This window comes from Chenopodium quinoa, unplaced genomic scaffold (genome assembly GCF_001683475.1).
Source record: "Chenopodium quinoa cultivar QQ74 unplaced genomic scaffold, ASM168347v1, whole genome shotgun sequence".
In the NCBI taxonomy this organism is placed as follows: domain Eukaryota; kingdom Viridiplantae; phylum Streptophyta; class Magnoliopsida; order Caryophyllales; family Amaranthaceae; genus Chenopodium; species Chenopodium quinoa.
In genome coordinates, this window is record NW_018744704.1 from 2,595,705 (window position 1) to 2,667,793 (window position 72,089).

General features: G+C 39.5%; 2 protein-coding genes across 3 annotated transcripts; both read right to left on the bottom strand.

Annotated features, from left to right (window-relative positions):
* Window positions 1-20,339: 20,339 nt before the first annotated feature.
* Window positions 20,340-32,876, bottom strand: LOC110702899. Of its 2 annotated transcripts, none has more exons than XM_021880652.1 (8): window positions 32,611-32,876; window positions 31,493-31,592; window positions 30,781-30,856; window positions 26,996-27,076; window positions 26,108-26,244; window positions 25,317-25,566; window positions 23,900-23,963; window positions 20,340-21,432 (listed from the first exon to the last, which is right to left on the bottom strand). In XM_021880652.1, the coding sequence occupies exons 2-8, from the start codon at window positions 31,570-31,572 to the stop codon at window positions 20,783-20,785; spliced, it is 1,338 nt and encodes a 445-aa protein (XP_021736344.1). In that variant the 5' UTR covers window positions 31,573-31,592; window positions 32,611-32,876; the 3' UTR covers window positions 20,340-20,782. The 2 variants fall into 2 exon arrangements, with proteins under 2 accessions (XP_021736344.1, XP_021736343.1); XM_021880651.1 differs by having other exon boundaries at window positions 20,341-21,432; window positions 31,493-31,598; window positions 32,611-32,875.
* Window positions 32,877-65,675: 32,799 nt separating this feature from the next.
* Window positions 65,676-68,553, bottom strand: LOC110702826. The gene is made up of 2 exons (XM_021880572.1): window positions 68,421-68,553; window positions 65,676-67,309 (listed from the first exon to the last, which is right to left on the bottom strand). The coding sequence occupies exons 1-2, from the start codon at window positions 68,489-68,491 to the stop codon at window positions 66,961-66,963; spliced, it is 420 nt and encodes a 139-aa protein (XP_021736264.1). The 5' UTR covers window positions 68,492-68,553; the 3' UTR covers window positions 65,676-66,960.
* Window positions 68,554-72,089: the final 3,536 nt, after the last annotated feature.

Here is a 72,089-nt window from a genome sequence, read left to right on the forward strand (position 1 = left end):
AACATTGGAAATCCTAAACATGCATCTAACATTTTCATTTGCAAATATATAAGAACAATTATATATTGAAAACATGAAATAAGATGCATTTGGCAACTAGCATGACCCCTTGAAATCTTCAAATTTTCAAGGGTCTTCATTTTGGCTCGTCTTCATAGGAAACACCGTCTTGAGACATTTCCGCCAAAATAAAATAACTAGCTACTACGACTAGGATTAATGTAAATATTAAGGTACAAAAATACTCAACGGTACGCAGACCGTATTTAGATTTACAAAAATACATAACGGATCGCAGTCCGTATTTACTATCCTAATCGGGTCCCACTAGTTGCCATTTTCACGAAACCTGTGAAACATATAACTTCCATTCATCCATTAACTATCTGTGATTGGCCCATGCATTTTACAACGAAAAACAAGTAATAATGCATAACACGCGCGCGAACTAGCAACTAATTAGGTGGTTAATCCGATTAACGTGCCTAATTAAACTAGTCAAAGTTGTTTAACATTTTAAGTGATAAAGACACAATTTGTTCATGCATTTTAATGAAGCTCCCACTAAATTCCGCATTCAACTTAATTAATCCAATTAATTAAGCCGGCAAACCCAAATTTTGTCAAAATAACTTTTTTTTGCAAGAGCCGGAAAAATCGAGGCTTGACCTCGTTAAAATAATTAAAATCTTAAAATGGCAAAAAATTTGCAAAATAACGATAGCCCATGCATCAAAATCAAGCACACTCAAAACCGGGTGCCTAGCATCCTAGCCATGGGCCTAGGCAAGCTAGGCACCATGCCTTCGCAAGAGGCAGCCAAGGGGCGCAGGCAGCACGCCTAGCCAGGCAGTGCTGCCCCTTGCCAGCACAAGCACGCAGCAAGCACAGCATGCTGCGCATCCCAGCATGCGTGCTGGCAGGGCTGGCTGGGCTGGCTAGTGAGCTCGCTGCCTAGCTGCCCAGCAGCAATGCGATGCTCCTAGCTGCCTGGCCATGCACCCTCGCATCCCCATGCGCACCTTGATGCCCTTCACACAGCAGCACGCACAGAAGAGGCACCACCACCAAGCGCACCAAGGCAGCCACATGTGGGCTGCGACAGCAGCCCGGTTAGCCTTGGTGGTGTCGTGGTGTTTTTGCCTCGATTTTCATGCCGTTATTTCGGGATTTTAATTCCGATTTTTGTGTGACTTTAAAATTAATTCTAAATTTATTTTAGAATCAACTTAGAGCAAAATGGAAAAATTAAATAAGTCTAACTTAATTAATTTAATTAGTGCACAAGCTTAAACTTTCAAGAACCATTCTTTAATCAACTTAGGTCTATCTTGATGCTACTAAAATAAAGGGCTTTTCTCATAATTAATTAAATCAAATGTAAAATAATAATGAGATTTGACAAAATTAAGAGGGTTGGAAAAATAATCCCATTCATCCAATGAAAAATTTTCCAACTAAAAACTTGTGTAAAAATGAAAAGATTACATCTTCCAATATGAAGACTAATCAAAATACAATCACAAGCTTTGAACTTTAAAGGACTTTAATCAATCACAAAATGATTAAATCCAACATTAGTTCAACATGGAATTTAGTACTCAAAATTCCAACCAAATAAACAATTAAAGATTGGATTTTGTAATATAACGAGGCTTCAAAAATGCAAATTCACCATAAACTTTCACCCCTAAGAGCAATTTATTTGCTACAATGTGAAAAATGAACATACCAAGTTAAGCACCAATTATGACTTCATAAACATGCTTAGTGAGGTTTATAATTGTAGTAGAATAGGGATGCAACCATGCATTTAATCTAGCTTCAACATGCAATAATTAATCAAGGTTAAAAGATTTAAAAAATTTCGTCAAAAATGAAAAACCCCTGGAAAAACATATTTCCGGGTGGATTTTGGCTTCTGGACAACCCTAAAAGAATCAGAAACGATTTAGAACGTTGATTTCACCCAAAAATCACTATTTTTGAGTCGAAATCTAGGTTCATCAGCCAAAATTAAAAAAATACGAGATTAATAAATAATTAATACGAGCTTCTAATCTAATTAGAAGACACAACCAGAAATTTAAATCCATTTTAAATCACCTTAATTAATTATTAGTTACAAAAATTAAAGTGAGCGCGGCTCCGATACCGCTGTTGGGTTTCGTAGAGTCCGACTCTACGCGGAAGGGAAACCCACCCAAGATCCGCCCACTAATTTAGGCAACTAAGCATGCAATCACTAATTAAACAAAAAATTAAAGAGAGAAAGAAAAGACGTTCTTACCCTTGACGCGTGCTTCGCTCGTAACCCGAGCTCTTACTTGAACCCCGCAAATGCAAAGTCTCCGACGGCTCATACCCACGAACCCGACCCGATCGGTCCAAGTCCCGAAGGTTAGTCGAGACCGACCAAGAAAACTAGAGTTTTACGAACTTAGGGTTTTCTCACTTATCCAAGCAGCTGCCCTTTTAGCTCCACTCAAGTGTTCTTCCCAAATGCCAAAATCTTGGTATTTATAGGGAATTGAACCCTTGAACTCCCACTCTTGATCAATATGGGAGAATTTCCTTTTGTGCAAATCAATCATAAAGCAACAAGTGGCATGAGGAAGAAGAGGGAAAATGAGGACCACCCCAAGGGGGGGACCAACTCATTTCTCCCTTCTAACTAACCAACCAAAGAAAGGGGACCATTTGCAATCCCTCCCCTTAAGACAACAAGCAAACCGGTCCCCACCATCCTAGCAAGGGGTGGCTGGGACAGATGGCTACTGGCCAGCCATGGAAGCCTAGGCTGCCTTGCTGGCCCCTAGCACCATGGCTGTGCTAGCATGCCAGCCAGCATGCGCATATGCGCAGCCAGTAGGCCACGTACTCCATGCGGGCTGCTGCTACCATGATGCGTGTGCTGGGCGCTGCCTAGCACTGCATAGCATTGATGCTAGTGCTGGGCCCAGCAAGTGCAAAAAGCTGCTAGCCTTGCTGGCCGCATCGTCTAGCGTCCCACGCACAGCACGCATGGCAAGGCCCAGCCATAGCAATGTTGCGTGCATGCGAAGGGCTGGGCACCATGCGCGCCATTGCTTCGGCTTGGTGCTTGGCGCTTGGCCCCTAGCAAGCACGCAAGGCACTATGCTTGCGATGCTTGTGGGCATTTCTAGGCTATGCCTTGCAAGGATGCGAAGGCACGCCAGCTAGTACACATACACAGCCACACACGCACGCACGCTTTGCGAGGCGCTGGGCCATGGCTGCGTGCTAGCACGCACATGCCCAGCACGTTGCCAGCAAGCTGCGATGGATGCGGCTAGCGATTGCTGGATGCCTGGCTAGCGATGGGCGATGGCTAGCTGCTAGGCCAGCCCGCCTAGCCACACACTCATGACAGCACCTTATGCGCATGGTACGCATCTTGCCATGCTAGTGCCATGCGATGTGCGAGTGCTTGACGGAGCTAGGCACATATGGATTGGGACCTTGCCTAGCCTAGCACTCACATGGCTAAGCCAATGCGGGGCTACGGCTAGGCTTTGAAATTGTTGCTTGATTGATTTCACGTCTCGACAAATTCCGAATTCGTCTCGACTTGCGACGCTCAGTCTCGACGCCCTAGGCTCGATATCCGATGTCTATGTTCGTAAAACTCCGATGACTCATTAAATCCTTCGGATTGATTCGTCTTTTCGGATCGGTTTTTCGATTGGGTTCGACCCAAAGGGTTCAGTCAAGATTAAGCTGTGACATCAATGTCACTGATCGGAAGCGGCCTCTACCTAGGCATTCCGATCACTTGACCTTACTGAAGAATTAGCTCTCTGATAATTATGAACCCTCTATTGGAATAATACACTTGTTGGTAGGACACCATTCCTTTCAGCATCCGGCTGGCAGATTGCCAAACCACCGTTGAGCTATGCCCTTCAATGTTGCCGGGAAGCATCGGCACCAGGCGGCATCATCCGACCCTTGTAAGTACATGAGGTTGGTGTAGGCTATTAGGTGGTCTTCCGGGTTGGTGGTACCATCATAGGTACCAACCAACACATTCTTAACCTTGGCCGGCTGAGCCGCCTCGGTTATCTCCCTGGAGAACGCCGACAGCTGTTCCCCCAGGATAAGCACCTGGAGCTGCCAGTGCATGGGCTGGACCTGCTGTGCCGCCTGAAACCCAAAGAGGGTCGGCTGCATGTATGGTGATCCATATGGCATGTATGGCTGTTGAGGCACATACGGAGCTTGGTGAATAATCTGAGGGCCAGTACGTGCGGACATGCCGCGTGATTGACTCTCTCGATTTGTTTCTGAATACTTCATTGAAGTATTACAGAAGCTATCTAGGTAAGTCTACGTCGAGGCCGACTCAAACACTTGTTGACTTCTCTTCTCCTGGATAAACATCCAGGCGTTCGAGTAAGACTTTTTTGACCCATCCGGCTGAACTTGCCGGATGGCCTTCCTTTGCCCTTATTCAGGGAAACGAAGTCTGGATAGGTCGATCAAAGGCCCATCCGCCCCCTTTGGTTTGGGGTGAGGGGTTGGCACCCGATCTTTGATGTGCTTCTTCCCAGAGGGAGAAGGCTTCTTGAGCGACTAACCCTTGTTAGTGCCAGTTGACTTTTTGATTATGTCCTTGATCTCCCCTTTGAAACTCGTCATGAATTTCATGAGTTCGTGTCTGGTGACGGGGGCAGTACCCTCCGCCGCCTGGGGTCTCCCGGCCGGCTTCCCGGTTGGGCTGCTGGGACCAGCTTTGTCTTCGCCCCGTTCCCTTGTTTCTTTAGAACGGGTGCGTCTAGTTTGGAGTGACCCGTCTGGGGCCACGTAGGTGTCAACCTCAAAGTCGTCACCACTATCTTGGTCCGTATGGACCTCAAGCTCGGCAATAGGCTGCTTGCCCTCAGCAGGCGGTACAGAGTCGGATGCCGTCTTAGAAGTACTCTCCCCACAGACAACGCCAAATGTTTCGGGGTTTTTGGAGTCCCTCGGACGAGTTACAATTCAAAGAATGCACGTCGACCGTCTGCACCTGCAAAACCACGAAAACTCCGGTTGGGTGGAGTTCTGCCTCCGACGATCAAGTTAGAACGTTTCCGGATGTATAAAAGTACGGAATGTAAAGGTTTTTCTCTCTAATTCAGAGAGAACTCTGCAATTTATATTGGTCGGCTTTGTTGTATGAATTTATGAATATTTGTGAATATTTCTCCATGTGCAATAAATGAGGATTTTCCTCTATTTATAGCGTAAGGGAATCAGTTCCCCTTTTAGGGTTAAAATGCCACATGTCAGCAGAGGATTGGATCCCGTTGGGCCTTTTCTGAAGCCGACACGTGTCTGCATGCTATTAGGCCACGTGACATAGGGTATTTTTACCCTAAACAATTTCTATATCAAAAGAAAGGAATATAGATAGTAGATCTACTCACTTTGATGCCTCGTATCTCTTTCTATCAAAACAATACACACGTTAGTAACTTTAAGAAAGAAATAAATCAACAAATTAAATAAATCAAATAATAATAATTGAAATAGAGATTTGGGACCAAACCCTCAGAAATATCAACCTTTCACGTTGAGGTCGAACGCAACTACGAGAAGGGCTTGGAGTATTAAGTCTCGCAAAGGACGTATGGTGTGTGATGTATTTAGGATAAGGCTAAGGAAGAGAGAGAGAGAGAGAGAGAGAGAAGCTTAAAGCTTAGAGAGAGGGAGATTAAGATGATGATTGTTGGTGATCAAGCTTGTTGATGATTGAAAATGGGGGAAAACGTCCCTTTTTATAGATAAAAAACGATGGAAAAGATCAGAAAAAGAGTTAGAATCCGACTCAGAGTAAAACGCTTTTCATCGCGTGGCGATGGATCCATCGCGTCACGATGCTTATATCGCTATGCAATATTTCCATCGATGCGTGATGCTTTTCGAAAGATAAGATTCGCACGGAATCCGACTTCCAATCAAATTAGGTTAGTCGAATATCCGTACTTATCCTTATTTTATTAGAATTAAATCTGTTAAAAATAAGTGTTTTATCCGAAGTAAAATTCTTAAACTTTATCTTTTCAAAAAGAGGATAAATTAGAACCTTCTACAGAACTATAGAAGATAATAATCAATCCTAATGGATTTAGGACTCAAAACAACCATCTAGATAATTCTAGAAACTTATGATAAATCCTAATGGTTTTAGAAATAGAGTTAAAATAAAAGGACCCTCCACGTGATCATTAGGTCCGCAGATAAGGCTTTGTTTGGACCCAGTTTAGTATTTTGGCCATAACTTCTTCGTTATAACTCGGATTTGGGCTTATAATATTTCGTTGGAAAGCTCTTTTCAAAAACCATCCAACTTCACAATTATTGGACCCAAATTATGGACCAAATAAACTGGTTTGGACGTTTTTATAAATTGGACACGAAAAGGATTATTTTCAAAGACACGAAATGAACTATTTTGGGTTAAAACATTTAAAGAAAGGATATAAATGGTCAAGACTAAAGGGAACTTCACGAAACTTTCAACTCTTCACCTAACTCGATAATCAAAGATGCGAAAGGTACTAATCACTGCGTTTGGTTTTGGGAAGACACAATCAGGTGTCTACAAGGTGTAACCTTCACGGGTAAATAGTTGTTTCCTATCTTTGTCCCTTGAACAGATTACAAGTTCCTTAAAAACTTATTGGCGGCTACCTACTTTCCTTGTCCCTAATCGTACAATGTCAATTCTCACTTTCTATGATTGCCAAGCATATTAACACATACTTAAGTAGGCGCGCTTCAATCGACGCCTACACATACAATGCAAGTAAAATTTAATAAACAAGTAATATTACTTAGTGTTCAATTATATAGCACATAATGTTCATTTATATAACACTTAATTTTCAATCTAATAATAGTTCATTTTCACTAACAGGTGAACCAAATCAGAAGGTTGAGGATGCAATACACTCCTCAACTAATGCTATATGAAAAAACGATGAGTCTAAAAGATTTGCAAAGGCATAATATAATATTTAAAGTGGGTTCGTGTTAAGGAGTTTCGACCTGTTCAGTTAGACGGGTCGATACAACACGACATGATTAGATAACTAGGTTGGGTTAGTGTTGAAATTTGTAACACGAAATTAACACAAGTCAACCCATTTAATAAGCGGGTTGTGTTCAGGTCAACCTGTTTACTCGTTTACCCGTTTAATGATTTAGAAAAAAAAAATACTCCGTAACTTATATTATAGTATTAACCAGCCCAAAGTGAAAATGTCCCAATAATGAAAAATAACCTAATCTCATTCACTACTACAGCCGGCATATAAAAATAAATTATTAAACCCTCCTCTCACTTTACTCTTTATCATTCACTTTCACTCTCTGACTCTTGATTTCGTCACTGTCATAGTAATAATTCACTAATTCATGGTCTTTATCTTTTTTTTTTCCTTCTTGCTCATTTAATATCAAATTCTCTTATAGAAGTAATTTATTTTGTTTCTTTAATTATAAAGCTACAATGGAATATGTGAATTCTAAATCAATTGAAGCAATGGAATCTATTTGAGTTGGTGCATGACTGGATGAATTTGAAGCTTTTGGAACTTGGAAATCAATTGAAAGTTGTTGTTAGTTTTGAATTTTAGATTTAGAGGTTTGTAATATTTTGGGTAAAATTAAGGTGGTTAAACATTGAATAGTAAACTCCATTAACTATTTTTTTAGCTGATTTTTCTTTAAACAGATTTTTTTTACACGAACACGACCCATTTAACTAAACGGGTTACACGTGTTAAATTTGTGTTACCCGTTTATTAAATGGGTCATGTTCGTGTTCATCATTCCTAACCCGTTTATTAAACGGGTTGTGTCAGTGTTAGGGGGTTTTCAACCCGTTTATATATGACCCGAACACGAACACGACACGACATGACCGGTTTTCCAGGTTTAAGATATATGTTCATAGCTGGTTGATAAAACTTATAGATATTATTTGTTAACAAAATCACTCTATGTTGTTGAATTTTTAATTTTTTTACGTTTAAAGTTTTGATAATTATTATTTGTTTATTATTCTTACAATTTTACATGAAAATTATGAGTTTTATGTAAAGCATTATGTTTATCAATTTTGATCATTTACAAAAACTAAATGATCACTTTTAGAAACTTAAACATTCACTTATAGAAGATTAGTAAAACTAAATTATTCTTTACAAAAACTTAATGATCATTTTCCAAAACAAAATAATCAGTTTCAGAAACTTAAATATTCACTTACAAAAGATCAAAAAATATAATATTTCAATAAGAAAAATAGTACTTAATAGCAAAAGGCTAAAAGTATTCACCTCAACCTCCGCAGCAGCAGCAGTAGTTTCTTTTCTTTTGTTGTTTCATCCCCGGCCTGTGTGTCGTATATTAATTCAACTTGTTTTTACCGGACGTTGATCCGGGTAACATTTATATATATATATATTAACCGGTACAACCGATTTTCTTCAAGATTTATTTTTGCTTTCAATTATTTCAAATATTGCAAAAATTTTATAAGTGTTGGGTACGTCTGCCCCTAGATGGGTGCATGCTTCAAGTCGTTCCAACTTGAAGGAGGCAGCCATCCATATTGCTACCCGGCTACTTCACAGTATCTGCCGGGTGCGAAGCCGTCTACTCTGTTTACGTATAGCACCGCCTGTAGGGTCTTGAGATAAAGACCGGCTACAGGGGCCTTTGGTGTAAACACCGCCTGTAGGGTCTTCGAATGAAGACCGGCTATAGGGGCTTTGGTTTGAACACCGCCTGTAGGGTCTTCAAATGAAGACCGGCTACAGGGGCTTTGGTGTAAACACCGCCTGTAGGGTCTTCGAATGAAGACCGGCTACAGGGGCTTTGGTTTGAACACCGCCTGTAGGGTCTTCGAATGAAGACCGCCTACAGGGGCTTTGGTTTGAACACCGCCTGTAGGGTCTTCAAATGAAGACCGGCTACAGGGGCTTTGGCTTGAACACCACCTGTAGTGTCTTTAAGTAAAGACCGGCTACAGGGGCTTAGTTAAATACCGCCTGTAGGGTCTTCAAGTAGAGACTGGCTACAGGGGCTTTCAGGCACTCATTGGTGCATAAAGTTATGGCTTCTATGGAAGCCGGATGTCTGTCTCGTTTGGACAGTTGGTTTGTAATTATTACTTTTTGCTATCCGCGTGCCCATGTAGGGCTTCAAGATTTTAGACGCCGCCTGTATCACCTTTGCGTAATAGGCGCATGTATCTTGAATTCGAAGGATCATTCAACTGGCGTTGAGTTATGATCCTAGAACAATGTACCACCCGGATGGGAGATGTTCTCTTCGACGATTGAAGCCAAATTCAGATCGCCGGATGCCTGCCTTTTTGGACAGACGGTTTAAAGTGTAGGCAATTTATGCACATGCCCCTGTAGGGCTTTCTTTGAAAGCCGGCTACGTTGGGGGCTCCTAGATTTAAAGCGTCGTCTGTATTACCTTTGGGTAATAGACGGCTGTATCTTGAATTTGGGGAATCATTCAACTGGATGTTGAGTTATGATCCTAGAACAATGTACCACCCGAATGGGAGATGTTCTCTTCAACGATTGAAGCCAAATTCATGTCGCCGGATGTCTGCCTTTTTGGACAGACGGTTTAATTTTATAAGTGCCCGGTTGCGTATTACGCATGGGACTTTGAAGTAACCGGATGAGTATCCGGCTGTGCTTTGCACAATTACAAACAAATATATGCAAGTATTTAAACAAATAAGTGCCGGTTGTGCATTGCACAGCTACGACATGATACAAATTGAGAACAAAGCTTTTTATTAATACTTTATTACAAATTATCAGAAGTAGTACTTTTTTAAGTTATCTACATTCCAAGTTCTGGGTAGCTGTCTACTGTCTGGAGTTTCCAGGCGGTAGGTACCACCTCTGACTTCTTCGGTAATCCGGTAGGGCCCTTCCCAATTTGGGGTTAGCTTTCCTTGCTCATTTGCCCTACCAGTTGCCTCCATTTCCCTCAAAACAAAGTCACCCACTTTAAGGGGCCGCTTGTGCACCCGTTTGTTGTAGGCTCTCGTCATTCTCAGACGGTATATCTCATGACGCAAGGCGGCATTGCCCCTGCGCTCCGGGAGAGAATCCAATGCTAGCCGCATGGCCTCCCAATTAGCCTCTTCGTCATAAAGCATGACTCGAAGTGTTGGCTCATACAGTTCAATTGGCAAGACGGCTTCAGTGCCGTATGTCATGAGGAATGGGGTTTCACCGGTTGCCCCTTTCTCAGTTGTTCTGATGGCCCATAGAACATGTGGCAATTCGTCTGCCCATAGACCACCAGCCTTTTCTATTTTCTTTTTTATGCCGTCTGAGATGAGTTTGTTGAAGGCCTCAACTTGACCGTTTGCTTGAGGACGGCCTACGGATGCAAAGCAGTGGGTGATTCCTTGATCCCCTAGCCAACTCTTGAGTATAGAAGTTTCAAACTGAGGACCGTTGTCAAAGACCATGGACATAGGTACCCCAAACCGGGTGATAATGTTTCTCCAGATGAAGGAGATAACGTCCTTTGTTTTAATGCCCTTGACCGCCTCTGCTTCCACCCATTTGGTGAAGTAGTCTACAGCCACTAAGATGTACCTACGCCCGCCTGAGGCTGGCGTGTATGGTCCTAAAATGTCCATGCCCCACTTTGCAAATGGAACCGGGCTGTAGATGGCCGTCAGGTCTGTTGCCGGATGGTGGATGAGCCGGCCAAATTTCTGGCACTTGTCACACCTCTTCACCAAATCCATGGCATCTGATTCAAGAGTCGGCCAAAAATATCCCTGCCGCCTGGCTTTCTTGGCCAGGGACCTGCCGCCTATGTGTGATGCACAAAAGCCTGAGTGCAGGTCTTCCAAGACCTCCTTTCCCTTTTCAGGGGTTACACATTTTAAGAGCGGCTGGAGATATCCTTTCCGGAAGAGTTCTCCTTGGAACATTTCAAAACTGGCTGCCCGTTTTTTCAACAAGGCCGCCTCAGATGGAGCATCCAGCAGGATGCCGTGTGCTAGAAAATTCCGGATGGGGTCCATCCAGGTAGAGCTTCGGTCCAAAACTCCAATGGGATCATGCTCAATACTTCTTTTTTCCATGACTTCCCAGAAGACTGACCTTGGCGTATCAGATGTGGCGGATGAGGCCAGTTTGGACAACGCATCCGCCTGGTTGTTTTCTGACCGGGGCACCTGACTTAGTTTGAATTCGTCAAGTGTCCCGGCCTCTTCTTTGACCGCCTGCAAGTATTTGATCATCACCGGATGGGTGGCCTCGAAGTCACCATTGAATTGGCTGACGATCAATTGAGAATCTGAGCAGGCGTCAATCTTTCTTGCCCCTGCTGCCTTACACATGCGGATACCGGCTAGCAAGGCTTCATATTCTGCCTCGTTATTTGAGGCTTAAAATTTGAACCGTAGTGCATATTCATAAGTATCCCCTTCCGGGGATTTGAAAATTACGCCTGCACCACAGCCGTTCATTGTAGAGCTCCCGTCTACATTCACCTTCCAGACCTGATCTGTGTTATCCGGCTGGGGTGGCCTTGTCATTTCGACAATGAAATCGGCAAACGCCTGACCCTTCACTGCCTTTCTTGGCTCGAAGGTGATTTCTAAGCTTTGAATGGCAATTGCCCATTTCAGAAGCCTACCGGATGAGTCCAGCGTTGTCATGGGCCGCTTGAGGGGTTGGTCGGTATAGACCACCACCAGATGTGCCAAGAAGTATGGTTTTAACTTCTTGACATCCATGAACAAGGCGAGACCAAACTTTTCAACCATGGGGTACCGGAGCTCTGCATTCCGGAGGACGTAGCTTATGAAGTAAACCGGGAGCTGAGTGTCGTCTCGCTCAGCTAGGAGAACGGCACGGAGGGCATAATCCGAGGCGGCTAAGTACATGTACAACGCTTCACCGGTTAAGGGGCTAACCAGCCGGGGTAACGAGTCAAGGTGTCCTTTTAGTTTCTGAAATGCCGCCTCGGCATTCTCCCTCCATTCAAATCTGGTCTTCTTCTTGATAGCTTGGAAGAAGTAAAGGCATTTGTCACCCGACCGGCTCAGGAATCTTCCCAAGGCAGCCAGGCAACCGGTAAGCTTCTGGACCTCTTTGACGGTACGGGGTGACTTCATGTCAATCACCGCATGTACCTTGTCCGGGTTTGCCTCTATTCCCCTTTGATCTATCAAGAAACCGAGAAACTTTCCAGAATCAACACCAAAGACGCATTTCTTGGGGTTTAACATCACTTTATGCCGCCTTAGTGTTGAGAAAGTTTCCCGGAGGTCAACGAGGTGATCCGCCTGCTGCTTGGATTTGACTATCATGTCATCAATGTACGCCTCCACATTCCTTCCGATTTAATTAATGAAGACCGTATTAATCATCCGTTGGAAGGTGGCAGGCGCATTCTTCAACCCAAACGGCATCACCGTATAACAGAATAACCCTTGATCAGTAACGAAAGCCGTCTTTTCTTGATCTTTTTTCCACAAGGGTATCTGATGGAAGCCGGAGTAGGCATCCATGAAGCTCATCAAGGCATGACCGGCTGTTGAGTCAACCAGACTGTCAATCTTAGGAAGCGGATAGCTATCCTTTGGACATGCCTTGTTCAGATCTGTGTAATCTACACACATCCGCCAAGTACCATTCGGTTTTTTGACAAGAACAACGTTTGCTACCCAATCCGGGTAGTAGCATTGCCGAATGAACCGGGCATCAAGGAGCTTCTTGACCTCGGCGGCTGCCGCCTGAGATCTCTCTTCGCCGTGGTTCCTCTTCTTTTGCCTAACCAGCTTTTTCTTTGGATCCACGACGAGCTTGTGAACAGCAAGATCCGGATGTATACCCGGCATCTCGTCCACTTTAAAGGCAAAGATGTCTTTGAATTCTTTGAGAAGTTGGTGCAATGATTCGCCCAACTCCCCTAAGGCAACCGTCCCCACCTTGACGGTTCTCTCTGGACGGTTGTCATCCAGGATGAGGTCAGTGTTTTCGCCAGCCGGTTAGGGACGGAACTCATCTGATCGCTCCCCAATCAGTGATTGCTATTTTTTGCCTCTCTTAGCGGCCAAAGGATGGTCCGCCTTTCTTTTTTGGCCGGCTGCTAAGGGAGCAGGCCCGGCTTCCATGCTTTCTCCAACGAGGGGGGGTTCCTCATTAATGCCGGTTGAGTGCACAGTCGGCTTGACGGCTGTGAGGTAGCACTCCCTTGACGTCTTCTGATCGCCGCTCATGGAACCCACCGTCCCATCATCCCTCTCAAATTTGATCAACATGAGAGAGGGGATGATGACTGCCTTGGACTCATTGAGGGTTGGACGGCCCAAGATTATGTTGTAGGCGGTCAGTTCTTCGACTACAAGGAACTTGACCACCATATGCCGTCCTTCCCCCTTCTCTCCCATCCGGATGGGTAGGTCAATCCTCCCCACCGGATGCACTACTCCTCCCCCGAAGCCAACTAGGGGATGAGGAGCCGGCTGCATGCTACCAGGCTTGTATTTCAGCTTTGCGAGGCACTGGTAGCTGATGAGATTAGACGAGCTCCAGGTATCTATAAGGATCCGGCCTACTCGCTGATTGGCGACCTTACACTCTACGACCAAGGGGTCATCATGAGGCCACCGGACCTTGCCCCGGTCCCTCTCAGAAACGAGGACTTCGGGGAAGGTATCCGGCGACGCCTGGCCCTCATCCACTGAGTTGACCAGACGCCGGATGTTGTCTTTAGTCCCCCGGATGGTAGGACCCCCTCCGGCGAAGCCGCCTGCTATGGTGAAGATTTGTTCTTCATCCGTATCAGAGCTGGCAGCCGGCTTCTTGGACGGATGCCCTTTGCTTTGCTTGGCTCCGCCCTTGGGCTTTATTATGTAGGACCTTAGAGCCCCTTCATCAGCCAGACGGTCCAGTTGCCGCCTGAGGGTATAGCAGTCACTGGTGTCATGGCCAATGTCCTCGTGGAATTGGCAATACTTGCTCTTGCTCTCAATGGTCATCCGGTTCCTGACCTCCACGAGGATGGAGGATGGGTCTTTTTTGAACTCGTACTTGGGGACGTACGGTCTCAACTCTCTTGCTTTCTTCTGGGACGGCTGACCAGTACGGTCGGCTGCCCAGACTTCCTTCCTCTTGCCCTTGTCTTTGGCAGCCGGCTGGGCAGGCCGGCTGTCTTTTCTTTCGGACTTTTTAGAATCCGCCGGCTGCCTGATGGAGCACAGCTCTGTCGCCTGTATATAGGCTTCAGCTTCCATCAGTGCCCCTTGAAGGGTAGCAACCCTCTTCCGGACGAGGTCAAACTTGAAAGCTGACCCGTCCTTCAGACCCTTGAAGAAGTATGTGTAAGCAACCTCAACCGTCAGGCCGGCTATCTGAATTCGTGTCAGATTGAACCGCCTGACGTAGGACCGTAGTCCTTCCTTTTCCCCCTGTTGTACTGCCCCTAGATCGAGGCTAGTTTTCTTGGCGGGAATGTTCATGGAGAAGTTGGACGTAAAGAGATACGCCAACGTTCTGAAGTTGTTGATGCACCCGGTTGGGAGGTTGCCAAACCACCTCTGGGCTATGCCCTTGAGGGTAGCCGGGAAGCACTTGCACCAGACGGCATCGTCCAACCCCTGCAAGTACATGAGGTTGGTGTATGCCATAAGATGGTCTTCCGGGTTGGTGGTACCGTCGAAGATACCTACCAACACATTCTTAACCTTGGCCGGCTGAGCCGCCTCGGCTATTTCTCGGGAGAAGGCTGACGGCTGCTCACCCAGGTTGAGCAGCCGGAGCTGCCAGTCGGCTGACTGGATTGGTGCCGCCTGACCTCCGAAGAGACCCGGCTGCATGTATGGAGACCCATAGGGCATGTATGGCGGCTAGGGCGCATACAGTGCCGGCTGGATCACTTGAGGGCCAGTGCGCGCGGACACTTCGAACGACTGACTTCCTCTGTTTGTTTCTGAATGCTTCATTGAAGTATTACGGAAGCTGTCGGGGAAGGTCAAGGTGGAAGCCGACCCAGACAGCTGCTGACTTCTCCTTTCCTGGATTAAGATCCGGGCGTCGGAGTAAGTCTTCTTGGACCCATCCGGCTGTACTTGTCGGATGGCTTTCTGTTGCCCTGATTCAGGGAAACGAAGTCTTGAAAGATCAATTTGGGGCCCATCCGCCCCCTTCGGCTTAGGGTGCGGAGTAGGCACCCGGTCTTTTACCGCCTGCCCCCTCTTTGAGGGAGAAGGCTTCTTTGCCGCCTGCCCCCTCTTTGAGGGAGAAGGCTTCTTGGCCGCCTGACCCCTGTTGGAGCCAGTAGACCTTTTGATGATGTCCGTGAGCTCCCCCTTGAAACTAGTCATGAATTTCATGAGCTCGTCTCGGGTGACGGGGGCTGAGCCCTCCGCCGCCTGGGGTACCCCAGCAGGCTGGCCGGCTGGGGGGTCATGGACTGCATCCAATCCCCGTTCCCTTATTTCTCGAGAACGGGTGTGTCGCGACCTGAATGACCCGTCTGGGGCCATATAGGTGTCGACATCATTATCGTCACCACTGCTTGGGTCCGTGTGGACTTGGCTTCGACCATAGGTCGTTTGCCATCAGCAGGCGGTACATAGTCGGAAGTCATCTTGGAATTACTCTCCCCACAGACGGCGCCAAATGTTTCGGGGTTTTTTATGTGTCTTGCGGGAGAGTTACAATTCCGAGAATGGCTTGCTGACCGGTTGTGTACCTGCAAAACAACGAAACTCCGGTTGGGTGGAGTTCTGCCTCCGACGATCAAGTTAGGATTCGTTCGAAGTGAATAGTGCGGAAAGTAAAGGATTTCTCTCTGATTCAGAGAGAGTAAATGCTGTTTTGTTTTAGTGTTTTGTGTTTGGGAATTTGTGAATACCCAATAAATGAGGTATTTTCCTCTATTTATAGGGTTGGGGAACTGTATTCCCACCAATTAGGATGTGCCACGTGTCAGCCTGGGATTGGCTCCCACTTGCCCTTTATGGGACTGACACGTGGCGCCCTCTGATTGGGCCACGAGGCTAGGGTGTTTTTTTTACCCTAATCAGCCTTCTCCCTTGGGGCCTTGCTCCCACCGGCCGCCTCCCAGTCCATTGGAAGCCTACTTCCCTTGGGGCCGGCTGTGGAGGTTGGGTCCTCCCAGGCCTATTGGCCACATGTTTTCTGGCCCTACTAGGAGTCCTCACATCACCGGTCGTCTGCTTTGGAAGCTTCGGGTCCGGTTGAGAAGAAGGAGAAGGTTTGGATAAATTGCCTTGCACATAAACAGAAGGAGTAAAAAGCAGGTGGGAAAAATAAAATTCAACCCATCCAGATTAAAGAGTATGGCTCACCTTGGGCGTCTTTGCTGCATCCGATTCCTCACTCTTCTACTTGTCCAAAAGGGAGCGGTAGTAGGCAGCCGGCTTCTTGGAGGACGAGTGTTTTTCCATTACTTTGTCTGCATAAGAATTTGTAAATGGTTAAGTAAGATGAATAAAACAATCAAGTCTCTTTGAAAATCTAAGTGCATTCGGTCGTCTACCTCTCGACCTCTCAACACTCAGACCGCAGGTAGCCACGTAATTCCCATCAGATAGCCAATCAAGGCGGGGAATATAGCTTTGAGGGATGACCTCTTTCTCCCCTGTCTCCTCATTTGACCGAATGGTCACTTTGAAGAGACCCTTATCCAAGTGGCCTTTCTTGGGACAAGCGGCAGTTCAGCTCCACCTGAGAGCAGAGGAGGTTTCCGGTTCCACCGGTTGTATTTTTTGGTTTTCATCCGGTCAGGGGAGGAGACAATGTTTCTCCAGTCCTCCCATTTGGACTCCTTCCCAACTGTCATCATGTAGCCTTTGTGGCTAGAAAGAGTGTACCATCCGGACCCGCTTGCTTTTGGGGTCCGGTTGAGGTAGCGCATATGGGCAAAGGCCTCAAAACTTGGCTCTACCTCCAGCATCTCACAGCCGGCAACAAAGCCCGGAATATTCACCCAAGATTTTGGGGCAAGTTGCCAGATACCCAGCTGGTACCCATCTAAAATTCTCTCCACGCCCGGATGAGTATTTAAATTTTAACCAAACTATATATATAGAGTAAGAAAAAAAAATAGTATAGAAATACAAAGTATAATAATAATAATGATAAAAAAATATTCTAATTTTGGTAGAAAAAATTCTTTAAAGAGTCGTATGTTAGGTGTCTTTGATCCAAATTCTGAATTTGGAGGTGTCAGTGCTGGCTTCTTTTTTTTCTTTCCTTTTTCAAGAACTCCTTTTGCTCTCTTGTTTCTTCCTTTTATTACAACTCTTTAGGATCAAGTATAGTTGGTACACTTGTACTTGTACTGGATGATGAAGAAACATCATTATTGCTCTGAGTGCTCTCTGCTACATCAGGAATGTCAGAGCTGATTCTTCTCCCTGAGCAATAGTAGAAAGTAACTCTTCCACCATTTTTAGATTATTTCTGAAGCTTTCTTCCATAAATGCGCTTGTCTCTTCATTTTCTTGACTTTTTAAGATTAAATTGTAGTATTTCCTCATCATTGTTTGTATCCATGGTATATATGGCTGTGTAGGATCTTGATTCTTTAACCTATTCCATGCCTCTGATTTTGCAAACTTATTCCATCTTTTTGTAACATACTTTTCTGGTATTCTTGTTACTGAATGTAGATGTAGAATTCTGATGCAATGATAACATAGCCATCCAGATGCTTCCAAATATTTGCAAGTACACCATACACTTTGGCTCTCATGTATATAGTTTACTTGATGTGAAGACCATGGATTTTCTTCTAGGGACACTTGATAAAGTACACATTCTTCAGTTCTCCCTATCATTTTAATAGTTGATGCCATAGAGTATCCAAACTCCTCTTCAAAATCTCTGAAGAGTGACAAAGTGAAAACCTGTGTACCAAAATCATGTAGCTACTGTTAATTTGCTATATATTTTGTGTTATTTATGTACTTTTGAGTATAACTTTTTACCTGTGTAGCATGCTTTAGCATTCCAGACAATGGCAATGAAGTGAATGCTATTGACTTACTACAGGTGAACTCATCATATTTCTCTGTACTTCTCCAACGATTGATTGTTTTTCTAAATATGCCATAAAATTTTGTGAGTATAGTTGATTTATTTGCTCTGAAGCCTATTTCATGATTTGTGCTTTCACTCCTTTGTGATGAAAGAATTCCTGCTGAAAAGAATTCTCTACTAAGGGTTGGACACCATTTCTCTTTGAGTTCATACACTCTTTTGTACCAAGAGTCTGTTGTCAATTCAAAATTGTGTATTATTGCATGCCACCTTTCTTCAAATTCTTGTTTAGTCACACAACCCTTTAAGCATTTGTTGAATTCATGCTTAAACTATTTATCTTTTTTAAGAGCCCCAAATCTTGTGATTGCATTTTGTTCTAAGTTCCATATACAAAGTCGATGCCTTGTTTAGTAAACACCTACATTCAAAGTAAAATGTTGTATGTTTTCAGAACTTATTAGTTAATAGTTAGAGTAACATGTAAATATAGACTTTTTACCTGCTCAATTGCATTTGACATTGCTTGGTCCTAGTAAGTGAATATTGAGGTTGGTGTTTTATCCTCTATAGCTTTCTTGAAGGTTTTTAGTAACCACACAAATGACTCTGTTTTTTCATCCCCAATAAAAGCACATGCAAACATACAATTTTTCCAATGATTATTTATGCCAACAAAAGGAGCATATATAAGATTATATCGGTTGGTTCTGTATGTTGTATCAAAGACAAGAACATCTCCGTATATCCTATAGTCTTCTAGCATCATTGAATCTCTCCAAAAGATGTTGGAAATTATTCCTTCATTGTCAAATTTCACTCTAAAAAAGAAGTTTGGATCCTCTAATTATTCCTAGTTTAAAATATTCACTAAAGTTTGAGCATCTCTAGCCTAAATTTTCTCCATTCTTAACCTTGAGCAGAAATTCAGGTGACCTACAACACTATTGCCTACATTCTGTTCTCCCCCAGCTTCTGTAGACATGTAATTATAAGTGTCTATTGTAGTCAGACCTGAAGATTTCATTGTTTTGATTACTTCAACTTTTTCTTCTGTCATTTTTCTTTCCGAACGATGCAAATAATGCCACTGTGACCTTGTTAGCTCGTGGTTATGTTGTAATACATGTGCCACCACCTCAAAATGTCCTTCTTTATTTACTTTTGCTCTAATGCATGCCTTGCAATCAAATCGTGTAATGGCTACGTACTTGCCTTGGCTTTCTTGTTTTCACGTTTACATTCTCTTCATCAACTATTTCAACTAATTTTGTTTCTTGTCACCTAAATTTCTCTTTCCTTCTTTCTTCTCTCGGATTATCTTTGTGTGTGTGAAGTATCTTGTTGTATGCTTTCTTATTGAAAACCCCAGTATAGCAGCATGTTTTTAGTACAATTCCAAAATTTCTGCAAAAGTTTCTCTTACCACACCAACAAATGATCCTCTAAGATCTAAACTAGAGGCATCAATTGGATTTGCATCTGTGATTTAATATAATAAGTATACAGACATATCAGACAACCAGAGGCAGCATGTCATTATGTTTAGAAATCAAAGTGAAGTGGAGTAATACTATGTGGTATATGGGTCACTTTTATGCATAAAAAAGGTAACATTTGTGCATACAAAGGGTAACTTTTTGCATACAACCTGAATTTTCTTAAGAGTAATTCGTGGTAACTTTTATCAATGTTGCATTCATACAGGTAACATAATTTCATATCAAAAATAACAATTATGATCACTTATTCAACTAATTGGTTTCTCAACAATTAAAATAAAACAATATGAATTTTGATTAATTAGACGGTTGATTATATAGAAGTTACCTTCAGTTGCATTTGATTTGGATGTTTGTTCTAAATTTGAGTCAATTGATTTATGAGGGACAACCCGATTTTCTCTCTCTTTCGCATTGTCTACTTCTTCTGGATTGCTATTATCGCCAAAATTTTGAACAAATTCATCTCCAAAACTCTTTGTTTCTTCTTCTACAATCGAGTGATTTAAATCGATTTCAACAAAAGAATTCGAGTTCTCAAAATTACCTAACAATGGAGTTTCAATTTGCGTCTGTTTTTGTAGTAATTCGTGGATTAGATTACCACAATTTGAGGTATTGAAGTTTGTTAATAAATTTTCAATGATGATCGAAACCCTAAGGTATGAGTTTCCCCGTTTTCTCATTCTCTCTGCATGTTCTCACTTTCTCTCTCCTCTATTTTTGTTCTGCATTTTCTTAGCTTTTTCGCTGTTTTGTTTTTGTAATTAAAATAATATATATATTTTCTCACTTTCTCGCACGTGCCAGCCCACTGATTTACATTAACTTTAATGTAAATCAGGGGCATGCAAAATTTTTTGTTGCTTATTAGAGATGCAAGATGAATTTTTTGCTGCTCTTCTTGCTTAAATACAGGTCTTCAAAAGACTAAGTTATATTATTACTCTATTTCCTCGTGTTACAAGTTCAGCTTAGCAAAAAAAAAAAAAAAAAAAAAAAAAAAAAAAAAAAAAAAAAAAAAAGTTAACAAAGAATTAGAGTATTACATTGGCAAACCAAAATTTGACTTGACCCCTAATAATGATGTAGTAAAAAAAAATGAAGATGCTGGTAACACCATGGTACAACAAATCTGACATAAGCAGGCACAACTTTATACAATTATTGACGAGTAACTATAAGTTATGCTGCTCATCGCCCACTACCACTACGATAGCGATGTCTGTCATCTCTATCCCTACCTCTTGAAGAATAATCAGGTTGATCGCCCCTGCTACCATCTGAATCATTGTTGTGCTCTGGAAAACGTCTACTTGAGTTATACGAATATGAGCTGTATAATCGGTGAGCTAAGGTGTCTTCTGGATCCAAAGGATCATTTCTAACTCTATCACCTACAGATCTTCCAGAACTAGGACTCCTAGGTGCAGAAACATTTTTCCTTGAGTTGTGGGATGTGGAGCTATAGTCGTGGTCATTATACCTCGGTGTATATCTGGAAGCTCTGTCAAAGCCTAATGAATCATTGTCCTTGAAATCACGGTTATTATGCTCTCGGTGTCGTCCCCTACTATAAGACTCTGAAGAATAATTTAAATAAGCACCATCAACATACCGATTCCGATCAGAATTGGAAGGTCTAGTTGCCCAAACTCTTTCATCTGCATCATTCGGGATTGGTGCATTTATGCCGGGAAACTTTACACTCATTTTCTGCGGTGTTTCAACATGTTCCGCTTCAAGAATTTCACCCTCCTCTTGGCCCCCCTCCTCTTTGTCCTCTTTAATCTCCTCATCAGAAAATATGGTAATTCCAGAAGGCACATCCTCATCATCTGGCTCTGGAATTTCAAATGTTAACAAGATTAGATCATGAAATCAAAATAATAGATCAAAGAAGCAAAGTAATTTGAAATTAAAATGCAAAAATAGACTCCCAACACAATTTTGCACCAACTCAAAGGCAAACTATCTATGGATAAGCTCCACAGGATAATTGTGATCTCACATAATGCAGATTTCCAAAGTAAGCTTTCAGCTAGCAGACATGAACACATAAATTTTCTACATCATCATTCACACATTATGAATAATTTGGACAGCTAATTATTGGTTTGTGCACCTATTGAAATGTACATAAAGTAAAAGATTATGGTCCCTAAGTAAACAAATATATGGTTCAAACCTTAAAGAACATCGGTTTGACTGGGCGCACCATATAATTTATGTTATGATGCAAGTGATTTTAACACTGCCCCAAATATTCTCCTGCCACCTGAAAACTTCAGTGTCGATGTGTGTTTCACAAGTGGGAACATGCAAAAGAAGAAAAGGAGAGTGCCAAATTCATTTTGGGCTTTGTATAATACCTGACAGATTATTTATTTTAAAAAACAAATAGGATATAATATAATAACAAATGCAAGAAATCAAACAAAAAGAAAAAAGAATTGTACCTTTCCTTTTAAATAAAGTGTCTTTTGAGAAATAAATAAATAGGACATACTAACAAATGCAAACTCATTAAGGAGTTGTTGAGCATTGTTATGGATTTAAGATGACTAGAAGTAGAGCACTGAGTGATACTCTTCATTTCACAAAATGCATGTTTGGCATCATTGAGGAAATGTGGGATATAATTGATCTCCTTACTTTATAGAACAATCATGAAAAAAGTTTCACTCAAGGACAATACCATTTAAGTATTTCAACAAATGTAAGGCACGCTAAAGCGAGAGGAATTCTGTTGCGCTTAGGTGTGCCTCTTTGAAGTGAGGAGCACAATATGAACAATTTAAAACATTTGGCTTAATTTACATCAAATGTGCCTCGGATGCACCTTGTGCGCCTAACCTACCCCTAACCACAAACACCTCAACCAAACCAAGTTAAACCATACCCCTAGCACCTTGCACCGTCTTGTGAGGGGGAAGTGAAAACTCTAATTTTCGAAGAAAAAGACCCTCATCAAAGCAAAATAGGTCATGAATTATACTTCTAAACCATGAAACTTCATGGATCTCAAAAGATTTGGGACAAGGGACGGTGGCAATTTGTCTTTTGCTTTTCTCTTTCACTCCTTAATATGTGCACCAAAATGAAAAGCGTCAAATTAAAAGAAATGAAGGATGTATATAACAGTAATAACACACTATTCTTTCTAATTTAGCTGTTATATATCTTCTACGTATATTCAACTAAATTATCAATACATATCTTTAACATATTTTATGTTCTGTATTTGTAAAAAAAATAAAAATAAAAAAAATAAAAAAAGAAAGACGAACTTAAGGTAATATCAACACTTTCTCATCATTTGCAATTTTCGTTTTATTAATTTTTCTTACCAAGATTTTCTATAATAATATTAACCTTCAAATATCTTTGAGCCTACTTTGTTGTTTTAGTAATAATGTCAACTTTAATGATGATAATTTTTTTTTTTTTGTTTTTGGGGGTAAAACAATTAAATCTATATACTACTTCCTTAGTTCCCCTAATATTGCAACATGGGAGGGGACACGATTTTAAAGAGAATGATAGAGAGGAATAAAGACAAGGACTCATGTGATGAGGAGAGAGAAAACATATGTAAACAAGGATATGTTGCAATATTTCTGAAACTTCCTAAAATGTTAATTGCTGCAATATTTGTGGAATGGAGGAAGTATAAGTTACTAATTTCAAAATACATATCAACAATGACATATGTCAAAACCTGATATACATTCTAACTTTCTAAGATATTATCATTCTCAATAGAAAAAATAAAAATAAAGATAATTGTTATACCTTAGCTAGCAAGCCCAATGCAAAACACCCCCCCCCCCCCAACACCCTTACTCTTCTCTTTTGCTGCCTACATGACCTACACTTTGGTAGATTGCAGTTACCAAAGAATCAAAACACAAAAGCCCATCCACACTCCCCCAATACCCATTTAACATATCGATCACTATTACCATTAGTCAATTAAATTTCTTTTTTTGCATCACTTGCCTTATTCGTCTCTTACAAAATAAATGAATCAATTAAATTCTTGGTAACTTACTATAATGTTTTATTTTTTCTCTCTATTCCCATAAATTCCACCCAAAATATTTTATCATTTTTCTCTCTTTCATGATGCCCACTTAAATTATTAATCTTTAACCACACTTTCTCACATTCTCATTCATGGACATCATTGTCCTTATAAGAAAATAAATAAATCAACCACTTCCCCACTTACGCAATAAAACACTTATACAAATAAATTATCCTCAAGGAAGGAGAATAATATGCATTTGAATTTGATAATTCACTTACCTAGGTACCCTGGAGGATAACCAATTTCTCTCATTCTATTGAGCCATGGGGGTGGATCAAATTCCTGTCGACAAAGTAAAAGAAATAAATCAATGGAAATTTTCAGCTTCCCGGTATAAGACAGCCAAATGCAATAAAGCAAGAGGGAAAATTCATGAAATCAGTGCTATATCGCAAATATACATCTTTCTAATATGTACTTCCTCTGTTCCATTAAGTTCCTCACTCTATCCATTAAATTCAAAATAAATGCCCATTTTGTTCAAAAAATTGCACATAAAATATTTCTCATTCTAACAACTTCTCATTTGTATATATATAGAATTTGGTCCTTAATATCCTTGATTGTATACTAGTAACACACACACACAAAGAAAGATCCAAAATTTGGACTTGAGAAAATGACAATTCACAAAAATACTACCCCGTTTTTTTTAGTTGACACCTTTCTTTTTATCACACTTGCCAATGCACAATTTTAACAATTAATATCTATAATTATTAACATTGTAAAACTATAAAAAGCGGATGTTAATAAAATTTACATCAAGACAATTCAAACAAGATCTCACATGACTGTTTTATCGTAGCTAAAAATCACAAAAGCTAATCAAAGAGTAGGATGTGAATGGTGTAAAAGGCAAAGTGTCAACTAAAAAAAAACAAAGGAAGTAATTAATATGATGTTAATTTTAACATTTTACAATAATTCAAAAACAATTTTGCCAGCCAGGTCGGGTGGTCTTGTTAAGGATTTAACCAAGATAAAAATATTACAATTTTAGTACAAAGAGAGTAATAAGTGAAAAGAATATTAAGCAAAAAAAAAAAAAAAAAAAAAAAAAAAAAAAAAAAAAAAAAAAACTGTATCTGCAGATTCCATACCCGCGAAAAGTTTACATTAAAAACCAATAAAAACAGGTAATAACAAATTTGTTATTCTTGTATACTATTTACCCAAGGTTCTTGGACAACCAAATTTAGCATTTTCACTGCATATTGGGACAATGGTATATTACAACTCTATAATAATATACACATCAAATAGAACAAACTCAAAGAAGAATAGCATAAAACTAGCTTCAAACATATTTGGAACATATTAGATAAATGGACAGCTGAAATGATATAGTACACATTATTAATAATGCAGAAACTATATATTATAAGCCAAGCAGAAAGAACATTTCAACCAGCTTAAAACCTAGCAGCAAATGAAGATAAACTACAACAAAACAAAATGAAGCAAACCAATCACTGCTCTACATCTGATTACTAATTTTCTTTATGTAGTTAGCACTTTACATAATACCAAGGATTTTTCAAATCAACAAACAAACATTTACAATTTCCACCAGATCGGACATGAATAGTATAGCTTTAAATGTACACAATAGCTAACTAGGATATATCTTACCCCAAGACCCAAAAGTCGCCTTGTTTCTGCATCAAGAGCACCAGGCCTTAATCCTTCATACTTACCGCCAGGAGTGTCTTGATAATATCTAGTAGGATTGCGCGTTCCAGCTGTCTGATTACGCTTAGACTTGAGCTGCTTGCGAGAGTTATTAACAGCAGCATTGTCCCTAGGCTTTGGGCATTCTTTAAGAGAATGACTATAAGAACCACAATTAAAACAACGAGGGGCATCCAGTAGCTCCAATCCCCTAGAATGTTGACAAAGAAAACAGAAACCTACAACATCATGAAATAGCTTGAAGACAATATCAATCAAAGCATGTACAAGAAGACAATCCTGGAAATTATACGGACCATATGGACTGGTAAAAAAAAAAAAATAAGACAGGTAATTGGAAACATGAATGAGCTTTTGAGTCTAAATTTTCAGGCAATTTATGTCAGCAACAGCTTTGATTCAAGCTTTCAAAAAGAGTCGCTCCTTAAGGGATTACAACATGCCTAACTCAGAATAGTGAAAAGAGAAGATTAGCATGGCCTACACTAATCTAAAAATATTGGAAAGATTCGTTTTTTTCCTCTTTCAAAGTTGCAACATGCCTTGATTTTAGTTAATAGAGTAAATAATTTAATACAAAGGGATTAACAAATGCTCAAAGCCCAAGTTATGAAACCAGCCAAAATTCAGCTAATGATTGGGGAATGGTCAAAAGATCAATAAGTAGAACATGGTAACCCATTGCAAGCCTACTACCACTACAACAGGAAGTCAAAAAATAAAATCATTACCCTTCCAAGTTACTTGATCCATCAACTGAGATTGAACCCAATGCAAATTCACGATCATAAAGAGGCACAAATGCATCCTCAACTGGCTTAAAATCCTCGTCTTCTGGCTTCCTTATTTCATCCTCCATCCAGAAGTTCTACAATCGGTAAAAAATAAATAAATAAATCTCTGAAAACTCTGCATAGGCACATAATGTAAATCAACACCTCAAATTGAGAAAAAAACCAATACACTGAACACCCAGTTTAGAACTACCATTGGTGAGCTATACACAATCTAGAACTACCATTTGTGAGAGGTCCATATACACATCGTTACCACCCATCTACAAACAACAATACATCATATGTATGAACAGCCTTATAATTAAAATTTGACAGCCTCTATCACTAACGAGTCTCAACGCTTTAGTCTGTTTTAGAAGTTGCCCTATGACAATTTGCCAAGTTTGATTGAAACAAATATATGTCAGACTAGCTCATTCTATGATCGTCAAGTACATTGGTAAGAAGGTTCACTTCTCACTAAAGTTTATAATGAAAGTTACAGAGGGAAACAACTTTAGGAGTGCTGACTGTGTGACACTAAAAAAATCTTGTTTGAAGGCAAAGGTGGAACCAGAACGGAGCCAACTGCGTGGATGCTAAAATACTCTTAGAGAGGTGTTTTTAGGTGACAATGATACAAAAAAATTAGTCAGGACACATGCATTCAATAAATAAACAATTGTAAACTCAGATTCTCACAAAAATGCAGATGCACTTAAAAGAGATTATTTGGTGCAATTAATACCATCTAGGCCATCCACCCATTCCTAATGTACTTCTAAGGTTACTTCTACAAAGCAAATTGTTACCATGAAATAAGAAGCAAGTTTATACACTCACCACAACAGTATTCATTTCTGTGCCAATATCCAGCGCTGGAAAGTATGTTCCTTCCCCAGTTTCTGATCCTCCATTTCGATCCTGTATAAGTTGTTAGACATCCAAACTTACAATCAAACATAAGAATATAGCAGTGAAAATTGCTTATATCAAATGAACCAACAGAAATACTGCAAGAAAACCAAGGCTTTATTAACAACACATTATTTACTAACTTTAATAACCTATTTCATATCAGAACAAACCAGACTTTACCAGAAAAATCAGATAACATCAGAATTCTGGAGAGCCGTCACTGATTTTCTAGCCCTCATGGAAGTGGCACTGTTGTTCAAATGTTGTTAAGAGTACTTTTGGGATACTACAAGTCTACAAACACATTCCAGTTTCCTTCGGGTAAGATGGCTCTCACCCCCAAAGACTTCTCTATCATTACTGGAGTCATCTTCACTTTGCGGCCCGTGGCTCGGATCCGGAAATCAGGTTGTCATATCCGGAGGTTTTGGAACAGCCTGGCCTTGTTATCGAGTCTTTGCACAGTCGGACTCATGCAGGAAATTGAACTCGTTGTAGCCCTGGTAGCCAGCTTTGACAGGGTTCGTACATTTGTACTCATTTTTCTTGTTGGTACGATCTCTCCTGAAAGGGGAGTCTTGTATTGTTGCGTTATTTGTAGTCAATGTTAGGGTTGAGCAAAACTATCGGAAATCCGACGATCTGATCCGCATCCGATTCAAAAATTATGGATATCCGATCCGAAATCAATTTCAAATCGAATATTCGATCCGGAAAAAATCGGATATCAGATATCCAAATTTTGGATTTCGGATATTTGATCCCCGAAATCATTTATTTTTCTGTTTATTTCAAATTTTCAATCCCAAAAATAAAAAAAAAAATTGAAGTTTTCAAAACTCACAAGGAGTAAAAATAAAGGCCCAAACTAGAAAACCTAATTTCATCCCCACTACCCCCCACCGCCTCTCTCAATCTTTCACTCTCCTCTCCCCTCTCTCCTATCTCCTCTCTCTATCTTCTCTCCTCTCATATTGGAATCGACAAATTCTAGTCATTTCTCAAATTCTAGAGAGTTGCAACACTTTTCCTTCATCAAATTCTACTCGTTCATAATCATTCTCAAATCAACAAATCTACGGCAACGGCAGCTTCTCTCTCTTGGTCTCTCCTCTTCACAGTTGCTCCACCATCCTCCTCACGGCTACTCCATCAATTTATTTGTTTTGTAATATGTGACAATTAATTTGCAACTTTCTCTAAAATTTCTTTGTTTTTTAATTTGTTCAAATTAGTTGTTGGATTCAAAAATTTCTAGGTATTTGATTTGTCAATTATTCATATTATTTAATCTTTCAATTTGTTCAGGTTGTAATTTAAATAAAATTAATTTTGCCATTAATTAGTATCTAAACAATACTATAAAAAAAATTAATATTAGGGTCAGATTGGATATCCGAGCTACCGATCCAAAACTTTTCGAATATCCGGATATCGTATCGGATACGGATATCAAATATAGGAATTTTCAGATACGGATATCTTATCCGAAATCTACGGATATCAAATATAGGAATTTTTAGATACGGATATCCGATCCAAAATCAGATATCCGATCCGTGTTCACCCCCAGTGCGTTGACATTGCATTGCAGACATGTACTTGTTCCTAAGACAAGTCTGTCGTACCTCTTAGGACACTGTGACTCCTCCGAAAAGTTGTAGAGGTATTGATCTTTTTTTAAATCTTTTGCCATGATCTTTGTTAGGAACAAAATCTCAACTTTCGTTTATTGCAGTTGTGTTTCTACGAGTATTTTCCGACACGGGCTCCTGCGTGGGTGGGAACACACTCGTTCTCGGTAAGAGCAAGTTGACGTCACCGAGGAATGTCTATGATTATTTCTATCGCCTCCCTAAGAGACATACTATCACATGCTGATCGTGACGACACAAGTCTCTTAGACTTTACTTGTTAACTTGATTTGCTTGTGTTTTTTATTCATGAAAATCTCGTTTTGTTGTGGTCAAAGACTCGTCGTTGAGTATCGACCTTGGGGCGTTATCGAGGGTGCCGACGTACTTAGCCCATCACAGTCCTCTCAGCCCACAATGCTAGCTACCATGGCACGAGGAACCCCTTTCGGTACTTGGGAGAAAGTGACACGACAACCTAGCATGGACAAATTCGTGATCCCAGAGGATCATCTCGCTGTATGATGGATCCAAGGATGTTGATGGCGTATATAGAGCGGAATGCGTTGAGGACTCTCTGAAAGGAGGTTGTCCAAATGGGATAGTACTACACCACTGTGCTAGTCGCACGATTAGAGTCGACGGTGCATCTCAGAGAGATTGACTTTTATTCCTTTATGATGTTACTTGTAGCTCTCTCGTTTCATCAAATAACCTTATTGTGTATTATGTCCACCTCAAATAACGAGGCGTAATAAGGCACCTAAGTGCTAGAGACCTCCTAATCACCTTGATGTGCCTAAATCTTTTTTATGCATTGACAATGTTATACCCAATGATTATAATAATTAAATTCACTTTGTGTAGAGAAGTCCTAATAATTTCATTTTATTTCTATGTAGGGAAAATTTTGTCAATGGCTACCGTTTATAAATGGTATTAATCAATGGTCCCAATTTGGTGGGTGATAACTGATAAGGCAGGGATGGAGATAAAAGTAATACCCACTATGGGTGATGGGATGGGGGTGGATCCTATGTACTTTCCCCAAATCCGCCACATCCCACCCTACTCCACACCTCCACCTCCACCCACCCCGCCCCATACCTCAAAAATAAATACTCCTTAATTACATCAAAGCTCAAAATCTTCCTACACCCACTTTAACATAAGAAAAACTAAGTCTAACAATTGAGTTTCATCTTAATATTAATTTTGTGAACTTAGCTTGGCGATCTGCCCAATTAAGAGGGTGTTTATTTGAATAAGAATGAGTACCGCATCTTCAAAATAGTACCCTTCCCACAGCATATAAGCTATGATAAAATGCAAAACAATGAGCGCTAAATTGAATAAATACATGGAAGAGACTCCTATTGATACAAATTTATACATTATTGGTACAATTTCGGTTCCAACAAAGAAGTTAATTGGTACCAACAAAGCCAAAATCTTAATTAGTACTAAGTAAGCACTACTTTACTATATGGACCCCGTGTGACAAAAAATTGGATGGATTTCTTCTGGATAGTGAAATATAGATGTTAGACTTTGAGAAAAGGTGGTTTTATAAATAAAAGTATAAAGGTATTAATTTAAAAAACATTGTTTGCAAAAGGTAGTCAATGACAGTTTCTCTATAGATATGATGATTTTCAATTTAGTCAGGTCAAAGTAGGTTCAATACACTTCGAACATTTAATTTTTTTGGTTATTTAGGTCTAGGTAAAAAAAATTAAAAAATTAAAAAATTAAAAAATTAAAAAATAAATAAATAAATAAAATCAAGTCACTATAGTTTGGCCATGAGTCGCTTTTTGGATTGGTTTGAATTCAAGTTGATTTTTGACAAGGCATTATTTGCAGTTGACAAGTGTGGCAAGTGACATAATAACGAGGATAGCACTAGATAAATTAGGGGGAAAAGGCTACAAATAACATATAAGAGGGAGAAGCAACTTTATTGTTGTCCAAAAACCTGCCCATTCTAGTGTTAGAGAGAAGCAACCTTAGTGTTGGTAAAGACATAAAGAGCAAGGTAGGGGAAATCCACAAGCTAGAGTGATGAAAGCTTACAAGAGTTCCAGAAGAATTCTGCACGTGCCACTTTGACCACTCCCGTAACAACTCTTCTAGCTTCTGTTTACTTTGTCTGAAACGAAATTGACCCATAAGGCTCTAACCATTAAAAAATTGCAATGTAACACAATATATATATATACACATTTGGTCCTTTTCAACAGTACTGAGCAATGAGCAATACAACACTAAGGATATAAGTAAAACCTTCATTCTACAGTGACTATGCTACTTTGTTTTTGTTATGAGGAAGAATTACCTTAAGAATCCCATTACCAACTTATGATAAAAAAGATTTCACTTACAAGACCGACTCTTACAACATACAGAAATTTCTCTCATTCACCCTTCCCCATTTTCCCACCCTTCACAATGGACACTTCTCATCAGTTAATTCTTAAACAGATGCCACTATGCTCAAAACATCACATCAGATGCCCCAATGACTTTTAACCTGTAGACTTTTATCATAAGAAGAGAGCCCAACGGATCTTTGAAACTGAAAAGGACTAAAGGAGGGATTAATATGTTTCCTTTTACTCTCAAGTTTCTTTTTTCCTGAATATTTGTTAGATACATCCCCGTCACAACAGCCCATCCTCCCCCCCCCCCCCCACCTCCCACCCCCGGAACAAAAATAATGGGAATGAGAAGACACCCTTCAACTAAAAAATAAAAAAATAAATAAATAAATAACAACAGCAACAACCTTGACAAGCAACGGTATTTGACATAGACAGATGGCTGCTGCTCATCAGATGGCTGCTCCTCATCCGATGTCATTTGCATTCTCTTAAGACACAATAAAGCTGTAGCTGGCATTGTGAAATATAGGTCACAAATTCAATACATCTTAGGTTCATGAAATTAAAAATATAACAATATGCATAGCCATTAATTCATATTTTATTAACAAATAACAAATCCTATCAGCTAATTGCACGTGAATAGCAAGTCTGAAATCAGCTAACAACAGACAAAAGCAACAAAGAAAATGACATTCATAAAACTTTAGGATTCGACCAATATCTGTCTATAACAGGCACATCCCTAAGCTAGGGCAGGAGAGGTGACTACTATGTGGCTATGATTGGAAGGCACATTGCTGCTTCGGAGTTTGGGAAAATAGCAAGCCTATTGTCATTAACCAATACTCTGTTAAGTCCTGGCAAAAATCTGCATTGCATTGACCAATCCTATAGCCCCTGGGTAGAATAGGCCATATTCGTAGTCCCATCTTAACATTATCGGGCTAAAACCTATAACCTGCAAATTTATGCTGAATTGGTTGAAGTGACTCAATGGTATTGACAATTGATGCGTTGCTAATCATAAAATTCTTAAGATGGGTTCACTAGGGGGTGCTTAACCTTAGAGCCAAGCCTGAATAAGCGTAGCGTAGATTCAGTTTGAGTTCGATTGAATTTAGGCAGGCTCGGGTCGAGCTGAAACTCGACCGGCATCAAAACCCAAGCACAGCTCGGGCTCCAATTGCCCCAACAAGGCTCCGCTTGTGGACTAAATTAGGCTCAAACAATGCAACACATTAGCAATCAAATTTGAGTCAATTATCAAATTAGGGTCAAAAAAATACATTAAATCTTCTCGCTTAGAATATCAACGTACAATGCACATAACAAAATTCTAGCAACAAAAATGTTCGTTAAAAAAATTCATAACTTAAGTAACTAAGTATAGCCAATAGTTCAATAATCCACCTTATAAGAACCCGAAATCGACTATATTGACAATTGAATCAACGATATTGTGAGACAAAACCCTAGATTTTGCGATTGAAAATCAATGTTAACAAAAAAACACTATTACCTCAGAAATTGCTTCAATGGAGGAGAAGATCAGAACCGGCTTCAATGGAGAAGTCAGAGCACGATTTAATGGAAACTCAAGAGCACGCTTTGAATTTTTAATGGAAGAGAGAGAGGGTGCAGTGTAAAAGTGAACAGATTTAATGCACTAATTGCCTCTAAAATTGAAAAACAGGAATATGATTAATTACGCACATGTAATATCAGAGAAATTCCCAGATTTTTCTTAATAATTAGAGACGTTACTAAGCCAAGCCTATTCGTGATGCTCGACTAGGTTAGAAGTCTTAGAATTGCTCGATCTAAGTTCGGCTTGAGTGGACCCAGGTAGAGTTCGATTTCGACTCGATATCTTAATATGCAAAGCCTAAACTATACATGGCTAGACTCGTAAACTCATTAGCAAGCTCGAAATAATTTTTAATTTTTAAAATCTATAACTATTACTAAAATAACAACTTCAAGTTGTAGTAAAATTTTTGCCTCCTAAAATACATAGGATGTCATCAATTTTTATATCTATTAACAATTACTAAAATAAAACGTTGCTGACATCATACATCCCCCTCCTTATCTTATGTATCGCTTCTCATTAAAAAAATTCCCGCCATTTTGATATATGATGTCATCAATGCTTTTTTTTTTTATAAAAAAAACTACACTACATATGTATAATAACATGAATAATATAATAATGCATACTCTACTACTATTGTTGGCCTATAAATACAAAAACTATCAAAGTTCATAAGATAACATATATCCATTCAAAAAATAAGCTATAACCTATGAATACGGAAACTATCAAAATGAAAAGTGACTGACTTTTGGACTCAAATGCTAAAGTGAATTGTATTCACGTTATATTATCCAAAATTCCTCCTATTTAATTATCCAAAGTTTCCTCCTATTTAATTGTGATGATAGGTGTAAATAAAAAAAGCAGTAACTATCCAAAGTGATTGACGTTTTGTTTTAATATATGTACGTGCATTGCATTTTTTTTCAACAGTTCAAGGGCATGATCAAGCAATAACAATAAATCATGAATAATCAAGCAACATATGATTAATACAACAATCATCATAATCAAAACATCGTTAGTAAGATCCTAGGCATGATACTAAACGGATTAATAACAAATCCTAGAATGTTACTAATAATCAAATCAAAGTATTATCCTAAACATGATTCTAGAAATCATGATAAGCATCCTAAACATGATATTAGGAATCATAATAAACATCTTAAACATGATACTAGGAATTAAAATAATATTGTAAACATGATTTCTACTCTAAAATTGAAAGAATAATTAAAGAGATAATTGAATTACTCACTTTGATGCCTCAACCTTCTTTCTATTAAAACAATACACACGTTAGTAAACTTCAAGAAAGTTAAATCAATAAAGTAAATAAATCAAATATGAATTGAAATATAGATTTGGGACCAAACCCTTAGAAATATCAACCTTTCACGTCGAGGTTGAAGGCAACGTTGAGGATGGCTTGGAGTATTAGAATCTCATGAATGAGATATTGTGACTGATTTGGAGGAATATTAAGGATGTTGTAATACTCTGTATTTTTATAATATTTTTATATATATAAATTAAGAAATTTTATTTATTTTTATAAATTAAAATGATTCATTTCATTTTACAAGAATTTATTATTTAAATATTAAGTAAGTCTTTATAAAATAATATGAGTCATTAATTAAGCCAATAAATTATTTTTAATTTGGGTCAACATCAATTAAATTGATGGATCAACTTGTTGGGAGTTCAAGAACACTTAAGAGCCCAACAAGTTGGCCCCAAAGGAGAAGTTAAGGGGGAGTAAGATTAGTAATGATAGTTTTGTAATAAGTGTTTTTATTTTAAAAGGGGAGTTTAAATACTTTAAAACCTCAAGAATTGTACCCTCTAAATTCATAATTGTTAGATTTCATACAAAAATCCCAAAAGTTTTCCTCCTATTTTCTCTCACCTTTTTTCTCTCTTTTTCTCTTTCTTTTTCCCACGCCTCTCTCTCCCTCTTCTCTTCCCCTCATCTCTTCCCCTCACGACTGGCAGCCACCGGCGCCACCACCGACCACCAGCGACCACCAGCCAGCCACCGTCCCCCCTTATTGTCTTTCTCCTCACGGTTTGGTAGTATAAAAAAAAACTCTTTCTTTCTCCTAATTTAATTCTAGTTGTTTTACTATTTTAAAGCATAATTTTTTATTATGTTTTGGTATTGATTTTGGGTATTTGATATTGTTAAATTATTCCTATAATTTTCTGATTTTAATTTAATCAAAAACCCCAATTTACAAACCTTAATATTTGGGAATTTAATATTTATAGTTAGGGGTTTGATCCTAGGTTGTTGTGAATGTTAAATTAATGGTTTATACGTGTCTCTAATAAGTTTAAAGCCCTCAAATTCGTGCTGGATTTTAATTATACACATTACCTTTTAATTATGGTGTTAGGATTGGATTACCCATAAAAGGGAAAAAGGTACTTAAAGAAAGGTTTTATGGCTTTTATACCATTATTAAATTGGGTTAATTAGTAAGGTCTAAAGAGTATTATAGTTGCTAAAAATTTATGAGGATAGTGGATTAATTATAGTTATGTATTCTTATTCATAGGAAGCTTTGAGCTAGGTGATTTCTAGTGAGTGTGGCCGAGTTTAAGCACCATTCAAGGTACGTATGCGCAGAAGAATATTTGTGGATGCATAGTATCATGCTAGGGTAGTAAAGTATGATTTAAGTGATGAAATAGTAACATGTTTGGTTGATTATATGCTTGGAATTGTTGTTAGTTGAGCATGACTTATTATGCAAGCATGTGAATATGTTATTTGAGGCATGATACAAGTTGAATATGTATGAATCATTGACGTATGTTTTATTTTCAAGTATCAAGAAAGCATGAATTTAATAAGCAAGACTTATGTATGTTTAAAAGAGCTAAAATTAGAATTATTGTGCATGATTCATGAATTTATTTCTCACCCATTTATTATTGGTGTTGAGTCAAGAAGTTAGTTTATTTATTTACTCACTCATGTAAGTTGAGTTTGAGTAAAGGAAGTCTAGTAGTGCATTTTATGCACCAAGGTAGTAATCGTGCAATTTTGTGCACAAAACTATGCAAGGAACCTTAACCAAAATAAATAGTATGTGCTCACTAATTAATTCAAGGATGAATTGGAAGTATGTGTTGAATGTTGCTATGTTTGTTCTTGATTGATTGGTTATAGTCATCACAGGTTAAATTGGTAAATCACATAAAGTATAAGAGTATACGCACCAAAACTACTCTTAGAATGTATACACCTTGAGTATGAACACATGGGGGGAGTTATGTGACTTTATATTTGATCATAGCTTGTACAGGGGTACAGGACGCTGTACTTTTTTTTTATTATTATTTAATGGGCTAATTTTAAGGATGGAAACCCATTCGATGCGTAATCCAAATTATTATTTAATAATTAAAATTGTTAGTTATGAGTCAAAGGTAAGTTGACTTGTGATCGTATGACGAGCATGTTTAAATTATTTTTATTGGTGCTAGGACATTCATGTTAGTGTGGTGCAAATGTACTCAACTTTTGCTGATTCTTACCTTTGTGTTTGTGTTTGGCTTTCCTTTGGATTGGCCCTACTATGACCCATTTATATGGTGAGTAGAGGGGTTGAAATAAAGAGAAAGTGACAGGTACTCAAGGCATGAAGAGCATAAAGGGAATGAGTGCAGAGAGTTACTTGTTATGTGTAGGGAATTTTTCAAATTCAACCTTTTGAGCCCCACTGTGATCATGTTTTTAGACATGGCGGCGCTCCTAGGGAAGGAAGCTAGAAATATAAGAGTCGCCAACAAGTTTTAGGAGCTTGTAAACCGTTTCACAGGTGCGAAGGTTACACCCCATGCACGATCATGGAGATCGCTAACTTCATAGTGGTCCGGAACCATGACTCGATATTCGGGGATGATGGTACGAATCCAACCTAAAAGAGATTGAACCCACCCTAAATCGGCCTCTACTTAACTCTTATGATATTCATGTGCGCTTTCCGATTAACATACATACATCAAATTAGCCCTAAACCTATGTAATCTACGTTAGTTGACTATTAATGCACAATCAAATCTATTATTGGTGATCACTTGAATTAAAATCATATTAACCTAAATTTAAATTATTAATTATCTTATTAGGCGTGATTTCAAGTACAAATTCCCTTTAAACCTGCAAAAAGGGGCGTAATCAAGCAATAACAATCCATCATGAATAATCAAGTAACATATAATTGACACAACAATCAACATCATAATAATATCATAAAAACACCATTAATAGCAAGATTCTAGGCATGATACTAAACGGGTTAATAACAAACCCTAGCATATCACTAATAAAAATCGTAATCAAAGCGTTAACCTAAACACGATACTAGAAATCACAAAAAAATCCTAACATGATACTAGAAATCATAAGAACATCCTAACATCATACTAGGAATTAAATAATATTCTAAACATGATTTCTACTCCAAAATCAAAATAATAATATGGGTGATCGAATTACTCACGTTGATGTTCCTCCCTTCTTGCTATTAAAACAATAAACACGTTAGTAACTTCAAGAAAGATTAAATCAACAAAAGTAAATAAATCAAATAATAATTGAAATATAGATTTGGGACAAAACCCTCAGAACTATCAACCGCCGAGATCGAAGGTCACGTCGAGAAAGGTTAGGAGTATCCGAATCTCGTAAGGAAGTATAGTGTTTGATCGAAGAGAGTACCAAGGATGTGTGTAGGATGTGTTTAGGCTAGGCTAAGAACATGAAGAATTAAGAGAGAGAGAGAGAGAATATTAGAGATGGTTGATGATGATTGTTGGTGAATGAAAACAGGGTGATACGACCTCTATTTATAGGGAAAAAAGAGAGTCGAAGGATCAGAAAAGAGTCAAGATTCAAATAAAAGTAAAACAGGTCTCATCGCGACGCGATAGGTTCATTGCGACGCGACAGGTTCATCGCGGCGCGATGGTGCTGTCGCTTAGCGATGGTTATGGAAAGATAGAATCCGTACGGAGTTTGATTCCCAATAAGACTAAGTCAACCAAATATCCGTACGTATTCTATTTTGATCGGGATTAAGATCATTGAAAAATAGATGTTTTATCCGATGTAAAATTCTTAAACCTTTATCTTTTTGAAAACATGATAAATTAGAGACTTCTAGAGGATTCTAGAAGCTCATGATAAATCCTAATGGATTTAGGATCGAAAAAAACCTTCTAGAAGATTCTAGAAACTCGTAATAGATCCTAATTGGTTTAGGAATGGGATTAAGGTATTGGACCCTCCACATGATCATTGGGTCGCAGGCAAGGCTTGGTTCGGGCTCGGTTGAGTATTTTGGCCATAACTTCTTCGTTATAAGTCGGATTTGGGCTTATAATATATCCTTGGAAAGCTCTTTTCAAACCCCATCCAAATATACAATGATCGGACCAAGATCATGGACCAAAATAATCTGGTTTGGACATTTTCATAAAGTATACACAAAATAAATGATTTTAAAAGACACGAAATGAATGATTTTGGTTTAAAACATTTAAAGAAAGGTTAGAAATGATTAAGGCTAAAGGGAATCAACAAGAATCTTCAACCCTTCACCTAACTCTATAATCAAAGACGTGAAAGTTACTCATCACTGGGTTTGATTTTTGGGGAGTGTCTATAGAAGCCCCCACTTTGACTGAGTTTGGAGAAATGTAAGTTTCGAAAACAAAAGTCAAAGTATATCGATAGGGACGAAGAATGAATCAGAAAGTTCTGCAATCCTAAACACTCTTTTTAACGCCGATCCTATAGAAAGCGTCAGTTCTACAAATAAAGGAGTTAGGGGAAAGAAATGCGTATTTGGGTTTGCCAAGCACACGTCTCTAAGTGACATCAATTTTGCTGAATCAAAATTTTTTTGCTTGACAATCTCTACATCTCAGGGAGCATCATCGAAGATCACTGTGCTTCGCCATCTTCAAATCAAAGGGGGACAACCTCCACATCTTAGGGAATGTTGTCAAAAACCACTACTTCTTGAGCCGTCTTCAAATCAAAGGGGGATAACCTCCACATCTTAGGGAATGTTGTCGAACACGACTACTCCTTGAGCTGTCTTCAAATCTTCTCGCCTTCACTCCTTAGAAGTGGTAGCTTCTCTCTCCTTGGAAAATCTATCGCAAAACCTTATTCCTCAAGGTCTTACTGAGCTTCAAATTGATTTCCGTAGAAATCTTCCATCCTAGGAATCCTTTGTGATTATGATCAATCAATATTCTTAATCAATGCTCTTCATCAATGCTCAAATGTGCTTAATCAATTCTCAAGTGTACTCAATCAATCAATAAGGTGATCGTCATCAGGTCGATCATCAATCAAAATTGTAATCAGGCTGATTATTAATCAAATCAAATCAAATATTTATTAGTTTTCTCATCATGAGGCTCAAAAGAATCAAATGCTCATCAAGAGGCTCAAAGGAATAATCATGGACCAACAAATCAAGTTGTGGGACCCTCAAAGGCTAACGTAAGCGAAATCAAAGCCATCGCATGGCGACATGTCTATTGCGCCGCGTCAGGCTCATCGCGGCGCAATAGACATGTCGCGCCGTGATGAATTCGTATTTTTCTGGATTTAAAGCTTCTTCTTTCTCATTTTTTCAGCTGCTCATTTTCGTGTTTGTCGTTCATCAAAACTTCATCTTACTCGTTCACCTTCGTTTCTCAACCAAATCATTTCAAATTTGCATCAAATCGTTGCATTTTCACTCACCTACACCGATCTATGTAAGTTTTGCTCAACCTCCTCTTATTTTGGGTGAAATTTGAGTGTTTTCTTTTGTGTTTTTCGGGAAATTCCGAAATATGTTTTCCTTGTATGCTTAATTTTTATCAAAATTCTTGCCATGAAATTGCTTGTATGTGTTTGTATGTTGTTTTGTGAGCAATTTGAGACTAGAATTGCTAGATTTGGTGATGAAACGAGCATTTTACCATTGTTGAACACTCTAGGTTCGTGAGTACAATGTAACTTGTTCTTGATTATTTTTCTTGCTCTCTGTGCTTAATTTGTTGCAATATTTGTAATAAACTTGCAAGAAATTGTTTTTGTGCTCAAAATCTTTGTCGTTGTGTGAATCAAAATCATGCTCTATTTTTGCACTTTTGTGCTCTGTTTTGACGAACATAGTATCATGCGGCTAGGCGAACTTAGATACTATAGACCATTTAATTTACTAGTTTTTATGGAAATAATAAATAGTATGGCTCGACGACGAGGTTCCGGTTCACGTTCCCGCTCGTCTCACCGAGAGGACGACCCTGTACGAGAGGGAGACGACACCTCTACCAGCCGGATGTGGTCTTTCTCTCAGTGGGATGAGCACACCCTGACTTTTCAGCCGGTTCACCACATCTCCCAGCAAATTTTGCTGGGTCTTACAAAGGAGCATGTACGTTGCCATGGTTTGGGCAACGACACCATTCCGTCTTTGTACCGCCAACACATTGCTGAGAACAAGGCGAGAGTGCTTTAGGAGTCCTGTGGGTTGACTCCCCTTCTGCGAGTTGCTGAGGCCTTCTAGTCTTTCTAGGAGAGTCGCTTCAGTGTTCGGGATGCCCTGGAGTTCTTCTGGGATACTACGAACACCTTCCATTTTCCGTGGGGTGAGATGACTGTCACCTCACTTGACTTTTCAGTGATCAGTGGACTCGAGTTTTGCCCGGTCGAGTTCCTGCGAACGAGTTGCTGTCCCTAACTTCTCCAAAGACCGCGGCTCTTCTGGGTTCGATTGTACATAGGGCCGCTGCTGAGGCCAGGGAGAAGGCCTCGAGTATGAGATCTATTTGTACTCGACTGTTGGTCCATGATTTTGATGATGATGCGACTACGCCGGAGACGCGGGTTTGCATTTTCGTTCTTATTCTCCTGTCGGGGACCATTTCTCTTGACAGGGGAAGTCGTGCTTTGCTGCTGCTATCTGCCTGCGCTGCGCGACTTTTAGCGGGTCAGTATGTTTAACTGGGCCAGCGTTGGTTACGCTGACCTCCTTCTGGGGCAACGGCTAGGATGCCACCAACGACACTGCGAAGCGGAGATCTCCGTTTCTTGCCTTTGGAAGGTCGTAGAGGTATATCTTTTTCTAATCTTGTGATCTTATCTCAAGTTTCTATTTTTCATCAGTTCTTAGACTTCATGGTTTTTTTCGCAAGTCTGGCTCTACGAGTACATTCCTTCACTAGCTCCGGCGAGGCCTAGGGCTAGAGGGCTCCCGATGGCTGCCAGCTGGTAGGATCGCCGTGCTGGTCTATCTTCCGCAGCTGTTGTCAAGGCTATCCTTGATGTAAGGACATTTCTTGCTTTTCGATTCTTTAGGTTTTATCATGAGTTTTTGACATATATCTTTTGTTTCAGCACCCTGCCATTCGATATCGTCCATGGACAGACTTGGGCGATTTTTGGCTGGCTTTCCTATACATGGCCGAGAGGCGTTTCCTCTTTGGTACCTACGATGTAGTGTGGTACCTAGGTGAGAGAGTGGCTATCCAGCACTCCTCAGATGTTCCTCTGCTTCACGGGGATCCTCCTGCTTCGATGATGAGTCAGGAGAGACTCCGGCTGCATTCTATGGATGGTGCCATAGGTGAGGACTTTCGGAGGCATATCTACCCTGACCGCTCTTATGAGGAGGAGCTGCTCCCTTGACTAGCGAGGAGGTTTGCAGATTATTCATCGTTTAGTTCATCTTTTCTATAGCTCCCAGCGATGCTAATTATTAGATTATCTTGCAGGAGGAGAGAGAGCTTTGGTGTTTGAGCCCTCATGCATGTCCATTCGCTACCAAGGGGTTCACGATCCCATTGAGGAGACGATCCATCCAGCCCCGAAGGAGTGGCGGTTGGTGGAGAGATCTATCCCTCGGTCTTAGAGATGGGTGAGTTTTTATACTTTCTTCAATTTCCTACATATATCCTCCTGTTCTCTAATTTTATCTGATTTTTGTAGTCCTCTCAAGAAGTGATGGTGTGGATGGCAGTTGCTTTCGACGCCTATAGATATCAGCTGGCGAAGTGGAGCCACCGGGCATCATGTCGACGTACGTAGGACGTCGCACCGTTAGGTCCTTATGCACTTCTTTTTGTTTATCTATTTTTCTTTTTGATGACTAACTTGCATTTCTTTGTCTTTGTTATAGCTTGGTCCTCAGCCACGTACTCGTTCGAGGCGGGAACGAGGCGTCCATGCACCTCGTTGGAGATCTTAGGCACACGGGAGGTGCCTGGCCAAACGGAGGGCGATGATGATGACAACCCTAGTCATTGGTCTTCGTTAAAGGATATGTTCCCACCTAGTTACGCTACTCCGGTGGTACACCCTTACATGGTTCTAGACGCGTTTGCATCTGGTTCATCGTCTCAGTTTGGTGGTGGGACGTACGAGGTTGGTGAAAGGAATGGTGTCCTTCCAGCAAGGGTATTATTCCGATAGAGGGTTCAGAATTATCAGAGAGCTAATTCTTCAGTAAGATCAAGTGATCAGAATGCCTAGGTGGAGGCCGCTTCCGATCAGTGATATCAATGTCACAACTTAATCTTGACTGAACCCTTCGGGTCGAACCCAATCGAACAACCGATCCGAGACGACAAATCAATCCGAAGGATTTAATGAGTCGTCAGAGTTTTACGAACAAAGACATCGGATATCGAGCCTAGGGCGTAGAGACCGAGCGTCGCAAGTCGAGACGAATTTAGAATTCGATGAGACGTGAAATCAATCAATATCAGTTCAAGTTAGACCGTAACCCCGCACTTGGCCTAGCCATGCGAGGGCTAGGCTAACTCAAGCAAGCACCCCATCGCAAGCCTAGCACGCATCGCAAGGCTGCCATGTGCTAGCGTGCTAGGCGCTGCTGCCCTTCAAGCCCAGCAGCCATCGCAAGGCTAGGCCTTGCTGGCTTGCTAGGCGCTGGCGCACAGCTAGCCCAGCAGCCATCGCAAGGCCAGGCCTTGATGGCTGGCAGGGCGCTGGTGCTCAGCAAGGCCCAAGCATTCCTCGCAAGCCTCGCAGCAATGCGGGCTTGCTGGGTGTGCTGGCAGCCTAGCATCGCAGCACCATGCGGGTGCATGCTTGTGCATGCTAGCAACGCTGCGTGCTTGCGAGTGCTAGGCACCAAGCACTATCGCAGCTTGCGTGTGCGAGTGCTAGGCACTAAGCAGCAATGCAGCATGCATGTGCGTATGCTGGGCACCAAGCACCACGCAGGCTGTGCGTGTGCTGTGCCTAGCGTTGGTGCGCCCAGCCAGCAAGCATAGGCGCAGCAGCAGCGCCAGGCATGCGTGGCTCGCTAGCAGCACACAGGCCTTGGCAGGGGCCATGCGATGGGCTGGGTGGCTGGCTAGGCTGCCCAGCCTTGGTGCTAGGTGCCAGCTGGCAGCCTTGGCAGCCAAGGCAGGCTGCCAGCCAGCCATATGCCCTTGTGGTCCGGTTGGAGGGAGTGGGAACCAAGGCATATTAAATGCCTTGGTGAGTAAGGCCTTTGGTCCCTCTTTGGGGTGGTCCTCACTTTCTCTCTTCTTCCTTGTGCCAAGTGGTGCTTTGTGATTGAGTAGCAAAATTATGAATTCTCCCACATTGATCATGAATGGGAGTCTAAGGGTTCAATTCCCTATAAATACCAAGATTTTGGGATTTGGGATGAACACTTGAGTGGAGCTAAAAGGGCATCTCCTTGGATAAGTGAGAAAACCCTAAGTTCGTAAAACTCTAGTTTTCTTGGTCGGGTCTCGACTAACCTTCGAGACTTGGACCGTTCGGGTCGGGTTCGTGGGTACGAGCCGTCGGAGACTTCGCGTTTGCGGGGTTCAAGTAAGAGCTAGGGAATCGAGCGAAGCATGTCTTTTCTCTCTCTCTTTAATTAGTTGTTTAATTAGTGATTGCATCTGTATACAAAGCTAGACTGGTAGCAAAAGGTTACATGCAAATTCACGGAGTTGATTATGATAAAACCTTTTCACCAGTTGCAATGCTTAAGTCTGTCTGGATCATCCTAGCAATTGCTGCCTATTACGATTATGAAATATGGCAAATGGATGTCAAAACCGCCTTCCTTAATGGGATATTGGAAGAAACTGTGTACATGACACAGCTGGAAGGTTTTGTTGATCCAAGCAATACTGGGAAGGTATGCAAGCTTTCGAAGTCCATTTATGGACTAAAGCAGGCAAGCAGAAGTTAGAATCTGCGATTCGATGAAGCTATTAGCAAGTTTGGCTTTGTCAAGAATCCAGATGAGTCTTGTGTTTACAAGAAGGTCAGTGGGAGTGACATCGCATTCCTAGTCCTATATGTCGATGACATATTACTCATTGGAAACAACACTAAACTATTAGAGTCCGTAAAGGGCTGGTTGGGAAAGTGTTTTTCAATGAAGGACTTGGGAGAGGCACAGTACACATTGGGCATCAAGATCTATAGAGATAGATCTAAGAAGATGATTGGATTAAGCCAAAGTACTTATATAGATAAGGTGCTGGCACGATTCAACATGGAAGGGGCCAAGAGAGGGCACCTACCCATGTCCTATGGCATAACTCTCAGTAAGAAACAGTGTCCTTAGACGCCTGATGAGCAAGAGAGAATGATTTAGATTCCATATGCTTCGCTTATTGGATCGATCATGTATGCCATGATATGTACTAGGTCGGATGTATCGTATGCCTTGAGTGCTACGAGCCGATACCAATCGGACCCAGGAGAGGCGCATTGGACTGCGGCCAAGAATATCCTAAAGTACCTGAAAAGGAACAAGGATAAATTCCTGGTCTATGGTGGCTGTAATGAGTTGGTTGTTGAAGGTTATAATGACGCGAGCTTCCAAACTGACAGAGACGACTCCAAGTCGCAGTCAGGGTACATTTTCTACCTGAATGGAGGAGCGTTTAGTTGGAAGAGTGCTAAGCAGAGCACCACTGCAGATTCTACAACTGAAGCCGAATACTTAGCAGCTTCAGAAGCAGCTAAGGAGGCAGTTTGGATTCGTAAGTTCATTGGTGAACTTGGTGTTGTACCCTCAATTAAGGGTCCAATAGATCTCTATTGTGATAACAATGGAGCTATTGCTCAGGCTAGAGAGCTAAGGGAACATCAGAAGGTCAAACATGTCAAGCGGCGATTTCACATGATAAGGGAATGGAAATCCGAGGGTGAAATCATAATTTGTAAGATTGGCACGGACGACAATGTAGCCGATCCTCTGACTAAACCTTTGTCTCAAGTGAAGCACAACAAGCACGTTGAGGCAATGGGAATCAAGCACATTGGAGATTGGCTTTGACTTCCCTGTATAGATGTTTTAATTAAAACTGGATGTCTTAATGTAAAACTCTATGTTGAACCATTCATTTTTGGAGCAATTAAATTTTATGCAAATTTATGATTACTCCATATCTATTTAATTGTGGTTTAGAATTAAATAATGAGTCCATTCGATTTATGAGAATATTCAAAACAGGGTATTAAGACCACGTCTTGGATAAAGAAACACCTGTTAAGTGAACATTGAATATTTTAATCGAAAATAATCCCTAATAAAGGTCATTTAAACAAATGGACGATTAATAACCACTCGAGATTAGTGTGTAGTATGAATTATAGCACCATTTCTTGTGCTACGAGGACGTGATAGTCATAAATCATTTGCACAGGTACCAGTTTAGAATTGTACCGGATAGACTTATGAGAATACTTTAAGAGATATCAAATCGTATAAGTATACTTCTCATTATAGCTATCAGAACCTTTTTCCTCGACCATGAGTATTGCAAGTTCTCTTGTTTGAGTACTAGCCGTTTTGATGTTGTCAAACGTCTGCCGTAAATGGGAATTATAATGGAAACACTAAGGCGACTAGGTCCTCTTAGTAAGAGAAGCTTACAAGTACAAGACTGGGAATGTCCCCCTATTGACAGTATGGAATATGTCTTTGTTGTTTACAAGGCCTCTCGATCTCGAAGAGCGAGACTGTGAAAATGCATGGCCGTGCTCAGATGGATTTTAGAAATCATCTGTTTAATTGACAGTCAAACTCGGGAATCGAGAAACACTTCTGAACGTAACAAGGATGACGAAGAATCTTACCTTATAGTTCATGAAGAGACATTAAGCAACATAGGAAAAAAGGCTATACACAAATTTCCGGACAAGTGAGAGATTGAAAGGAATGGTGTCCTTCAAGCAAGTGTATTATTTCGATAGAGGGTTCAGAATTATCAGAGAGCTAATTCTTCAGTAAGATCAAGTGATCGGAATGCCTAGGTGGAGGCCGCTTCCGATCAGTGATATTAATGTCACAGCTTAATCTTGACTAAACCCTTCGGGTCGAACCCAATTGAACAACCGATCCGAGACAACGAATCAATCTGAAGGATTTAATGAGTCGTCAGAGTTTTACAAACAAAGACGTCGGATATCGAGCCTAGGGCGTCGAGACCGAGCGTCGCAAGTCGAGACGAATTTAGAATTCGATGAGACGTGAAATCAATCAATATCAGTTCAAGTTAGACCGTAACCCCGCACTTGGCCTAGCCATGCGAGGGCTAGGCTAACTCAAGCATGCACCCCATCGCAAGCCTAGCACGCATCGCAAGGCTGCCATGTGCTAGCGTGCTAGGCGCTGCTGCCCTTCAAGCCCAGCAGCCATCGCAAGGCTAGGCCTTGCTGGCTTGCTAGGCGCTAGCGCACTGCTAGCCCAACAGCCATCGCAAGGCCAGGCCTAATGGCGCTGGCGCTCAGCAAGGCCCAAGCATCCCTCGCAAGCCTCGCAGCAATGCGGGCTTGCTGGGTGTGCTGGCAGCCTAGCATTGCAGCACCATCGCAGCACCATGGCTGGATGCGTGTGCGTGCTAGCATCGCAGCACCATCGCAGCTCCATGGGTGCGTGCATGTGCATGCTAGCAACGCTGCGTGCTTGCGAGTGCTAGGCACCAAGCACCATCGCAGCTTGCGTGTGCGAGTGCTAGGCATCAAGCACCATTACAGCTTGCGTGTGCGAGTGCTAGGCACCAAGCACCATCGCAGCTTGCGTGTGCGAGTGCTAGGCATCAAGCACCATCGCAGCTTGCGTGTGCGAGTGCTAGGCCCCAAGCACCATCGCAGCTTGCGTGTGCGAGTGCTAGGCATCAAGCACCATCGCAGCTTGCGTGTGCGAGTGCTAGGCACCAAGCACCATCACAGCTTGCGTGTGCGAGTGCTAGGCACCAAGCACCATCGCAGCTTGCGTGTGCGAGTGCTAGGCACTAAGCAGCAATGCAACATGCATGTGCGTATGCTGGGCACCAAGCACCACGCAGGGTGTGTGTGTGCTGTGCCTAGCGTTGGTGCGCCCAGCCAGCAAGCATAGGCGCAGCAGCAGCGCCAGGCATGCGTGGCTCGCTAGTAGCACGCATGCCTTGGCAGTGGCCATGCGATGGGCTGGGTGGCTGGCTAGTCTGCCCAGCCTTGGTGCTAGGTGCCAGCTGGCAGCCTTGGCAGCCAAGGCAGGCTGCCAGCCAGCCACATGCCCTTGTGGTCCGGTTGGAGGGAGTGGGAACCAAGACATATTAAATGCCTTGGTGAGTAAGGCCTTTGGTCCCCCCTTTGGGGTGGTCCTCACTTTCTCTCTTCTTCCTTGTGCCAAGTGGTGCTTTGTGATTGAGTAGAAAAATTATGAATTCTCCCACATTGATCATGAATGGGAGTCTAAGGGTTCAATTCCCTATAAATACCAAGATTTTGGGATTTGGGATGAACACTTGAGTGGAGCTAAAAGGGCATCTCCTTGGATAAGTGAGAAAACCCTAAGTTCGTAAAACTCTAGTTTTCTTGGTCGGGTCTCGACTAACCTTCGAGACTTGGATCGTTTGGGTCGGGTTTGTGGGTACGAGCCGTCGGAGACTTCGCGTTTGCGGGGTTCAAGTAAGAGCTCGGGAATCGAGCGAAGCACGCGTCAAGGGTAAGAATGTCTTTTCTCTCTCTCTTTAATTAGTTGTTTAATTAGTGATTGCATGCTTAGTTACCTAAATTAGTGGGCGGGTCTTGGGCGGGTTTCTCTTCCGCGTAGAGTCGGTCTCTACGAAACCCAACAGTTGGCTCGTCGTTGCAGCAGCCTAGGCCTTCTCCCTTTGCTGGTGGGAGCTTTCAGCAGCACGGCTCTCAAGGAGATCCGTCGTTCACTCAGTGGGCTGGCCCTATAATTGTGATCCCTACGACGGGCGGTGCTGATTCTACTTAGGTGCTGACTCCTCAGTGTTTTTGTATGATACCATGGGCATTTCTCAGGAGCCTCGTCCTCCAACACCATAGCTTTTCCTGCACTATTTTTTTTTTCTGGACTATTTGGACTTTGCTCATGGTGTATTATACATTTTATTGACACTTATGTACATATGTATATATTAGACTCTATCTGTTTAGACTTTATCTATCTATTTTATGTACCCTTTATGTGCATCTAAGTGTGTGATTTTGTGACAAATTTTGCGCAAAAATTCCGTTATTTTTATTATCATTGGAGGGTATCCGACTTTCTCCCCCAAAAAGAAAAAATAAAAAAATAAATAAGGAAAACGTAAGTTTATAGTTAATTAATTTGAATTCCAAAAAAAAAATTCCAAATCAATCAGGATTAAATAAAAAAAGGTTGAGTCAATATAGTTAAAGGTAAACAAAATTTTGGATAAGGTAGGAAAAGTGAAAAAAGTTGGATAAAAATCCGGATAATCAAAGTACAAATTCGAATCAAAATCAAATCAATGAATTAATTAGGATGCACTTCTTTATCACGAGCGTCAGGTTCCATCGCGGTGCGATAGTTTTGGGAAATCCGGCTCCGAATAAAACTCAATTTCTACTTCAATTTTGTTTGTAAAAAGCCCCTGAATTCGTCATATTCTGCATAATTCGAGTCATTAGCTTCTATATTCTCTTAGCTTCCATAATTTAGTAATCATATCTAAGAATTTCTGTGAGATCACCCGTGAGTGGTGTCGGTCTCTGACCACTAGTGAGAGAAAAGAACTTGAACACCTCAATATAAATGGTCTATTGGGTATTAAGGGGGTAGATTTTGAATAGGGTTTTTATTCATACCGCAATAGATTATTGGAACCCAAATACTCACTGTTTTAGGCCAGGAAACGATGAAATTAGCCCCCTGCCAGAAGAATTTGGTGATATTTGTGGGTTTCCCTCTTTGCATCTTGCCGTAATCCCCACAATATGTGAATATTATTATAAGGATTTTGAGAGTTTTTACAATCTTAGGGAGACTGATTTAAAATCTATAGTTCATGGAAAAAAAGTAGATCTAAGAAAATTTGCATCTTTTTTCTTTAATAGACCTAAATCTAATTCTTTTCACATATATAGAAGGAGAGCTTTTGTTTTCTGCATGTTTAACCAATTCTTGCTCACTAGTGGTAGTATCCATACGGGTCAAGCTATATTGGCATCCGTTATGGAGCAAATTGGCATTGGAAGAAATCTAATGCCTTTAATTGTTAGAGAAACAATGATGAGTTTAGATGAATTGAAAAAGGATACCAAAACGCCAATTCAAGGATCTCCAATATTATTACAGGTAGAAAATCAATATTCTTAATTACAGAAATAAAAATTATTTAATATTGTAGTGTAATAACAATTTATTTTCAATGTTGCAGATTTGGCTAATGGAAAGACTTGGATTAATCAGTCCTCCTAATAATATTGAAAAATACACTCCTAATTGTCTTGTCAGAAGGAAGAAGCGATTTTCCATAAAGATGGGACGTAGGGAGTGGAGCAAAATATTTGAAGCTCGCGACTTCTCCATTAAGTGGGTTGTGCCTCGGTGGAAGATTGAAAAGATGATTGGAGTCAATACTCAAGCTTTATGCCACAATCCAAGCTTATCAAAGTTGAACTTTTATTACGCTTCTAGAGTGATGAGGCAGTATGGTCTTGCTCAAATCATTCCTTCTGGTGATGATCGCCGTCCTTATGAATATTCTGTATCAAAGAATGTTGAAAGGTTCGACGATTATTGGTATGGTAGACCCTTATGGACCATTGTATCTGATAGAGTCCCACCTCCATTGTCTAGGGAATATAAACAGTGGTTTCTTACTCGAGATCGAAAGGACAAGAACAAGGTTCGAAACTCAAACTCTAAAGGTGCAAAGAAGAGTAACATAAAAGACCGCTAGGGGATAAGAAGGCTCCTCCTAAAGATTGTCTGGGCTCCAGAGTTGAATTCAAAACTCCTATCATGCCTAAGAAGAAGAGTGTTCTAGAGGGTAAAGGGAAGAGGAAAGCTACTCCTATAAAGAAGGAAAAAAAGACATGGGTTGAGAAGAAAGTTGGAGTCTTTGCTAAAGGGGAAACTTCTTCCTCTAAGGTTTCAGTTTGCTCATCTGAAGGATCACTTTTGGTCAAGGAATTGGCGGAGGATGAAGACACGGACAAGCATTGGAAAAGGGCTCGAAAGGAAAAGGAAGATTAGACTTAGAGTATTGCTTTGCCTTTAATTTTATTGGACAAATTTTAATTCCAAGTTAATTTCATTTTCATTTTAAATCATCAATAATGTAATTTTAATTTCAATTCGATTATTAATGGAATTTTTAGCTTTCATTTAAATTAACTTTATTTCCTTAAAAATCCTTTATTAGCAATATTTTTAAGCAATGAAAACAACTTGAGCAATTTCAAAAATAATCCGAGTACGGAAGTCGGTAAATTCTCAAAATAATTTGAAACTGCCGCAATTCATCGCAGCTTGCCTCGGAATAAAATAAATTTTATCGCGGTGCGATGACTTTGACGCGGGGCGATGGTCCTATCATGGCGCGCTGGATTCTGTTTTGTCGCGATGCTTGATTTTTGCGATTTTATGTTGATCTCATGCATTCAAAGGCAGGATTTTGAATTTTTAAAGTGGCCGCACCCTACGGAAGGGTTGCATATGTATCCTTATTAAGGAATCAGGCCAAACGTAGATCTCTTAAGTACGGAACTCACTAGATTATGGGTAGAACTTCTTGAGTTGGTCAAGATTTGTGATATTGGAAAATTCATTGCCGTCCATATCTGTTAACTTAGCTGCGCCTCCAGACAAGATGGTTTTGACGATGTATGGTCCAGACTAATTTGCCTAAATTTACCTCTTGGATCCACAACATTCTTTTTACGTGCTTTCAACACCAAGTCTCCTTCCTTGATGTTTCTTGTCTTGACCTTTTTATTGAAGTGTCTAGCCATTCGGTTTTGGTAGCATTAGACATGATGCAAGGCTTCCAACCGCTTTTCATCGAGTAGAACTAGCTCTTCGTATCGAGCTCTTGTCCATTCAACCTCATCAAGCTTACTTTTCAACGCTATGTGTAAGGAAGGTATTTCTAGCTCTTCAGGTTGTACAACATCCATTCCATAAACTAGGGAGAACGATGTAGTTCCTGTGGATGAGCGAATTAACGTGCGATATCCCGAAAGAGAGAAATGGAGTTTGTCAGGCCAATCTTTGTAATTTCTATCATCTTCTCAATGATTGTCTTTAGATTTTTATTGGCTGCTTCTACTACACCATTTGCTTGAGCTCTATGTGGAGAAAAGTGATGATGTTGAATACCATGCTTTTAAAGCAGGTCTTTACACTCTGCTTGAAAGTGAGTTCCATTGTCACTTATCATTTCATGTGGGACTCCATATCTACATATGATGTTTCTTTCGATGAAGAGTGCCACATAATTTGCGGTGAGTTTTGCGTAAGATGTCGCTTCAACCCACTTAGTGAAGTAGTCTATGGCAATGAGAATGTATTCATGACCTCCTAATCCGGGGGAGTGATATTTCCAATGATATCTATTCCCCAAGTTGAGAATGGTCATGGAGATGTGTAAGTGTAAAGAAGGGAAGGTGGAACATGTTGCAAATTGGCGTATATCTGGCATTTCGCACATCTCTTCACATATTGATGGCAATCTCTTTTCATGATAGTCCAATAATAACCTTGGCGAATGACCTTCTGGACTAGCATTTTACCATTCATGTGTGTTCCCACATGATCCTTTGTGGATAGCTCTCATTTCCTTTTGAGCTTCCTTTTGCCTACGCATAGGAGAGCTCTTCCTATAGGTACCCTTTTGTGAAGTTCACCTTCTATGAGTACGAACTGTGAGGCTAAGAGTCTTAAGGCACATTTCGCTCTTTTGTTAGCATTAGGTGGATATTCCCCTTTGGTGACATATTTGAGAATGTCTGTATACCATGGTTCTTCTTCATCCTCAATGGCTATAAGAAGGCTTATGCCTTTTCTCTATGGTTAGAGGCATTTGCTCAATTTCCTTAGGAATTCTAACCATCGAGGCTAGTCTTGCCAAGGCATCAGCAAATTGGTTTTCCTCTCTTGGTAGGTATGGTACTCTACCTTTTCAACTTGATCAGTGAGGGTTTCTAAGTAAGTTTAATATGGAGCAAGACTTTCACTCCTCACCTTCCACCTTTTAGAAATTTGGTTGATGATAAGGGACGAATCTCCGAATATTCGAAGTTTCTTAACTCCTAGTGCTAATGTTGTTTCGAGGCTTACCACACATGCTTCATATTCCGTAGCATTGTTGGTAACGTCGAAGTCAAGCTTTATTGAAATTGGGACATGCTCTTCTTTGGGTGACACTAATAGGACTCCTACGCCACATCCTTTTTGGTTAGATGCACCGTCAAAGTATAACGTCCAAGTATCATCTTCAGTGACCATCAACTCTTCGTCTAGAAATTCATTTTATTGCACTGGTGTTGAGTCTTCAATTGGAAAGTCTGCCAAGAAATCAGAGACTGTGGATCCCTTAATGGACTTTTAACGTATGAACCTTAGGTCGAATTGAGCTAAGTTGACTATCCATCTTGGAATTCTTCCATTAAGTATGGATTTATCAAAGAGATACTTGAGAGGATCCGTTCGAGACACCACATGGACCGTGTGAACGAGCGTGTAATGCCTTAACTCCGTTGTGGCCCACACAAGTGCGAGGCACAACTTCTCAAGTGGTGTGTAGCGGACTTCATATTCAAGCATTTTCTTACTTAGGTAGTAGATGAAATTCTCTTTGCCTTCCACTTCTTGTGCAAGCGTAGCCCCCATTGTTTCTTTGGTGACTATCAAGTACAGACGAACAGGAATGTTGGGTAGTGCTGGTGCTAATACAGGAGGATTTGCAAGGTAGGCTTTGATCTTATCAAAGGCTTCTTGGCACTCGTCGTCCCATATCACTAGCACATTCTTCTTGAGTTTCTTGAATATTGGTTCACACACCATGGTGAGTTTTGATATGAACCTACTTATGTATTGCAACCGGCCCATGAATCCTCGAATTTGTTTCTCGGTCTTGGGCAGCGACATTAACATGATAGCCTTTATTTTAGTGGGGTCTATATTAATTCCTCTAGAGCTAATAACATAGCCTAGAAGTTTTCTTGAGGTAACCCCGAATGCACACTTGGTTGGATTTAGTCTCATGTTGTACTTTTGAAGCCTTTCGAAGAATTTTCTCAAGGCTATTTGGTGACCAGGACGATCTTTAGATTTTACAATCATATCGTCCACGTGTACCTTGACTTCCTTATGAATCATATCATGAAGTAAGGCAGTTGCTGCTCTTTGGTACGTGGCACCCGCATTTTTCAATCCGAATGACATCATCATATAGTGTTAAGTGCCCCATAGTGTTATGAAGGTAGTCTTTTCCATGTCTTCTTCTGCCATGAGAATCTGGTTGTAACCTGCGTACCCATCCATAAATGAGAGAAGTGCGTGATTGGCTGTGTTATCTACTAGAATGTTAATGTGTGGTAGAGCGAAATCGTCCTTTGGGCTAGCCTTGTTGAGATCCCTGTAGTTAACACACATTCTTACTCTACCATCCTTCTTAGGAACCGGTACCACATTAGGGACCCATTCTGGATACTTGGACACCTTGGTAAAACCTGCAGTTATTTGTTTTTGAATTTCTTCTTTTATTTTAAGTGCTAAGTCGGGTTTCATTCTACGTAACTTTTGGCTTTACAAGTTTCATTCCCGGAATTAGTGGTATAGTATGTTGAGCGATTTCTCTGCTTATACCTGGCATATCTTCATATGACCAAGCAAAGACATCGATAAACTCAACAAGTAGATTTATTAATTCAACTCTTTCTTCTTTATTTAGAGTTAAACCAATTTTAACTTCTCTTTTAATGGTGGGATCCTTTGAGATGTTAACAATTTCAGTTTCTTTGACGACTACAGTTTTATTCTCAAGTGCTTCTATTGCTTTAATTATTTCTTTATCATTTTCATTATTAGCAAAGCAATACTCGTCATCTTGGGCGAGGGAATAACACGAGGCGTAAGCGGAAGAAGTCATATTATTAAATTCTTGAATCATTACACCAAAAAGGGAAAGGTCTGCGGGGGCCTGGCTACTAACTATTCTAGGGGTAGATGCAAAGTTAGGTTTGATGGTAGGGGGTGCAACTACAAGAGACTTGGAAGACTCGACAATAGAAGACTCAAACTTAGACTCAAACAACTCAAACTCATCGAACATGGGGCCTACTCCCTTAGTTATAAATATTTTCCTTCCACTCGGCGTAGTCACTTTCACGGTCTTACGCCATCCTTGGAGTAGTCCTTCCGCTGGAGTGATAAGCTTGGAGGGGTCGAAGTTTTCTCTTTGTAAGGCAGTCTGTATGAGTGTAGAGTTGTCATCGATGCACTTAGGCTCGTTTTTTTTGTATCCAAAGAGGAGACGCATGACATTAAAGTCAAAGCATGGGGGTGCTCGTTCCTTATAGGTAGGAGCAGGAATCTCATCTAGAAAGTTGCAATCCAAGAAGATTTCAAACCCAGGCTAGCGTACCCCATTCCTGACAAGTGGTTTAGGGAATTCGTAGCATGGGTAGTCTTCTCCCTCTTTTATAAATTGTCCATTCAAAATTAGAGGGTATGGATCTATTGGTATTGTTTCTTTCTGGGTACGAGCTCTTCTCCGCGCATTGGATTTTTCCAAGGCTCGCTTGAGGTCCTCTGGAGTTGGATTGAATCCAAATCCAAAAGTTTCCCTCTTAGGGAGGCTAGGTAGTCCCATGCGCTCCCGAGTGGGGGGTATAGTTAAGAGGGGTCTTTTCATCATCTTCGATTAAAGAGACCTCTTAAGAATCGAAGCCCCACAAATCTTCGTTATGCTCATCGTGCTCCACATGAATGATTGGTTTGTCAATCGCTTTGATTCTCACGGGGGATGCATCGATCGTGATAGGAATTCCTCCCACTATAGCCTTTACTTGTTGGTGGAGAGATGAATGGACGACCTTGAGGCCATGGATCCAAGGGCATCCCAATAATAGGTTGAATGAAGCCTTGATATCTACTACTTGAAAAGTTGTACTATGTTCAATGACTCCTGTAGTAACATTCATGGTGATGGTTCCAAGGGCTTGGCGACGAGTATTGTCATAGGCCCTTATGCCTTGTATTGATGGAGCTAAGTCTTCATCCTTTATTCCCAACATTCTAGTAGTGCCAAGTGGGAATACATTGATTGCTGAACCGTTTTCTACGAGGGTCATTGGCACATTCATTCTTTTGCACACCACTGTGAGGTTTAAGGCCTTGTTATGTTTATCCCCTTCCGGTGGTAAGTCTCTATTAGAAAAGGTGATTAAATTATTTGGACTGGGGAGGTCACTTGTGAAGAAGTTGGCCAACCCTTCTGGAGTAGTCTCGGAATTTATTCCTACCTTTGGTAGAGCATCCATTACTGCAACCCTATGCTCATGAGATGAAGCTAAAAGCTTCCAAACATTCATCTCTACCTTAGTCTTTTTGAGTTGCTTAACAATGTCATTGTCTTCAATAATGGGTGTTAGAGCTTGTTGAGTTGCAGGTATAGGCACAATTGTGACTAGTTATTGTACTCTCCTAGACCTTGTAAGCACAGTAATCGGGGAGTCCTATCCAAAATGTCATCATTTTCTTCAAGTGGGTAGAGTGCAACAATTGGTGATTCCACCATATCCTTGAGGTATACGTCCTCATCGTCATTGTCCCAAATTCCATTGATATTGGCATCATTGTCCCACAGTCTACTGACATCCATTCTTGGGATGTTGATGAAAAGTTTCCCATCATCTATAAGTCCTTGGAAATATTCCTTGAACTTGAAGCAATTTTCAGTTGTATGACCTCCGGATTGATGATACTTGAAGTAGAATTTGTCCACTCTCTTAAGGGACTCGAGTGGTTTTGGTTCAAGAGGCTTGACCATATCCCTGTCGAGGAGCATGTCAAAGGCTCTTTCATAAGTAGTGCCTATAGGTGTGTAAGCCCTCTTGTTCCTTTTTACTTGTGGGTCAACAACGTTGAAGATAAATGGTTTTCTTCCAACGACATTTGGTTTATGAGAGGAAGAAGAGGAGTCACGCTTTCTTTTAAGGATAAGCTTGCTTTCCAGCTTGTTTACCTTCCAATAAAGGACTTGTAGTTCAAGGCTTAATTCTTGAAGAGTGTTACAAAAGGCATTCAAATCCATATTGATGGAATTTTGGGAGGGACTAGTGATGTCCTTATAGGTAGTCTCATCATGGAAATCAGTCATGCCGTCGAAGAAAATTTCCTCTTCTTCAATGGCATGAATCTCTTCCATTGAAGCATCTTCAACCGGCTTAATAAAGAGTGATGGATCTAATGGATCTTGATCATCAGAAATTGCTAAGGAATCAGAAAGTGGAGAATTATTGATGCTTGTCTTCTTACTATTAGGAGGCATTGGAAGTTTGTTATTATAGCTTCTTTTAACTTCCAACAACTTTCAGTAGAGTGGCCCCTACCTTGATGGTATTTGTAGTGTGCATTTGGATTCTAATTGGATGTTCTCCTTTTAGGTGGAGGATCTTACATTGGTCTAATGGGAGTAATAAGTCCTTTGGCATGGAGTCGATCAAAGGCGGTGTCATAGCTCATCCCAATAGGGGTGAACTCCTTCTTTAATTGCCTTCTTGACCCTTGATTATCCATGTCTAGGATATCATTAAGATTAAAGGTACTAACATTGTTACTAGAGTGGGTGTTCTTGGAAGAAGAAGGATTGTCATTCTTCTTTCCTTTCTAGCCACTGTTGTTACTATTGTTAGCAGCTTTTTGTTTCGTAAGGTCATCTTCAATTTCAATGCCTATATTATAGACAACTTTGAAGGTATTCAAGTTGCATTGATATTTCAAGTGTTTTTGGTATTTTTCTTGGAGATTCTTAATGAACATCGTCACATATTTCTTTTCACTTGGAACTTCAATCATTTTAGCAGAAGTTTCCTTCCATCTATTATAAAATGCAGTAAAACCTTCATTCTCTTTTTGCTTAAGAATTTCAAGCTCCCTATGATCGGTTTCTACTTAAATATTACATTTGTATCTATATATCAATGAAAACATGCGTAATAGTATCCTAAGTAGCAATTTTCTCAGCACCCATAGAGAAGAACCACTGTTGGCATACTGGTTCCAGGGAGAGAGAGAAGAGCGAGGGAAAAACCTTCTTGTCAATCCCCTTAATCTCCATGATTGTCTCAAAAGCCCTAAAATGAAAGTAAGGGTTGTCAGTAGCTTTAAACTTAAGGATGTCATTAGTAGAGAACTTCTACGGAAGAAGATCTTTGTCCACTAAGACCCCCTTAGAGCTTATTCCAAGGTACTTGTATTCGTTGGAGATTTGACTTAGACTGTCTTCGATGTGCTTGACCGTCTCCGTTGGTACTTGCTTGTTAGGGTCCTCAGCCCTTTCCATTCAAGTGTTAAGTCCCTTGAGCATTTCAGCAAGACCATTCACAGTTTCTTGGAGTTTATCAAAATCTTTTGACTTGATGTCATTCTTATCTTTCTTCTTTTTTGAACTAGTCTATAAAAAAGGAGTACTTGTATAAAGGTGTTGTCTTTGATTAAACGCCATTCTCTCCTTGACCAAATGCTGTAAAATTAAACCATTGACTCTTTTACTGATTTGACTCGGATAGACTCGTACTTTAATTGAGTTGAAAAAGCAAAAATTGGGTGCATATTTTGAGAATCAAGTATGGGGATCAAATTAGGTTTTCAAGCAACATGATTCATGTTGGGAGGATAATATCTGACTTACCCCCCTAAAAAAATGACGGAAAAATGCACACAAGACTCTAGACATGGTTATGGTGAAAAGACATGTACAAAGTGTGTGCAATGACTTGTGAGTGAAAGTGATATGTTCAAGACTCATGTGATGACCATGGGACTAAATATATGATTAGACTCAACAAAGACCAAGTTAGGACCTCGTGTATTCATTAAACCGGTTAATTATGGAAATTAGACTCGACGTGAAGACTCGGAAAGGGCGAACCGAACCATCGCGTGGCGATGGAACTGTCGCGGAATGCTGGTTCCATCGCGGCGTGATAGGGCTATTGCGACGCGATGAAACTGGCGTTTTGCGGCACATACCAGATTTTCGCGCCACTAATGGAGCGTTAATCTAACCTGTTTTCGATGATTCTTTTGAAGGTGTAAGCCTATAGACGGCTAGGTCGAGTACGTTTAGACTTTATAGGTTCAAATTAATTAACCAAATTAATGAGCAAAGTCTTTTTTAGTCCTTGGTTAGTTTGTTAGACTTTATTTACAAGAAACAAGTCAACACAAAGGGTTAGTGTAATCACAAGTAATGATATGCACAAGTAAGAGATGCACAAGTAGTCACAACATTATGCAACGAGTTTGCAACCTAACCATGGCTCTAATTCTCTAAGGTCAAGGATTATGATGTCGAAAGGATCCATGGTTATGAGTCCGGATGCATGGCGTGGAAGCCTTACCTTAGAAGGGCTGGCACGATAGATGGGACCCCACAAGTTAAACTCGCTTCCATGGTTTGGTGAATTCACAATCTCGGATGGAGCCATTATTGCACGGAGCGTTCATTAGGGTGGATGGAGCGTGAATTCCCAAGGGCTAAGACCATATGTAGAACTTATATTGGTTCAGAAAGTAAAAAAAACTCAACCAGGAATTAAAATCGGCAAAACAGTATTAGAATTAGTCAAAACATGAAAGTAGAAAACTGGCGCAATGTCGCGAGAACTCGGCGCAAGAAAATAAAGTATATCGCGCAGCGAGAGCTCTATCGCGTCGCGATAGAGTTGTGTTTCGGCAATGGTCTCTGTCGTCTCGCGACAGTTCCAGCGCGTCGCGACAATTCTGGTTTTCAAAGTTTTTTCCGATTGTTCGTAGTGTTTATTTGATTTTAGTTGTGAAAGATATTTCCGGCTTTTCCTACGTGTAAATATCCTATGTTTTTTACGCATTACGGATGGTCGTTCCATAGCGAACCTTTTTATGCTTATGCCACAATGTTAATCAAAATTACGCACAATGAATATCTAGAATCTTTCAAGTCTCATCCACTCATTCTAAATTGATAGCCAAAATAAATTTTAGGAATCAAAATTAGAAATCCTCCCAAGTGGAGTCGCCAAAAACTGTAGGGAATTTTTCAAATTCAACATTTTGAGCCCCACTGTGATCATGTTTTTAGACATGGCGGTGCTCTAAGGGAAGGAGCTAGAAACAGAAGAGTTGGCAACAAGTTTTAGGAACTGGAAAACTGTTCACAGGTGCGAAGGTTACACCCCATTCACGATCGCGGAGATCGCTAACTCCATAGTGGTCGAAAACCATGACTGGATATTCAGGGATGATGGTACGAATCCAACCTAAAAGAGATTGAACCCCGCCCTAAAGCGGCCTCTACGTAATTCTTATGATATTCATGTGCGCTTTTCGATCAACATACATACATCAAATTAGCCGTAAACCTGTTTAATCTACGTTGGTGGATTATTAATGCACAATCAAATCTAATTATTGGTGATCACTTGAATTAAAATCATATTAACCTAAATTCAAATTATTAATTATCTTATTAGGCGTGATTTCAAGTCAAATTCCCTTTAAACCTGCAAAAAGGGGCGTGATCAAGCAATAACAATCAATCATGAATAATCAAGCAACATATAATTGACACAACAACCATCATCATAATAATATCGTAAAAACATCATTAATAGAAAGATCCTAGGCATGGTATTAAACGGATTAATAACAAACCCCAGCATGTCACTAATAAAAATCATAACCAAAGCGTTAACCTAAACATGCTACTAGAAATCACAAAAAACATTCTAACATGATATTAGAAATCATAAAAACATCCTAACGTGATACTATGAATTAAAATAATATTCTAAACATGATTTCTACTCCAAAATCAAAATAATAATGAGGGTGATCGAATTACTCACATTGATGTTCCTCCCTTCTTGATATTAAAACAATAAACACGTTAGTAACTTCAAGAAAGATTAAATCAACAAAAATAAATAAATCAAATAATAATTGAAATATAGATTTGGGACCAAACCCTCAGAACTATTAACCTTTTACGCCGAGGACGAAGGCCGCGTCGAGGATGGTTAGGAGTATCTGAATCTCATGAAGGAAGTGTGGTGTTTGATCGAAGAGAGTACCAAGGATGTGTGTGGGATGTGTTTAGGCTAGGCTAAGAACATGAAGAACTAAGAGAGAGAATATTAGAGAGGGTTGATGATGATTGTTGGTGAATGAAAATGGGGTGATACGACCTCTATTAATAGGGAAAAAAGAGAGTCGAAGGATCAGAAAAGTGTCAGAATTCAAATCAAAGTAATACAGGTCTTATCGCGGCGCGATGGTGCTGTCGCTCAGCGATGGTTTTGGAAAGATAGAATCCAGATGGAGTTTGATTCCCAATCGGATTGGGTAAAACAAATATTTGTACGTATTCTATTTTTACCGGGATTAGGATCATTTAAAAATAGATGTTTTATCCGATGTAAAATTCTTAAACCTTTATCTTTTTGAAAACAGGATAAATTAGAGACTTTTAGAGGATTCTAGAAGCTCATAATAAATCCTAATGGATTTAGGATCGAAAACAACCTTCTAGATGATTCTAGAAGCTCGTAATAAACCCTAATTGATTTAGGAATAGGATTAAGGTAATGGACCCTCCATATGATCGTTTGGTCGCAGACAAGGCTTGGTTCGGGCTCAGTTTAGTATTTTGGCCATAACTTCTTCGTTATAAGTCGGATTTGGGCTTATAATATATCTTTGGAAATCTCTTTTCAAATCTCATCTAAATATACAATGATCGGACCAGAATCTTGAACCAAAATAATCTGGTTTGGACATTTTTATAAAGTGGACACGAAATAAATGATTTTAAAAGACACGAAATGAATGATTTTGGTTTAAAACATTTTAAGAAAGGTTAGAAATGATTAAGGCTAAAGGAAATTCACGAGACTCCTCAACCCTTCACCTAACTTGATAATCAAAGACGTTAAAGGTACTCATCACTGGGTTTGGTTTTTGGGAAGACACAATCAGGTGTCTACATTATGCTTTCTTAGATTTATATTTTGAATTGTTGGTTTGTTATTTATGGACTAACTTTGTTATGTTAATTTTTAAGTTAGTTTTTAAAGGGCCATGGTTGAATTGGTTCCAACTTCTGAACGATTTAATTCTACTTTTGTTTTGAGGTTGCGAACTCAAATTTTATTTTGAAAGTTGGTCTTTATTTTTAGTCTTCCGCTATGTGACTTTGAAAAATAGCCTTAGCCGTTATTACGGTGGCGGTAATATTTTGGTTATTTCCTAAAAAGGGGTTTTATTTAGAGTAAAATGAGTATTTTAAAAGAAGGAAATTTCCATGGTATTACATGTGTTTAATTAGGCTAAGGCTAATAACATGGGGTTTAAGAACTTTTGGAATTATGATGGTTATGGATGCTAATTATTGATGATTGTTGATGGTTGTTGATTGTTGTTGATGATTTGAAAACGAGGAAAATGACCTTTATTTATGAGGATAAAAAAGAGTATGGACAATCAGAATTTGGAACGGAATAGCACAACTTTCAATGTGGGGCGATAAACCTATCGTGGTGCGCAAGTGTCCATAACGGCGCGATGGAACTGACGTGGCGCGATGGTTCTGTTGCTCTACGATGATGATAAGGCCGTACAAAGTTTGATTTCTAATAGAATTAGATTAATGAAACATATCCGGACGTCTTTTAATTTGAATGGGATAAGAACTATCATATGAGAAGTTTTATTCGACTTCAAATTCTTTAATTTATTTATTTATTCTTGAGCTTTCCAAAAAGGATAAATTAGAACCTTCTAGAGCATTCTAGAAGCTCTTAAGGAATCCTAATTGGCTTAGGATTGGGAATAAGGTGTTTGGACCCTTATATGATCATTGGGTCGTAGGTAAGGTGGACCTAGGCTCGGTTTGGGCTCGGTTTAGTATTTTGGCCACAAACTCTTAGCTACACACTTGTGCAGCTAAGTTAGCTGAAACAACCATATATATGAACATATAATACTTAAAAAACGAACATACGTTTTTTTCCCCTTCCTTATATTTACCTCGCTCTCTTCTTCTTCCTTACCTCCATTAATTTTCTCTCTTTGTTTTCTTCTCCATTCAAAATTTTCTCTCTCCTTTTTTTTCCTTTTCCTTTCTTATAAGTAAATTTTCTTTCTTATCTCACTTTCCTTCAATCTTTTAACTTCTTTATCCTCCTACTTTGGATATTCTCCAATTCTTCAACATTGTAGCATTCTCCATCATCTTCGTCACGATCGTCACATTTTCTTTAACCTTTGTTTTCTACATTATTATGGATTTGGTTGTTATTTAAAAGAGATGATCAATGTAGGTTAGTTTATGTGTTGTTGATTTTTAATTTGGGCTGAATTTGTAATTGATTTTTCTGATTTTATAATTGGTGAATTTCAATTTGAGGAATTTGATGAATTTCAATTGACTTTTTGATGAATCTATTGAATTAGACTATTTCAACAAAAATTTTGAATTTTTTATGAATATTAATTTAATTAATGAGTTTTTGTGATGAATTATTGAGTTCCTGCATCTTTAATTATGAATTTCGATTTTTTTTAATTGAGTTGCTAATATTTGTTTATAATTTTTGGAAAAAAAATGAACACGGTGTACTTTAAAATTTTTCTACATTATTATGGATTTGGTTGTTATTTAAAAGAGATGATCAATGTAGGTTAGTTTTTGTGTTGTTGATTTTTAATTTGGGCTGAATTTGTAATTGATTTTTCTGATTTTATAATTGGTGAATTTCAATTTGAGGAATTTGATGAATTTCAATTGACTTTTTGATGAATCTATTGAATTAGACTATTTCAACAAAAATTTTGAATTTTTTATGAATATTTATTTAATTAATGAGTTTTTGTGATGAATTATTGAGTTCCTGCATCTTTAATTATGAATTTCGATTTTTTTTAATTGAGTTGCTAATATTTGTTTATAATTTTTGGAAAAAAATGAACACGGTGTACTTTAAAATTGAACATTTAGTACATAAAAACTAAACATATTTTATCTTTATTTTCCGTTAATAATTATATACAATGAATTTAAATTTATGTGAATATAAGAAAATCATGTTCATTTTTAATATACTAAATGTTCATAATTTTTTTTCAAGTGTTCATTTTTTTAATACTAAATGTTCATTTTCTTTAATATTTTCATATATTTTTTATGAAATGTTCATCTTATTAGGTAAGGTCCAACTATTCTATATTGAATGATAAATGTTCACTTTTAATATACTAATGTTCATAATTATTTTTGACATGTTCATTTTTTTATTAATAAATGTTCTTCTTCTTCTTCTTTTTTTTTTTTTTTTTTTTTTTTTTTTTTTTTTTTTTAACGTGTTCATAATTATTTTTACACTAAATGTTCATTTTTAAGGTCGTGCCCCAGCAATTTTATGGTTATCATGTTTATTTTTAATACTAAATTATCATTTTTTTTAACATGTTCACTTTTTAAGTACTAAATGTTCATTTTTTTATGTGTTCATTTGTTATTACTGAATATTCATTTATTTTTACGTGTTTATATTTTTTTTACAACATGTTCATTTTATAGATAGTGGTGTAGTTATTCTACCTACACTAGAGTGCAGCTAAGACTTATTGGTAATTTGGCCATAACTTATTCGCTTTAAGTTGGATTTGGGCTTATAATATATCGTTGGAAATCTCTTTTCAAGCCCCATCCAACCAAAAAAATAATTGGACCAGGATTATTGACCAAAATAATCTGGTTTGGACGTTTTTATAAGTTGGACACGAAATGAATGATTTTAAAGGACACAAAGTGAATTATTTTGGATTTAAAGGCACGAAATGAAAGAAATGGTACCCTTCAAACAAGTGTATTATTCCGATAGAGGATTCGAAATTAATTAGAAAGCTAATTATTCAGTGAGGTCAAGTGATCGGAATGCCTAGCTGAAGGTCGTTTTCGATCAGTAATATTAATTTTTAATTTTGACTGAACCCTTCGGGTCACACCCAATCGTGTAACCGAATCGAAACGACGAATTAATTCAAAGGATTAATGAGTCAATAGAGTATTTACGAACAATGACGTTGGATTCCGAGCTTAGAGCGTCGAAGCCGAACGTCAAAAGTCGAGTCGAATTTAGGAATCGACGAGACGAAAAAATCGACCAAACAACAAGTTATTGCACGGGAAAATCCTAGCCTCGAAATGGCTTAGCCAATCGAGGGCTAGGATGGCTAGCATGGCTAGCCAAGGCCATTGCCGCAAGGCAAGGCTCAGTCGCAAACTCAGCATGCCTAGCATGGCTGAGCATGCCTTGTGCGCATCGTAAGGCTAGCATGGCTGGTCACACTTGCAAGGCAAGCAAGCAGCCAGCCTTGCACCATCGCAAGGTCAACATCAAGAAAATGCTCGTTGGGCCTCGCGCATGGTCACAACAACTAGCCGGGCTCAGCTAGCATAAGCAACGCAGCAGCAGTAACCTGCATTGCGTACGAAGCTTGCTGGCTGTGCGTGCGTGCGTGTGAGCTGGCTGGAATCATGATGAGTGTTTCTTAGGTCAGGAAGCTAGGCAAGTATGTAATGTATGAAACAATAAATATTGCTTAGGTTAGGAAGCTAAGCAAGTATACAATGATTCTACATAACCATGATGATGTTTGTTGAATGCTGTTGTGAAGGATTATGAAACATACGTGGTGTTGCAACAAGATTTCATAAGAAAGGGTTCCTAAGGGAAGGATGATATGGCCATGTTTATGTGAATGAAGTTTGTGAAAGTGATACTAAAGTTAGGCTGCAAAGGCTGTGGTTATGGAAAAAATGTGAGAAGAGTCGAGATGGTGACTCTTTAGGCTAGGTAGGCAAATGATGTGGGTTCAAGCCCCCAAGTCTATCTCTACATGGATAGGGATGAGAATTGGAGATCCTTTAACGCGATCATGCATTAAAATGAATGTGATTATGAATGTGGCCGCACCTCGATGTGAGGTTGCCTACGTATTCGTTAGGAATCGAGCCAAACGTAGCTCTAGCCAAACTTTGCACAAGTGTATATACACCTCAAAGAGGTCTTTTAAGGGTTGTAACATGGTTAAGCTGGTGGTTAAAGAAGAAAGGGTAAAAGGCTTAAGACCTGAGGGAAGCCCCCCAAGATGTGTATTTGCAATTTGAACTTTGCAAGTTTTATTTTTTCACATATTTTAGCTTTATTTTTGCTCCTGTCTTCTATTAATCAAGGTAGGCAATCCCGATCATGCGGTCCATCACTCATTTAGCATTCATGTATCTCAGGCATGGTACCAAGCACTCGATGAGAGACGCAGTTTGAGACGTGTTCATATCAAAGACATTAGAACACTTGCCCTTAGACATTGTTGTATTATTACTTTTTCCTTTTTTTTTTTGAACTTGCTTTTGAAAATTACACAAATTACGCACCTTCCCATCCCAAGGTTAGGTGAATGTGGGTTGAAGAAATGAAGGCCAATCATTGGGCGAGGCTCAAAATGGTTATTGAAATAATGGACTATGTATTTGAATGGTTTATTGGGAGATAAAGGGCTGCAAAGGGTGCCTCGAATCATCGGCAAACCTTGTGTTTGGTTCGGCAATTGATTTTTTTTTTCTTTTTTTTGTTGAAGAGTGGCATGATCGAGATATAAAAGGAAAAAATGCTCATTTTATTGATGAAAAGGTGAATAAACAGATTACATAAAACACAATAGAGTCTGGGAATGAAATAACCTATGCTAGACATAAAGAGGGGAAAAGTAAAATGAATGATAAAAAGAAATAATATCATGAAATCTTGCACAAAAGTGCTCATCTTGGCCTTGTCTTCATTGCTGCTTGTCGCTTCTTGCCACCTGGAGGGACAAGAAGTTTGTTGGCATCCACTAGATCTTGAATAACAATCTTCAAATTCCAACATTGCTCAGTAGTGTGGCCCCTTCCTTGATGGAACTTGCTATGGGAATTGGGATTCCACTTGGCACTCCTTTCCTCAGGTTTCGGCTCTAGGAATGGTCCAATGGGTGTAATCAGACCTTGATTGTAGAGGCGATTAAAGGCAACATCATAAGTCATCCCTAAAGGAGTGTAAGTTCTCCTTTTCTTTGGAAGGGGAGCATCAAGAGCTAGAACTTCATTGAGATGGTACTTGCTTACATTGTTAGTCGTATTTTTCGGGCTTAGAAGGCATAGAAGAAGGAAGGGTTGTTCCTTTTTTTTTCCAAGTGTTATTATTGTTACTACTACTAGCGGTCTTTATTAGCTCGTCCTCAATGTTAATGCTAATATCGTATACAGCTTTGAAAGTGTTCAATGGAAGGAATCTAAGATGTGGCATGTACTTATGATTCAAATTAAGGATAAAGAGATGAACCATGGTGGCTCCACTATTTGTGCAGCTGTTTCTCTCCACCTACTCAGATAGGTGGTGAACCCTTCATTTTCTTTCTGTTTGAGGATGGAGAGCTCACGTTCAAAAGTTCAAACTTGAATGTTACACTTGTAATGATTCCTGAAACTTTCAGTGACATCTTCCCAAATTGTAGTATACTTGAAATATAGAGAATAAAACCATTGTTGGCAAGCATACTCCAAATAGAGAGGTAACACTGTAGAGAAGAGTGCCACCTCTAATCCTTTAAGAGCCATGGTTGTAGAGAAAGCCTTCAAATGGAACATTGGATTGTCAGTAGGTTTGAAATTTGGTATGTCTGCAGTGGAGAACTATTCAGGGAGCTTATCCTTCACAGCCAAAGTAGTGGAAGGTTGTTCCACGTAGGTGAGATCTTCAGAATTCTTGCTCACCTTTTCTTTCACCTTTTCCACTGCAACAATAGTGGCATTGTTTTGTTCCATGGTAGTGACCTTAGTAGTGAGGGTTTGCATCATGGTAGAAAGTGCCTCGATGGACTTGTGAATGTTCTCAATATCTTCTTTGCTAGCCATTGGAGTAAAATGAAAGTGAACTGAATGTGACAGTGATGGACTTTGTGGAGAGGATGGAGGCTTCCTTGCACACCTCTTAGATTTAAGAGGTTGTTGTGGTAGTGAATCGAGCCGTACCAATCTACCCCTGCTTCTTGACCAAGTAGTGTGAAATAAAACAAACTTAATGTTTTTGACTCACTGCTCAAAATAGGAAACGAGGGGGGAGAGACAGGATTTTGAAAACAAGTGAGAACAACTCCACTCGTTTTTTATTATGACAGGAAATGACACATGCATAAACCAAGTATACAATCATAAACAATATGGTGCCTGACTCGAAGACAAAGTGTGTTCAATGACTCAACAAGTGTGATTAGGTGAGTTTATTAGAGCAATTCTAATGGTTGGGAAAAGGGACTAGCTTGCGAATATAAAAAAATCTTAAGCTATTAGCTATACCATTGTTGCACATCTTGTTGATTAGCTTTGTCAAGCAAATTAGCTTTGTAGAGCTAATTAGCTTGGTAAATATTTATTAGATAAAAATTATTATTAAATTAAAAATAAATTAATGTACAACTAGCTTAGCTTAACCATTGGGGAAACAAATAGCTAGAATTGTTATACCTTAAGACGATGATGTGGCATGACAAGCTATTAAAAGAATTAGCCAACCATTTTAGTTGCTCTTAAGACTTGTGACATAATCGTATGGCTAGACATGAGGACGTTGTGAAAAAACAAAGGACCCAAGGACCAAATAGCACTGAAGACTAAAAGAAAAACTAACTTGATTAATTTTGTCCAATTTTAATGTTTATACTATTTACTAGGTGAAAACGATCCATTGGAAATCGTTAATCATAAATAAGATCAACTACAATCAAAGACAAAGAACATATGTTACGGTTAGCACAATAATCACAAAGACTAGGAAGAAGGACTAGAATTCTAGAAGAGTTAGGACTCATGGGAAGAGATTAAAAATAAAATAAAATCTACAATCCTATGTTATACAAGTTGACATGGATTAGAGGACTAAGAGATGTAGAATATTGGCTAAGACTAGCTTGACATGAAAAGATAAAAATTAAAAAATTAAAAAGAAATATTGGACGCTAAAAAGAACTCCTAAACTAGACAGGCTGTAGTATTTCGGTTATAACTTTTGATCTGTGACTCTGATTGGTACGAAATCAACTTCAAATGAAAGATAAAACTCGGGGCTACAGATCCATAGGTTGAACGACACGTACCTCTTTCCAGAACTCCGGCTATGACCAAAACAAGTTAATGCTTGTGCAGGGTACGGGAATACTAACTCCATATGGTTCGGAACAACGAAAAGAGGATCGGGGATGATGGTAAGAAGTGAGTCATGGAGTCACATTCGTTCGTATTGGCCTCTACTCGATTCTTATTGTGAAAAGTATTCCTGCGATCTCAAAGGCATACAAACCAAGATTCAATTTGCCCCAAACTAAATTAGGCTAAATTGAATGAATATTAACGCAACACATAATTCTAAATATTAATGACCACTTGATTAAATAACAAGATTAAAAGGAACCTAAATCGGTTGTCCAAATTATCTTATTAGTCGTGATTTTCAATTACATATACCCTTTAAACATGCAATATGATTGAGGATCAACAATATATAACATAAGCAATAATATTGGAAGCAATTTAACCATAATAACGACGATTAATATATGACAAACATAATAAAAATCGTTAGAAATATAATAGGAATGAAAGGAACATGATTTTACTTTGATTGCGTTTGCTTGCAAATATAAAACAATAAACACGTTAGTAACTTCAAGGAAAAATAATAAACAATAATGGAAATTAAATAAAATGAAAGTAAAGTGGATTTGGGGCCAAACCCTCAAACAATTCTACCTTTCACACCTTGATTTAAGTATAGAACTTTGGGTAAAGTACGAACTCCGAGGAGTGCTTAAGGGATGAATTGTGAGAATAGGGAAGACAAATATTTAGGCTAGAGCATAAGAGAGAAAGTTTATTTTGTGCCCCGAAACTGTAAAATCAGCCTCGTATTTATAGAGGAAATGTTAAGGGAGGGGTCCAAAACCTTAGAAATGAGGCGCCGCAGAAGAATAAAGCGCCGCAGGCAAAAGAATTGTCGTGGCACGACAATGGTATTTTTACCGTGGCCCAGTAATTTCTAGTTTTTACGCGTTTTTAATACTTTGATAACTTATGATCATTAAATTGGAATAAGGCATATAATATATCATTGGAAAAATATTCAAGTCTACTTTCCAAACTAATTAGATTCAGGTCAAAATCTTTTTTATATTTTGAGGTATGGTCGATTTAGTGCAAGGGTGTCGGTTTTGGGCCGAGTTATAGTGTTTTGCTCATGTCTTCTTCGTTTTAAATCGGAATTGGGCTTATGATATACCGTTGGAAAGCTTATTTCAAGACCTATCTAAAAAACTAATATTTAGATCAAAATTAGAGGGACGCAAAATCAGTTTAGCTCGATTTTATGATGTGGACACGAAAAGAGGAAAATAAGTTATGGTTTAGGGAAATGGGCTAAGAATTGGTTGGTTTATGAAATATAATGGATTGAATATGGATTTAAGCACTCCAAAGATTAAATCATTGGGTTTGGTTTTGAGGAGACATTTTTAGGTGTCTACACATATTATACCATAAAGAGGCCATCTTACTCTTTAGCTAAATTTGCAATAGATTTGAATCTCACTATCTCGAAGTTCTATGTTCTGACTAAAAAATTAGTAGCAACAGGATTAAGCCTTAGAATCGGCATTAGTAGTTTCTGAAAATAGATTTGAGATAAAAGATTTTAGAATCGGCATTAGTAGCAACAGGAATAGGCCTAGATTCCAGAAGCCTAAATTGTTTCTGAAAACAATGTTTTGGAGTGTAGATTCTGAAAACAATGTTTTAGAGTTTATATCAACAGGAAATTATCTCAACAAGAACAGACCCTCAACAAGATGAGCTCAAACCAAATGTCAGATCATTTCCTACTAACTCAACACAAAAACACATTTTTAAGAAATAACCAAGAAGATTCATAAAGTACTGATGGTTGGGAATATTCAAAGTCTTAGGTGGGGTCTAAACCAAAAAGAACATCCATATGCATGGGGTGTAGTCAAATAGACTGATAAAATTGCAGGCTGGAAGGAAATCAATCCTTAAAAAGATCTTGATTTTGCCTCAGGAGAAGGTGGTGGTTTGTTAACTTGGGATCCAAAAAAGGATCCTCTATAGCCTGTCATTCAAGGCAAATGGTTGGAATGCAGCAAAATCTTAGAGTAATTCTAATTCAAAAGAGCCTTGTAAAGCCTAGGGTAAACCAGCAAAAGAAACTGATAGTGTTGGCTAGAAGGAAAATGATCCTCTAAAAGGGAGGAACAAGTGACTGGAATGATAAACTGCTAAACGAAAACAAATCAAACTCAGAACAGAATTAACCTAGAAGTTCTAAAGGCCAAGTTTTTACTGGCGGAAAAGGTAATAAAAATTAATGGAGTAGGAAAAAACAATTAATGGTGGAGCAGATCTACTGTTGCTTTGTAAAACAATTAATGGTGGAGCACGAGCAGAGCTTTGGTGATTTGTAAAACAATTAATGGTAGAGTCGTTTTAAACGCCTAGCTTATCAATCACACTATGCCATATAAACACTACTCACCACTTGCTCACTCGCTCACTCGCTCTTGTAATTCCGTCAGGACTAACAACTCAAGTTACAACAATTGCACCAAAAGGATGTACACACAGAAGAAGTAACTTAGATTACCTTTGCAAATTGAAAAAGAAGGGTTCTACTTCATCTAGCTCCACATCATATGGTAGTGGACCAGTGGCGATGCAGTTCTTGTCCTACTATCAACTTGTTCAGTCACCTAATCTGGCTTATGAGGTTCAGATAACCTGCTAACTTTCTTCCCTTGAAAAAATTCATCATTGTATTAGGATTAAGGAACGACAATAACTTTACAAAAAACATAAAACGGATTAAAAAAAATAGAACGCGAGAATTCCCAAGTTAATTCCACAATTCTAAATTGTTTCAGCAGCTTACAGATTACAACAAGAAACTGAAAATTACAGAGTTAATTTGACATAGACTTTCCACGCGCTAAGATACACACAAATGTGTGAATTACCGGCGTGATCATAATTTACACAACAAGCACACCAGAATAACCATTTAAAAATCTAAATACTAAACAGCGTATCAATTATCATATTTTTTTTTTTTTTTTTTGAAAATTCAATTGTTATAATATAATTTGTTACAATATGAACCATTTTAAACTCTAATCATAACATTTTTGTCAATTTATTAATAAGAAAAATATAACAGCAATATATCTTAACACCAAAGAAAAAAATATTACAAACTAACCTCGGAAATTATTAGAAAAGTAGAAATCCTCAAAGCGTCAGCAACAGCTTTAACAGTATCTTCATAAACATGTACCCCATCAGCTTTACCTTATACCTAGATGACCTCTCATACCCAGATACTGCAAATCATTTATGTATTCTAGAGGCCCCTAATCCACCCTCTACTACTTTTATCCTATTTACTAACACTTATAACTTATGCAGGGTTTGATTAGAATACACAAGTAAATCTGACCATTTCGCATGGCCTTCCATTTTGTATTGATGTATTATTAACTTCCTCCAATTCCCACTCAGTTTCAACTTCCAAAGATTTTTATATAGCTAACCTTAAGAATAAACCTCAGCACTATCTCTGAAGAACCTTGTTGCACAGGTACACAGGGGTCTCAGATGGCTAACAAGGTGTATGATAAAGTAGATTAGCATCATAAGAGTCACAAATTTCTTGCAGGGTAGCTTATTATAAGAGTAGATGTAAAATAAAAAGACCATTACAA

Coding starts and splice junctions, on each gene's coding strand:
- LOC110702899 (XM_021880652.1), bottom strand. CDS start 31,572: ATGCAAATGACATCGGATGAGGAGCAGCCATCTGATGAGCAGCAGCCA. Junction 26,245..26,995: donor CAGAAATGAATACTGTTGTG/GTGAGTGTATAA, acceptor TACCGATTGTAG/AACTTCTGGATGGAGGATGA. Junction 21,433..23,899: donor TTATCCTCCAGGGTACCTAG/GTAAGTGAATTA, acceptor TTGAAATTCCAG/AGCCAGATGATGAGGATGTG.
- LOC110702826 (XM_021880572.1), bottom strand. CDS start 68,491: ATGGAGTTAGTATTCCCGTACCCTGCACAAGCATTAACTTGTTTTGGT. Junction 67,310..68,420: donor AGCCGGAGTTCTGGAAAGAG/GTACGTGTCGTT, acceptor GTCAAGAAGCAG/GGGTAGATTGGTACGGCTCG.